The sequence below is a fragment of the Myxocyprinus asiaticus genome, chromosome 3, assembly GCF_019703515.2.
Source record: "Myxocyprinus asiaticus isolate MX2 ecotype Aquarium Trade chromosome 3, UBuf_Myxa_2, whole genome shotgun sequence".
Classification (NCBI taxonomy): domain Eukaryota; kingdom Metazoa; phylum Chordata; class Actinopteri; order Cypriniformes; family Catostomidae; genus Myxocyprinus; species Myxocyprinus asiaticus.
Window position 1 is genome coordinate 49,677,409 of NC_059346.1, and position 60,948 is coordinate 49,738,356.

The 60,948-nt window shown below is 42.5% G+C and overlaps 1 protein-coding gene across 1 annotated transcript; it reads right to left on the bottom strand.

The window, feature by feature from the left end:
- Nucleotides 1–29,250: 29,250 nt before the first annotated feature.
- LOC127428361 (rab effector Noc2-like) lies at nt 29,251–48,667 on the bottom strand. Its single transcript, XM_051676702.1, has 6 exons — nt 48,404–48,667; nt 38,944–39,035; nt 38,593–38,736; nt 37,267–37,396; nt 29,760–29,846; nt 29,251–29,353 (listed from the first exon to the last, which is right to left on the bottom strand). The coding sequence occupies exons 2-6, from the start codon at nt 39,018–39,020 to the stop codon at nt 29,327–29,329; spliced, it is 465 nt and encodes a 154-aa protein (XP_051532662.1). The 5' UTR covers nt 39,021–39,035; nt 48,404–48,667; the 3' UTR covers nt 29,251–29,326.
- Between the last annotated feature and the right edge of the window lie 12,281 nt (nt 48,668–60,948).

The window sequence follows — 60,948 nt, forward strand, 5'->3', positions numbered from 1 at the left end:
GCTTAGAAAAGTAATAGCACATCTATCACATCTTTTGAAAAATCCCTAACCCCAAGTATAAGCAATAGTAATAGCGTTGCTAGCCTTAAGCTTAATTTATACAATGGAAGAAGCCAAACTAAAGCATCTTAGGCAAACGAAGCCTGCATTTATACTACGCATGGTGTTGTTGAAAAATTAATTTGTTGAGGGTGACATCATGGAAGATTGTCAACTCTTCCGGTGCTTAGTGTATACTGTTCCGGCTGCGGAAGTAATGTAAATAATGCACGCTTTTTTGAATGTTTCCTGCTTGTTGTCATACTTAGACTGCATTCCAAATGGGATAAATCACCCTCTGAAGGGCACTTTGAAGGGAGAACAATCATGATAGTCATGCTGTAAGATCCCTTCAAACTGAATTTTTCTGAATGAGTTCTGAATGACACTTATTTTTGTGCCCCACATCTTTTAGTCTTTCAAAGCTCTCACAGTGAATGGTAAAGCCTTCGAAGGGAATAGGGCATAGGGATCATCACTTCTAAATGGAACACACCCTCATTCAAAACAACAGTGGGAGGCAGGGCCGGCCCTAGTATTTTGGGGGCCCTAAGCAGATTTTCAAAATGGGGCCTCCTTTACCATTACACCTATCCAAACACACCCAACATCAATAACTAAGCAAGTACAAAAAAGAAAGAAAAAAAAGTTTTTTAAACAACCAAACATCACGCACAAATTAATAAATATATTTAATGAAGTTGTGCAAATTAATAAAAAAGAATTAAATTACCAAATTAAGGTATGGTAGGCTACAGTAGATGATATTTACACTTGCTGTAAATAGTGGTATATGCTGTTTGCACACTGGTTTAAAATAAAACTGTATATAATCTAACAATATCAATGTATGTAGTATAAGTATTGCTATTCATATTATTTTGACAGTTCTGGGTTATAAACATGCCACTACCAGAAATGCTTCAGGGCCAGACATATGCAGTAGCGTTCTAATTCCTTTGTTATTGTTTATGTCCTTGAAATGGTCTATATTAAGTGTATGTTCATGATTTTATGATGAAAGTTTAACTAGTAGTACATTATTTTTCTACACGCCTTTTTCGTCAGGGAGGTACATTACGCAAGCTAGCTCATTAAAACTCATAATATATCAATATATTACTTGTATAATATTTTGTCAATAAATGTCCTTTTTAGCTGGGAACTTTTACCTTTCTGTGCGAAATGGCCTTTTAAGCTGGGAACTTTTAACTTTCTGTGTGTTCGTGTCCAGTGGCATACACAACCCCTCAGTAAATGATGGTAAACCTTTTGTCTTTTACTCTTTGCATTCACTTTTGTGATATGTTTTTCCTGTGCTTCAACAGAGTAAAAACCAGGGTGAAAAAACAGGACTTAAAAACTGGAATATATGTTCGTACTTCATAGCGCACTCGCTCCAATGTGTACCTCTCACACTGTCATTACGTACATTCTGATCCTGATTTAGCAGCACCACAGTGGAAAAAGAAACCGTAACATTCCAACTGGCCCAGATCAGCACGGTTTCGCATCAAGAACCATTCGGCCCGAATGTGGATAAGTAACTTTAGATTCTCATTTAACTAAATAGGAGAAAGTATTTTAGCATAAAAAAAACACACACTTCCCCTTGAAATACTAACTTAACTCAATTACCGCTTGACAGCAAGTACAATGTGAGCAGCCACAGTCACTGAATGGCATCTAAGCAAGTTCTCAATACATTCCTGACTCCCTGAATTAACATCTCTATTACACTCCTGATACGAAGTCAGAAACTTAGCTCTAGTTGTGGTGTGGAACACAAGGCTTTCCAGAATACCATGAACTACGGCCTGAGGCTAATAACTGATCTCTCTTAAAGAGCACCTATTATGGTTTTTCAAATATTACCTTTCATGAAGTGTGTTATATAGATGTTCGTGAATGTAAAAAAGTCTGCAAAGTTTCACGACAAATGGAGTTATTGACTCCCAAAAGAAGGAACAGATTTTGAACACCTGAAACGTCATGGTTACTTGTGTAACCTCTGTTCCCTGATGGAGGGAACGAGACGTTGTGTCAATGTAGTGACACTAGGGGTCACTCTTGGGAGCCCGAGACACCTCTGGTCTTTGATAAAATGCCAATGAAAATTGGGGAGTGGTATTTGCATGCCACTCCCCCGGACATACGGGTATAAAAGGAGCTGGTATGCAACCACTCATTCAGGTTTTATGCTGAGGAGCCGATATAAGGTCCGGCCATTTCAGCGGGTAGTTCAGCGTTGTGGCAGGAGGGACACAACGTCTTGTTCCCTCCATCAGGGAACGGAGGTTACACGAGTAACTATGACATTCCCTATCTGTCACTCACTCGATGTTGTGTCGATGTAGTGACACTAGGGGTCCCTATACGAAACGCCACAATTGGCTGAACTGTGTTACGTGAACTGCCGGTGTGTGGTGGGCAGACTACTGTGTGCCTCATAGCCAGCACACCAGGTCGACACGTAACCTCCCCCAACATAGTTATGAGTGTTGAACGGCCCTTTTTGGGGACAAGTCGACTACCCAAGAGATAGAGACAGGCTTAACCCAGTCGTGGCCTCTTTTCCCTTTCTATTTTTTCCACTCCCTAAAAAAGAAGGGGGATTATCTGACTGGGCCGCCAGGTCAAGTCGGGGAGTGTCCCTCCCAAGGGGAAGACACAGCAGAGACACAGGATATTTAAGTGGAAGGATACGTCACATGGTCTTTCCAACCATGTGGAGAGACTTCAAGGTAGATCCTGCCCAATGGGGGAGGAGTTACTACAAACATGGAGACTGGGGCAGAAGGGCTCTGCCCAAGGAAGACACAGTTTGCCAACAGGGAAATGAATTAGCGGAAGATATATATTGCATGGGGTTAGCCTTACAGGGAACTGCCACATGCGGAGCACCTACCCCAGAACAGGACTCTTATTTAGCACGTGTACTGGGCCGGCAGCAAATCTCTCCGAAAACCCGACTGCCACAGGGCTCAGAGGAAGTCAACCAGAGAAAAAACTAGTGAACACTACTGGGAATTAATGGCGCACATCTTCAGCTCAAAAGGAGGTGGAAGGCGCTATGTGCAAGCGATACACCTGGCCGGCTATCCCTAGCTTGTGTTGTGTGCCACTACCTGGGACGAATCCGGTTCCACCCAGAGGTTGTAGAACCTTGCAAAGGTGTTGGGTGTTGCCCAGCCCGCTGCTCTGCAAATGTCTGTTAGAGAGGCACCTCTGGCCAGGGCCCAGGAAGCCGCTACACCCCTGGTAGAATGGGCTCAAAACCCTACCAGGGGCGGCATGTCCTGGGCGAGATATGCCATAGTTATGGCGTCAATGAGCCAGTGGGCGATCCTCTGCTTGGAGACAGTGCTTCCTTTCCGCTGTGCACCAAAGCAGACAAAGAGCTGCTCAGAGATTCTAAAGCTCTGCGTGCGATCCAAATAGATGCGTAAAGCGCACACCGGACACAGCAAGGGTCCAGGGGCCAGACATGGAGATTCCAGAGGTCTGGTCGCGGGTGCCAGAGGGTGCCCCGTCCCTGAGAAAGAAGGTCCTTCCTCAGGAGAATTCGGCAGGGGGGAGCTGTCGCGAGGAGCGTGAGGTCATAGAACCATGTCTGGGTGGGCCAGTAGGGTGCTACCAGGACGACCTGCTCCTCGTCCTCCCTGACCTTGTACAGGGTCTGTGCAAGCAGGCTCACTGGGGGAAACGCATATTTGTGTAGGCCAGGGGACCAGCTGTGTGCCAGCACATCTATGCCGAGGGAAGCCTTGGTGAGGGCGTACCAGAGCGGGCAGTGGGAGGATTCTTGGGAGGCAAACAGGTCTGCCTGTGCCCGTCCGAATTGACTCCAAATCAGCTGGACCACCTGAGGGTGGAGTCTCCACTCTCCCCTGAGGGTAACCTGCCGTGACAGCACGTCCGCTGTAGTGTTGAAGTTGCCCGGGATGTGAGTGGCTCGCAGCGACTTGAAGTGCTGCTGACTCCAGATGAGGAGACGGCGGGCGAGTTGTGACATACAACGAGAGCGCAAACCGCCTTGGTGGTTGACATATGCTACCGTTGCCGTGTTGTCTGTCCGAACACGTGCTTACCCTGGATCAACGGCCAGAACCTCCGCAGGGTGAGCAGAATTGCCAACAACTCGAGGCAGTTGATGTGCCAATGCAGTTGCAGACCTGTCCAGAGGCCGGCGGCTACGTGCCCATTGCAAACAGCAGCCCAGCCCGTTTTGGAGGCATCTGTCGTGACCACGACGTGCCTGGAGACCAGTTCTAGAGGAACACCTGCCCGTAGAAACGAGAGGTCGGTCCAAGGGCTGAAAAGATGGTGACAGACCAGTGTGATGACCACGCGATGTGTTCCGTGGCACCATGCCCATCTCGGGACTCGAGTCTGGAGCCAGTTCTGAAGCGGCCACATATTCATCAACCCGAGCAGGGTGGCCACTGCCGAGAATGCCATATGCCCCAGGAGGCTCTGAAAAAGTTTCACTGGAACCGCTGTTTTCTGTTTGAACGCCTTCAAGCAGGCCAGCACCGACTGGGCACGCTCGTTCGTAAGGCGCGCTGTCAAGGAGACTGAGTCCAAATCCAAACCGAGAAAAGAGATGCTCTGAACCGGGAGGAGCTTGCTTTTTTCCCTGTTGACCCGAAGCTTAGTCAGCTGAGGTGTGAGAGCACCAGGTCCCTGTGTGTGCAGAACATGTCTCGAGTGTGAGCTAAGATTAGCCAGTCGTCGAGATAGTTGAGAATGCGAATGCCCACCTCCCTTAACGGGGCAAGGGCAGCCTCTGCGACCTTCGTGAAGACGCGAGGAGACAGGGACAGGCCAAAAGGGAGGACTTTGTACTGATATGCCTGACCCTCGAATGCAAACCGCAGGAAGGGTCTGTGTCGAGGAAGGATTGAGACGTGGAAGTACGCGTCCTTCAGGTCTACCGCCGCAAACCAATCTTGATGCCGGACGCTCGCCAGAATGCATTTTTGCGTCAGCATCTTGAACAGGAGTCTGTGTAAGGCCCGGTTCAGTACTCGCAGGTCCAAGATTGGCCGCAACCCACCGCCTTTTTGCGGTACGATGAAGTAGGGGCTGTAAAACCCTTTCTTCATCTCGGCTGGAGGGACAGGTTCTATCGAACCATTCCGTAGGAGGGTAGCGATCTCCACGCACAAGGTAGCAGCGTTTTCGCTCTTGACCAAGGTGAAGTGAATACCGCTGAACCTGGGCGGGTGCCTGGTGAACTGAATTGCGTAGCCGAGTCGGCCGGTCCGGATTAGCCATCGCGACAGATTGGAAAGCGCGAGCCACGCGTCCAAGTTCCGCGCAAGGGGGATCAAGGGGACAACGTCATTGGACGTACCGGCAGGTGGGGCCTCGCGGCGGGGCGGAGCTTGAGGTGCCACACCATGTCGTGGCCGTACTGAGTTTAGGGACATCGAAGCACTTACCTGGCTCCTTGTTACCACCCCCGGAACAGCCTGGGACGGGGGAGGAAGAGGCCTGTTCTCATAACCTGTGGAGACTGCCATATCAGGGGCGGCTGTGTGCCACAGCTGGGCGCTCAGGGGCGGAAAGGCCACCGCTGGAGCACCAATCCTGCAAGAAAAAAACCCGTGGATGGTAGTCGTGGTGACGAGCACACCGGGTATGTGACCCAGGGAGGAAGGAAGCTGCTCTTTTGCTGAACCGTTGAGTACCGCAGTCACTTGGGCATGTGGCGAAATCAAACAAAAAGGCAACAAAAGATTTTCCGCCAGGCCCGGGGATGGAGTGGTCTTTTTACCAGTTCCAAGTGAGTGGGGCATCATCTCAGGGGTGCTTTGAGGACCTCCGTGGGTTCTTAGGTGCCGGCTTTGAGACGGGTGGTGTCTGCTTCCTGCGGTGGGCTCCATGCCGGGACCGGGCCGAAGGGGCAGGCTGCGGCAGAGCCGGTACACTCACCGCAGGGGGACGCCCTTGGCGACGAGCAGACGGGGTTTGGGATCTTGAGCCGTGCCGGGGCAGGATGTGCCGGATTGCCTCCGTCTGCTGCTTCACCGCCGAGAACTGCTGGGCAAAGTCCTCGACGGTGTTGCCGAACAGGCCAGCCCGGGAAATGGGGGCAGCAAGGAACTGTGTCTTGTCGGCCTCGCCCATCTCGACCAGGTTGAGCCAAAGGTGGCGCTCCTGGACCACTAATGTGGCCATCGTCCACCCGAGAGACCGCCCCGTGACCTTCGTCACTCGGAGAGTGAGGTCGGTCGCCGAGCGCAGTTCCTGCATCAAATCTGGGGCGGAACTACCCTCGTGCAGTTCTTTCAACGCCTTGGCTTGGTGGACCTGCAGGAGAGCCATGGCGTGCAGGGCAGAGGCGGCTTGTCCAGCAGCGCTGTAGGCTGCTTCAGGGACAATGTGAGCCTACATGGCTTGGACGGGAGCTTAAGGTGTCCACGCCACGCGAGCCCAGGAACCAATCATCAAACTGCGAGGGTTCAGGGGAGAGCGGAGGGTTCCACTCTAACCCGACGCTCGCGGCCACCCGGGAATGTCTGTCATTTCGGCATCGGCCTGTGACTGGGCAATCGTCCCTGAAGGGGGAAGCCCAGCTGAGGCTTCTGCGTCTGGCTGGACAAGCCCGCTCTCCGATGCTGCGCTCGAGAGCTCATCATCTTCGCGGGCTCCGAACAAGAAGCAGACTCGCCGTGAGATGAGCCAGCAAACTCATCCAGAAGCCCGATTGGGGCAGACGAGCGTGCTGGGGAATGGGAGGTCCGCGGGGGGATACCCGGCGGAGACAATCACATTGGGGTCCCCAAATCGCCCCCAGTGCTAGCCGCACTGGCCTCATACCCGTAGGTAGGAGGACCAAGGCGGGGAGCCGCTGGGGTGGCTTGCTTTCTTACGAAAGCAAGCCGCGACCGCAACATTGCCATGGTCATGTTCTCGCAATGATAACATGAACCATCCACAAACGCTGCCTCCATGTGGGGCGCGCCCAGACACGAAAGACAGTGATTAGGACCATCCAAAGTTGAGAGATAACGACCACAACCAGGAATAACACACAATCTGAAAGGCATCTTTAAAAAGACGCGTCTTTAAAAAGACGTTCCGTGTGTGTCGCTCTTTTAGAAAAATATATTCTTTTAGAGGAGAAAAAAGCTCTTTCAGAAAATATACTCTCTTGTTTTCTGCCGAAGCGCCCAGGGGCGTTCTCTGCAGTGCACCAGTGCAGAGGAGGGAGAAGCCGCTGAGATGCACTGTCAGATCCAGCAGAGGTGAATGAAGAGTAGAATTCAGCTCAATGAGCATGACCGTTCGGCTCCGAAGAGAAAATCTGAATGAGTGGTTGCATACCAGCTCCTTTTATACCGGTATGTCCAGGGGAGTGGCATGCAAATACCACTCGCCAATTTTCATTGTCCTTTTATCAAAGACCAGAGGTGTCTCTGGCTCCCAAAAGTGACCCCTAGTGTCACTACATCGACACAACGTCGAGTGAGTGACAGATAGGGAATGAGTCGTTAGTAATTCCAGACTTACTTCCTGTATTAACCTATGTAATTTGGTAACAAAAAACTCGCCTCTGGTCTTCATTGGCTGCTCATGAACAGCTTTGACCTGCCCTCAAACACTACACTAAGTGGTAGACCAATCACAACAGACTGGGACATCTGACCAATGAGAGCAGAGTATGCACTCTGAAAGGAGGAGTTTAGAATGAATCCTTTAGAACGGATCATTGAACGAGTCGTTTTTGACACTGGGAAAAAAAGGTAATGCTGCAATGTAAATTATGAGCAAATTAAAGTGTTTTTTGACCTTGGATGCATGTAAATCTATTGTATGAGACCTTTAAAATAAAATTAGGCATGTTTAAAAACCATAATAGGTGCTCTTTAAAGCCAATCACTGTCCAACTCTTTCTTCCTCCTCTTTTTCTCTTCTCTCAAACAGGCTGTACAATGACATTATATCAGACATTGATGTGACTTTGAAGTTTGAGAAGACACAAATCCTATCAAAAACCAAACACACATTTTATTACTTTCTTAAATGGATCTTTCCTTGACCTTTTCAAAGCCTAATTGTAAAAATGCCACCTCGCTGGCCCAATGGCGGAATCCAGCGAAGTGGTGAAGGTATCTGCGCATTCGTCTTTTCTGCCGCACATGTGGTTTTGTCGTCTTAAATTAGTTTTAGTTAAGACGAATCTGACTCCATTAATATTTTTATCTGACTCCAATTATATTAGACCTTGAATTTAGTTTGAGATTCCAGTTATTATTGATCGTCAATTGAGATCTTCTCTAGATTTGGATACTTGATTATTCTAGTTAATTCTATACTTTTAAATTGCACTCGTTCATTCACAATCCTGTCACTTATGGTCATGCCAGCTGTGTACATGGATCCAACAGTCACAAACTTGTCAGTTGGATATTTAGCCAGAGGTAAATGAACTAATACTAAAAAGAATGATTACTACCACAGCTTATCTATTTCTAATGAGTAGTTTTGCTTAGTTTCTATAGATCTGTATACACTTAATTAACATAATATTAGCTCTACACAGAGTTAAATGACTAATACTGTTCGGATAAGACCGACCAACATACCATTACCCAAACAGTAGTTTTGTTTAGTTCTATAGTTTCCTATAAATCTTGACTAGAATAATATTAGCATTAAACAGGGGTCATGACTAATGCTATTTAGACAGGTCTATCAATATTACATTGTTCCAAATAGCACTTTCTTTTAGCCTTTACAGTCTATTACACTTAACTAAATTCAAATGGTTAATAAAAAAGCTTAAGATCTTCATGCTCCATCAAATGATGGCTCTTAGTATGTATTAACCCTGATTTGTGGTAACAGGAATTTAACGTAATCTACTAAAGCCAAGAATTTCAGAATAAGTCAGAATAGAATCAAGTTTAACAATTTATTAGTCATGGAAATATGTATCAAGCCAATTACATAACTAATCAATTCAGAAACAATCAATACAAAACATCTAATGCTCAAAGATGTATCTTAAGAGTAACAGATGCATACCTGACTTCAGCAAAGTACATAGTTTGAAACTATGGGGATTTCTGGCTACAGAAAATTCTCATGAACAATGTGTTACATTTCCTTAAATACTTTTAGGGGGCAGATTGTGGAAGAGCAACAATGAGGAGTGAATTTGCAGTCCTCACTCAGTGGGGTGTGGTGCCTCAGGAAGAGATGCTAATTGTGAGAAAGTTCATATGTTGATATTCTCAGAGATAATACATTTGCTCTTTCCCTCTCAGGGGAGTTTTGTCCTTTGAATGCAAACACCTTGGCACCCCGCCTTACACTTATGGAAACATACATAGGGAGCTTTAGACCAGTTTATATTTTTTCCAACTGAAACACAGAAAAGTAACTTTCCAAACTAGCTATTTTCTACAGTGGAAAATAAAATGAAGATAATACCAATAATCACTGTAATGTTCTGTATACGGACACTAAAACTCAGAACACTGAGCGTTGTGCTTTTACAAGAATATAGGAGACTATACATGTTCTTTACCTTAAGAAAATGTGAGTAGTGGTTGGCCATGCAAAACTCATTCGATGTTAGGTTGTTTTGGGTGGTGGCCAAAGTGTTGATATGCAGTTACTAAAGTGTTCTGAGTGGTTGCTAGGGTGTTGCTAGAAGGTTTCTAGGATGGTGTGAGTGGTTTCCATGTGCTTGCATACTGCACAAGTCAAAAGAGCCTAACCTAGGTGGTCGTTCAGACTGAACGTATCATTGCGTTAAAAAATCTCGACGCACCGCAACAAATAGAACAGAACACAGGTTTCCAAGATGAATAAAAAAAGTTATTTTTAACTTCACACAGAGTGTTTAAAATGCAGAGTTCCTTTGCAAGACACTGAAAAGTCAGCAAGAAGCGACAAAGACATCCATATAGAGCATACTTACAAAGAAAAACAATTGAAAAACAGTGCAGACAGGTGCAAAAACGTGTTCGTGTGAACGAACCCTTAGAGTCTTTATATGACATTCTGTCCCTAGATATGGCTTAGGTCCTTCCTTCAGTGCTAGTTTTGAGGTATTTGAGGTATCAATTATGTCTGTAGCACAAAAAGTACAGGATTAGTTATATGCCAAAGTTTATTACATTGAGTTGGGGTTTGTTCAAATTCCTAACCCTAAATATGAGCTATTGTAATAGTGATGCCCTGGCAACACTAATAATACAGTCACAATTTCTAATAATAAAAAAGTAGTTTGTGTCAAGACAATGAGCCTAGAGAGAAGCAAGATTAAAAAAAAAAACAAAAAAAAAATCATCCCAATTTCTCTGAGCCCTGACAGGAATAGTAGTAAACGTAGTAAAAGTGTCAACACTCTCTCTCCAAATCCAGTAAGAATGACATTTTGACAACAAGCTCTTATTGTCTGGCTAACCTGTGATAAGACAGTTTGCTAGCAGCTGTCATGCACACAGATACTCCAACACCTCTTGCAGAAATCTTGCAAGAATGTTCAGGGTTGGAAATGCGGTGCACCAAAAACTCCACAGTTTTGGTGAATTCAAAAGAACTGCATGTTTTTACATAATATTTTATGATCCAGTATGGAGGAAAATTTTGGAGGGCTATGTGAGGAATTCAATATTTGTGAAAACTGCATTATAATATCATGCTCAACTTTTCTTTAAAGCTTAAATGTGTAATTTTTGTTAAAGGAATTGTTCACCCTGAAATTAAAATTCTGTCCTCATTTACTCACCCCATGTTGTTCTTAGCAGGTATGACTTCCTTTCTTCCATGGAACTCAAAGGAGAGGTTAGGGCTGTTCAGACCAATCATGTTTTTGTTTCCATTTGCACTGTTTTTCAATAGTTTTTCTACGGTTCCTGTTGCTGCTGGCGCCTAGCTTGAAAGGCTTTGTAGCCTGCTAGCCTTTTTAGCATTGCTATCTTTCTGTTTTCAGCAGTTTTTAATCATTAATCTCTGCCAATTTTCAGAGTGCATTGGTTTTTACCACATTATTCTCTTATCGCGATACAACTACGTGAATTTTTCCGCCCACATCTGCTTTCTATTTTTATCGTGATTAAACTGCTTGCATTTCACCATGTGCACCTGTTTTCACCTCCCCGTTTACACGGATTATTGCACTGATCTCAAAGCACCGCTGATCAAGAACCACAATAACAACAAACAATTGCATGAGAGATGCACATCGATCTCAACCCACTCTGCCCAAGAAGCATCACAACAACAAACAATTGCAGTAAGTCATGGCATCAGCACACGTTACTGCTACTTGTGCTGAATGCCACATGTTTATGATAGCTTCATCAATCAGCAGTGAGGAATTTACATGTGATAAATGTAAGGAATTAGTCAGGATGACAGAGAAGATTAATATGTTAGAGACATGCATCTCAATGCTAGTAGAGGTCAGTGAGAAAGAGAAGCCTGTAGATATTGTTTCGGATGCGATTAGTACAGCGAGCAACACATTTCGGTTCTGGCTGTAGAGCCGCTGCAGCAGGGCGTTTGGGTGACATCTCGGCAGCATACTTGTAGGGCAAAGCGATACCATTCTCCTGTTCCTGTTAGGATTTCCAATAGATTCTACCCACTCAGTGATGAACCCACTGAGAAGCCTTTTGGGAATGTGGAAATAGACAATCCAGCCACCATAGTAAAATGCATTTTGGGTACCAGAGCGTCTGCCATCAAATCAAATTTACAAGTGCTGTCTAATGCTAAATGTAGATTTTCTAAGATTGTTATTCATGTTGCACTAACGATGTCCGGCTTCACCAATCAGAAATCATGAAAGATAATGTTAAAGAGGTGTGTGAACTTGCAAAAACGATGTCAGACACAGTAATATGCTGGTTCTCTCCATGCTCATCATGGTGACAAGGTTTATAGTAGATTAGTGTTTCAGAATGGCTGGATGTCTGAGTGGTGTCCGCAGAATAGCATAGGATGTATAGACAATTGTACAAGTTTTTGGGGTAGACCTGACCTGCTAAAGAGAGACAGACTCCATCCCTCCAGAGCAGGTGACGCTCTCCTTTCTAGTAATTTGGCTCATAGTCTTAACAGTAATATTGTTTTACTAACTGGGGCCCAGGTCAGGAAGCAGACAAACTGGCTAATCCGAACATCTGCTAGCTGCCTTGAGACATCAGACAGGTCACATAAACTACAACACATAGAAACTGTATCACCTCAGTATCATATAGAGACTGTATCTATTCCCCGAACTACCAAACACAAACCCCTCATTAAGTCATTTAGAAAAAAACTTGAAAATAACAACAACAAAAAAATAATAAGATAAACATCATATAAAGGTAGGGCTACTAAACATTAGAACGCTTTCATCCAAAGCACTTATTATAAATGAAATTATTACAGATTATTGTTTAGATTTGCTCTGTTTGACCTGGAATCTGGCTTTAACCGGTTGAATATATTAGCTTAAATGAGCCTACTCCCCAAGGTTATTGCTATAAAATGAGCCTCGCCTGAATGGTCGAGGAGGGAGTGTTGTTACAATTTACAGTCATGTTTTTGGTGTTACTCAAAGGTCAGAATATGAGTTCAATTCTTTTGAACTGATAATGCTTAAAGTGTTATCATCAGATATGAATAAAAAACCTTTGTCGTCTTTTGTTCTTGCTACAGTATATAGACTACCAGGGCCATATTCTGATTTCCTTAGAGAATTTGCTGATTTTCTGTCAGATCTAGTAGTTACTGTGGATAGAGCTATAATCGTTGGTGACTTCAACATTCACATAGAAAATGATACACTGGGATTAGCATTAATCGATATTCTCAACTCTGTTGGGAGTCAGACAAAATATGACAGGATCAACTCATTGCCATAATCATATGCTAGATTTAATTCTATCATATTGAATTGATGTTGATAATATAGCAATTCTGCAGCAGAGTGATGTTATCTCAGATCATTACCTCATCTCTTGCATGCTGCGCTTAGCAAAGGTCAGTCAATCTACAGCGTGTTTTCGGTTTTGTAGAATTATTCTTTCAACCACTAAAGATAGCTTAACTTATAACCTTCCAGATTTGTCTCAAATATTCAGTAAACCAAAAAAGTTAGAAGAATTTTATGTAATCACAGAAAATATAGAGACAGTCTTCTCTAGCACTCTTGATAGCGTCGCCCCCTTCGATTAAAGAAAATTAAAGAGAAAAGCCCACATTGTGGTACAATGATCACACCCATGTTCTCAAGAGAGCAGCTTGAAAAATGGAGCATAAGTGCAAGAGTACAAAATTAGAGGTCTTTCGTGGTGTATGGAATGATAGTGTCTCTAGCTACAGAAAGACTCTAAAAGCTGCCAGGTCTGCATATTTTAGCAAACTCATGAAAATAACCACAATAATCCTAGGTGTTTATTCAGTACTGTGTATAAATTAGTAAGGAATAAGGTTTCAACTGAAACAGATATTCCATCACAGCACAGTAGTAATGACTATGAATTTCTTTACTGATAAAATTGAAATCATCAAAAACATAATTGGAATTATGCAAACATCTGCAATAGTACCTCTGAAGACAGTCTAATATTATTGCCCACAAGCAACTTCAATCCTTTGCTGTTATAGTACAGGAAGAGCTAAACAAACTTATCAAAACATCAAAATCAACAATATGTATGTTAGATTCAATACCGACCAAGATTAATATTGTTAAACTTGTTAATATTATTAACTCCTCATTATCCATAGGGCATGTCCCAAGAAAATTTAAGATAGTAGTTATTGGGGGCCTGGGTAGCTCAGTGGTAAAAGACACTGGCTACCACCCCTGGAGTTCACTAGTTCGAATCCCAGGGCATGCTGAGTGACTCCAGCCAGGTCTCCTAAGCAAATAAATTGGCCCAGTTGCTAGGGAAGGTAGAGTCACATGGGGTAACCTCCTCGTGGTTGCTATAATGTGGTCCGTTCTCGGTGGGGCGCATGGTGAGTTTGAGCATGGATGCCGCGGTGGATGGCGTGAAGCCTCCACACGCACTATGTCTCCGTGGCAATGCGCTCAACAAGCCAAGTGACAAGATGCGCAGGTTGACGATCTCAGACGCAGAGGCGGCTGGGATGCGTCCTCTGCCAACCGGATTGAGGCAAATCACTATTGGACCATGAGGACTTAAAAGCGCATTGGGAATTGGGCATTCCAAATTGGGTGAAAAAAAAGATAGTAGTTATTAAACCACTTATCAAGAAACCACAGCTTGATCCTGTGGCCTGTGTCACAAAGCAGGATTAAGCAGCTAGCAAGCTAGATAAGTTTAAACTTAGTTTAAGCGAACTCTGAATTTGTGGTACCAGTAAAGTGGATAGGCTTTCATCGGGGTTCCTCGCCATAGTAATATACGCTAATCGGCGTACCTGCTCTGGGGCAGGTTATGTTCCAGATCAGAGATCTCATCCAGATACTGGACCAATCAGCTGTGAGCAAAGCGACAGTCACTCCCCCAGTATCTCTGACTCCAATTTAAAGTGCACTTCAACGAGACAATTTTATAAATTTATAAAATGAGCTATTTATTATCATAATTTATTGCAAGAAATGTAAGTGCAGCGTAGTTCTAGCGGGAAGACTAGCAGCTGTACATCATCGCACCATTAGCTAGGTAAGTCCTAGCCAATCACATGTAAGCCTTTGCTTTATAAGTCTGCTCACAATCTGTCACATTGCTGTTTCAGTGTGCTAACACGGCAACATCATTCTTTAGCACTGTCTGACATTGACTCCAATTCGACAACCCAGTGCGGAAGGAGTGCGCTCCTCGCCAAGTCCGTCAAAATCATCGACTCAGGCAGCAGCTGTTCCCTGTCTGTCACTCTCTCGACGTTGTGTCGATGTAGTGACACTAGGGGTTCGATCTTGAGAGCCCCAATCACCTTTGCTTAAAATAGAAAAGGCCAATGAAAATTGGCGAGTGGAATTTGTATGCCACTCTCTGCCCAGAACATACGGATATTAAAGGAGATGGCGTGCATCACTCATTCAGATTTTTTCTTCTGAGCCGAATGCATGTGTATGTGTGTTCGTCCTCTCACCTCTTGCTACACTGCTGGATTTTTATGGCACATATCAGTGGTCACCCTTGCACGGTTGAGTGTCGTGCTTCCCCTGGGCACTTCAGCAGCCTGAGTCTGCAGGTGCTAAAAGAGTATATTGAAGAAAGAGTATATTTTCCTTCTAAAAGAGCTAGCACAAATGCTAGTCATCTTTTTAAAGATGTCCTTCCGTGTTTGCGCTATTATCTCTCCCCTCCGGATACCCATAAAATCTGCCTCGAGTGTCTGGGGCGCCAGCACACCGATGCTGCTTTTGTGGAAGGGTTGTGTTCTCATTGCAAGAACATGCTCATGAGAATGTTGCAGTCACGGCTCACTTCGTGAAGCAAGGAGCCACCGTGGCTGCTCCCCAAGCTGGTCTGTCCTGGGCTGACGCTCAGCCGGCAGAGTTGGCAAGCACCACGAGCGATCTGGATGTGGACATGGGAGCGTTTCCACCAGCTCAACCCCCGCAGACCTCCCATCCCCCAGCACTTTTGTTCTGTCCAGACGAGCTGTTGAGCGATGCAGGCGGTCTGCCTCAGGGCAGGTTTAATGTGCTGTTCGCAGCTCGTGACGAGGATGAGCTTTTGGTTGCAGCATTGGAGGGTGGTCTTCTACTATCGGAAGAGGATGAATCTTCTGAGCTCCCGCCCACGGGCGGTAGAGCACAGGATGAGGTGGATGCTGAGATGGCTGCCGTGCTGCCCCGGTGCCTTTTTTCCAAAAGTGCACGAGTGCTAACAAATTCATGGAAGGCACCTTTTACTGCCCGTACACGCTCTGTTCCCCAAGAACCCAAGACGGGCTTCGAGGCGGTCCTGACATGGCCTACCCAGGGATGAGGTGACTACTCCTGACCGGTCTGGCGCGGGGCATCTCTCCAGCCCCATCATCGCCCCTAGGCCAGCGCATGGTGAGTATAACATTGCCGAGTGCCCTCTGGGCCTCGAGCAGTTTCCTTATTCCCTGGGCCAGCGCACTCACAATGGCCAGGCGCTGGAAGTCTTTCCAGTCAGTCAGGCGAATGCGAGTACTTCCCGTTCCCTCAATCGAGAGACAGCTGGCAAGCAGGTAAGTGTGCTGGTCTCTGGGGCCACTTGCCCACCCCAGTCACCAGCCACCGTTGCGGGCTTGTGGAGCAGCATATCCTTCCAGGTGGGGCACCTGCTCTGCCTTGCCGTGAACCACCCTGCCCCTCACGGTGGCTCATCAGGAAGATTCGCCTCGGCTACGCGATCCAGTTTGCCAAACGCCCGCCCTGGTTCAGTGGCATCCTCTCCACTACAGTGCAGGGCGAGGGTGCCTCCATCCTCTGGGTGGAAGTTGCCACCCTTCTGGCGAAGGGAGCAACAGAGCCCGTCCCCGTAGCCGAGTTGCGCAAGGGCTCCTACAGCCCTTATTTTATTGTGCCCAAGAGAGGGGGAGGGTCAAGCCCAATCTTGGACCTACATGCCCTGAACAAGGCCTTACACAGGCTTCCGTTCAGGATGTTAACGCAGAAGCGCATCCTGGTGTCAGTACGACATCAGGATTGGTTCGCGGCCATCGACCTGAAGGTCGCATACTTTCACGTATCGATCCTTCCTCGACACAGACTCTTTCTTTACATACCAGTACAAGGTCCCCTCGCATCTTTACCAAGGTCGCAGAGGCTGCCCTGGCTCCAGTGAGGGAGAAGGGCATTCATTCGACTGGCTAATCCTAGCTCACTTGCGAGATCTACTGTGTGTGCACAGGGACCTACGTAAACCGCCAAGGCGGTGTACGCTCACGTCGCATGTCGCAACTCGCCCGCCTCCTCCTCCTTTGGAGTCAGCAGACCTTGAAGTCTCTGCAGGCCACTCACCTTCCAGGCGTCCTCAACCGCGCAGCGGACGCGATCTCACGGCGGGTAACACTCCATGGGGAGTGGAGACTCCACCCCCATGTAGTCCAGCTGATTTGGGAGAGATTCGGGGAGGCGCAGGTAGACCTGTTTGCATCCCAAGACTCCTCTCACTGCCCCCTGTGGTACTCCCTGTCCGAGGCCCCCCTCGGCATGGATGCCTTGGTGCACAGCTGGCCTCGGAGGCTACGCAAGTATGCGTTTCCTCCTGTGAGCCTCATTGCACAGACTCTGTGCAAAGTCAGGGAGGATGAGCAGCTAGTCCTGTTCATTGCGCCGTACTGGCCCAACCGGACTTGGTTCTTGGATCTGATGCTCCTGACAGTAGCACCTCCCTGGCGCATTCCCCTGAGGCCTAGCAGGTCTTCCGCCAGCGGTGGTAGACACGATCACTCAGGCCAGTGCCCCCTCTATGAGGTGGCTGTATGCCTTGAAGTGGTGTCTTTTCGCTAATTGGTGTTCTTCCCCATGGGGAAGACCCACAGAGATGCGCCGTCAGGTCTGTGCTGTCTTTCCTTCAGGAAGGGCTGGAGAGTCTCTCTCTACCCTGAAAGTGTACGTAGCTGCCATAGCAGCTCACCATGATACACTGGATGGGAGACCCTCACGACAGCGTGACCTGACAAACAGGTTCCTCAAAGGCACGAGGAGGTTGAATCCTCCTAGACCACACCTGATCCCCTCTTGGGATCGCTCTGTGGTCCTACCTGCCCTACAGAGAGCCCCCTTTGAGCCCCTGGAGCAGGCTGAGCTCAGCACTCTGTCCCTGAAGACGGCCCTCCTGGTGGCGCTCACTTCCATCAAGAGGGTGGTGGACCTGCAGGCGCTCTCTGTTACCAGCGAATGCCTGAAGTTCGGGCCGGCACACTCTCACGTGATCCTGAGACCCCAGCCCTGTTACGTGCCCAAAGTTCCCACCACTCCTTTTCGGGACCAGGTGATGAACCTGCAAGCACTCCCTTCAGAGGAGGAAGACCCGGCCTTGTCGTTGCTGTGTCCAGTTTGCGCTCTGCGCATCTATCTGGACTGCACGCAGAGCTTTAGATGCTCGGAGCATCTCTTTGTCTGTTTTGGAGGACAGCAGAAGGGGAAAGCTGTCTCCAAGCAGAGATTAGCCCATTGGATTGTGAATGCCATTTTCCTCACATACCAGTCTCAGGACTTGCCGTGCCCCTTGGGAGTCCAGGCGCACTCCACTAGAGGTGTTGCGTCCTCCTGGGCACTGGCAAGGGGGGCCTCTCTTGCAGACTGCGGATTGGGTCACACCCAATACCTTTGTGAGGTTTTATAACCTACGCATAGACCCGGTTTCGACCCGAGTGTTACGCGGTAACAGCAGGTAGACCGGGCGGCCAGTTGGGTGTACTGCTTGCATTGCGCCTTTCCCCTTTTTCAAAGGTGATAATGTGCACTTTTTGTCCACAACAGTTCCCTGTTCCGGCGAACTCCGGATGCCTCTTTAATTCTTTAGCACTGTTCAGGTGATGAACTTGGTGGAGGAGTGATGCCACCAGGCCCAGTGCTCGTGGTATTCCCCATTTCAGGTGAGCCTGTGTGCTTGGGCTCAGTGCTCCATGCGTGGTGATTCCCCCTTGGTAATCCCATATGATGAGGTTCCACTGTTCGGTTCCCCTTAAGTGAACCCTGTGTTTCCCCTCGTCAGAACTTTCTCTGCCTTGGCCACTGTGCTGCATACCCTCACTATAGATAGGGTCCTCCTGTGATATCATTCCATATGTGAACTTCCCCGTTGGTAAGTCTATATGAGGTATTCTCCACATGCTAACTCCCTTCGGCAGGATGTGGTCTCCGTAGTGCTCTCCTTCCTGGAGAGGGAAAAGCACTTCCCAGCACTATTCTAGAAAAGTGCTCGGCGGGACATTGCTTAACAGCAATCAGTTAAGACACCACATGTAGCCTCCTTGGGTAAGTGCCTCCACCCACCTTAATGGGACTAGGGAGACGCCTTACCTAACTAGCTGGAAGGTCACGACATGGTTGAGCACTCTCTGTGAGGCACACAGCAGTTTGCCCGTGTCCACTCTTCCGTACCTCGTGACACAGTTCAGCACCTGCGGCATTTCCTATAGGAACTCCTAGTGTCACTTCATCGACACAATGTCGAGTGAGTGACAGACAGGGAATGTCTTGGTTACTGATGTAACCTCTGTTCCCTGATGGAGGGAACGAGACGTTGAGTCCCTCCTGCCGCGGCGCTGAACCAGCTGCTGACATGGCCGGGACTCTCTATCGGCTCCTCAGCATAAATCTGAATGAGTGATGCACGCCATCTCCTTTTATACCCGTATGTCCGGGGCAGAGAGTGGGATGCAAATTCCACTCGCTAATTTTCATTGGCCTTTTCTATTTTAAGCAAAGGTGATTGGGGATCTCAAGATCGAACCCCTAGTGTCACTACAGCGACAAATGTCTTGTTCCCTCCATCAGGGAACAGAGGTTACATCAGTAACCAAGACGATTTCCATTAGAAATAAGCTAAGTTCTCAATCATATCCATCAAATGCATTCAGATTATAGTCATTGGTCTAGGCCTTCTGTTACTTATGCTGTCTGTTCATCTTAACACATCTGCATCAATATCAAAAGCCAATATTTCATGTCAACAGCATATTCGCTCTCATAGTAACAGCAGGCAATCACGTGTTCATAGCATGATCACATGAGGGTCACTCAGTCAAGGTTCACTTGCATGTCATTCACCGTGTTGCATGCCCGAGTGTTCCCCATCGGGGAATTAAGATCATTACTCAGGCATGTCATGATGTACAGTGCTCAATATATGGGTCTCATCACTCCATTAAGTGAGTTTTGTTGGTCGCTCTTCGCTCAAAATCACAGCAGGCGAATTTCAATACAAGGTATCATCCCCATGCCCTACTCACTATGAAAGACAGAGCTCATGATGTGGGCACTCTGAAAGGAGCATGACATCAGTATAAATGTAGCCTTCTCTAAAGCCTTGTGAAAGGGTCCTTCGTGAAATAATTAACTTATTTTGTTCTGTACAACATTTCAAGCAGCGTTCCCTACCCGAGCGCCTTCAAGTGCGCATTAATGCCGCTTTGGAAAATGCAGTGTTTTCTTACTCTATATGTCTACTTCCACGTTCTCATCGGAAGCACCACTGTTGTGGCGCACCTCTGACACCTAGCGGTAGGCTCCGCACTGCATTCCCTTATTCATCAGATAATTTAATTACCAGCGTAATGCATTCTGCACCCTATATGATCAGGTCATACAGGGGGTGATTCCTATTTCACGGCATATTTACGTATTATTACTCATTCAGGCATCATTAAAGTGCAGAAATTTGTATCATATGTGTCTTCATAAATCATTCACTTTCATCTCTGTTCGGACCATGTTTCAATCTATGGGGATTTTCAAGCATTGGGGCTTCATCAACCAAATTTCAAAGCTCATTATGAGTTTAACAGTCATGTCAGCCTAACTACATTACATTTTAATTTAAGTATCAATGCATTTCAGTATGATGCTGTTCACTTTTAATGCACCATGGTTGGGGACATTACATTAAGTATCAGGTAAGTAGGTTTGGCAATCATTGGATAAAACCAGTGCTGAATCAAAGCTCATTATTTCATCTTGCTACTGTTAATTTCTGTTCCTGCTGGTAAGTCATAGCTCCCTCCTAATGCTTTTACGTTATTCCTTCAACTATGTTGCCAAATGCTTTATTTATTTTAAAGTTATCAATGTTTTCGTTTTTCACTCCATTCAATGTGTGTGTGTGTGTGTATATATATATATATTTAAAAAAAAGAAAAAAAAGAAAGAAAAAAAATTTGCATTCAGGGCAGCTCTCGTCTAGCAGCAGGCAGTAGGATTCGTTCCTCTGGACATCACAGTGCTGGATTGGTGTTCTCGAAGCAGATACCGAAATTCAGTCCACTGGAGCTGCATGTCATGGACCATGCATGGTCTGCTGGTTTTACGGGCTAATAAAAAATAAAAAAAACCTTCTACATCCTCAATTTTTTTGGCATTATGCTCCATTTCCCACAGATGCAAGCTTCCCCACCTCTCTATCTACTACACCTATCATTAGATCACATTTCCTCCTTCCCGAGCAGTTCCAGTTTCACATTCAATCTCCCACCCCCTTGGGCCACCTCATTTCGTATGCGCATCATTCATCAAGGCCACTCCATCTCTCGCCTCACGCAAGCATTTCATCGATAACACTTAACAATGTATCTATTGACAACCGCTGCTGCTCGGACCTCAGATTTGATCCCCATGGCTAATCACTGGAACAGTTTCCCCCTTTTCCATAACAAAACCCTGAAACCTCCCTTTTCACGTACGCGCACCCTCCAAAGGTCCTGAGGCAACCGAACAGGATCATGATTTGCAGGGAAATGGCCAGACAAAATTCTAACTCATGCCAGCTCCCCTTCATCCGCATCTTCGAAATCACCCCAACGTCATTGCCAGCGTATTATGGGGTCCCCCACTGGCATGCAAACGTATCATCATTTGAGACTCCACTACCACCGTCGTATCAAAGGCTGTCCTCCTCTAGGCTCCTTAGCCCCTACTGAAACATTGACATGGCAGAGCTCCCACTGAATCCCATTCTCTCAGTAAAGCACATTCCCAGGTTTTCAATTCATTGTTACTCTCTATCTCGTTCAGGAGTTCCATCGACGTGTCCATTCACCAGCATACTACTATCCTCTGCCCACACCTTTCCAACCTACTGCCGGTCTATGCCCCTCATTCCTCCCCTTAGATTCCGCTAAAACTCATGCAGAAAGGACTCGCCCAGCCCACGCTCATTTCACCTCTTTTCTCTAACACTCCTAAACTTACCACCTGGGATGCGGCTGTAGTATAACTTTATCTATAACCTCCAGCTCCTCCTGCCTGATACCCTCAAATATATTTGGAAAACTAGTTCACAATTCGCATCTGATCCCTCAAATATTGCATCCCCTCCCCTAGTCTCAAGGCACTCTTTCAGAATTGGTGCGGCCACAACGGCTGCTCATCAAGGACTACCAGAACCCACAACCAGATGCTCGGGTGCTGGTCTTCCTCATCCTCCAGAAATATACTTGACCCAACCCTCAAACATTACACATGCTCAAGCCTCCTCAGCCATAAGTTTTCATACCTATCTGGTGGCGGTCGGGGGCCTCACTGCCCATCCACAACTTTCCCACACTTATCAAATTTAAGCCGTCTATTGTCCTGCAAGGACACCGCATAACCACATCCACCCTCCTCACCAAGGCTTTCACAATCCCAGCATGGTTTTCCTTTGCATAGGTACTGCACAAGCCTAGCTCACCCTCGATGGAAGGCTCATAACCAAAATGGGATATCTTTCAACACAGGGTATTGCACAACAAAATAGCAATTATTGTATGGCTTTACACATGCTGTTCACCTTTTGGCAAAGATAAACATTAAACAATGGCCGCCCTTGTTGGAGGGCTTGAGCCTCATGATATATCTTTCAACGAAGGGTATTGCACGCAACGTCGCCATTATCGTATGGCTTTACACTATGCTGTTCATCTTTCGGCAAAGATACTCCAAACAATGCCTGCCCTCGTTGGAGGGTTCATAATCAAATGTTTTCTTTCAACGAAGGGTATTGCACGCAACGTCGCCATTATCGTATGGCTTTACGCTACGTTGTTCATCCTTCTGCAAAGATACTCCAACAACGCATGCCCTCGTCGGAGGGTTCATAATCAAATGTTGTTTTCTTTCAACGAAGGGTACTGCACGCAACGTCGCCATTATCGTATAGCTTTACGCTACGTTGTTCATCTTTCGGCAAAGATATTCCAAACAATGCCTGCCCTTGTCAAAGGGTTCATAATCAAATCTTGTTTTCTTTCCACAAAGGGTATTGCAGGCAACGTCACCATTATCGTATGGCTTTATGTTAGGTTGTTCATCTTTCGGCAAAGATACTCCAAACAATGCCTGCCCTCGTCGGAGGGTTCATAATCAAATGTTGTTTATCTTACTCTACAAAGATACTGCACAACGATGCTGGCCTAACGCAGGACCTCAAACCACGTTGTTCATCTTTGGCAAAGATTCTGCACAACCAGGTGCTCCTCAACGGAGGGCCCAAAATCTTACTTGAGGGCAAGAAAAAAAAAGGAAAAAAATGTATTAAAAAAATTAAACTCGAGGACATAAAACTCAAGGACCCAATAAAAAAAATTAAAAAACATATATCATAAAAGCATCAGTAAACGCAAGCACAGCTTTTCCTACTGCAAAGGTATTGCACAACCATGCCAGGGATACGGAATATTTCATGCCAAATGTCAATTCTAGATCTTCACATCTCCTTTTCTCTTCTCTAGATTGAACACCTAACACAAGACCTGGTTTGTAGCCTGACCGGATCTTTTCTTTTGGGGGTAGTATTTTATTTCTCTCTTTTGGGGTAGGCTCCTCGTCCCTGCCTCCTATCTCTGGCAGGATCTGATGGTTTGAGTACAACAACTTCGGACTGCCAGACGGGGCTTATGCCAAGGAGAGACTTTACATTCCTGTTTTATATTGATCAAATAAATGTAATCTAAAACTTTACTCAAATCTGTGAGTCTTCCTGATAGAAATATATTTTTGGCAGTCTTGCATTTGTTTAAAGATGCTTTAATTTGTTCCCAATCATTTTCCCACACTGGCGAGTTATTTATGAATAAATAAACCTAAAATAATTATATAATTTCAAGTAAGATATTAATACAATATCAATAATGATCGAATGACTTTAAAATATAAAAACGTAATCACTCCACAGTATACTGTATATATATCAGAAAAGTGTGAATGCATGAACTAATCTTAACCTCGGGATCAAACTCCGAATTGATAGAAAAAGTTGGTAACAAGCATCTTGATACCACTTAACCCTAATGAAGCCTGACTGGATTTGGTGAGTTTTGTCAAACTAAAACCAATCCTGGAATCCAGAATTTGTTCAGCTTTTTTTTTTTTTTGTGATACATGGCCCTGGAGAGTTGGCTAATTATAGACCTCAAATCTCCCATTTATGTCGAAATACAGCTAAGCTAATAGATGGCGCCGAGTATGGCTGCTGCGTTGCGAGCTCCGACACAACATAGTAGTGTTTTGTTTGTTTTGTTCACAATTCTTATGTTTTTTGTCTTGGATGTTGTCTGCCTTATTGTCTACGACAGACAAACACTTTTGGACATTGGTTCAGCAATCTCACACCGCAAACCGGACTTCACATTCCTCAATGCCGACCCGCTGTTTACAAACACACAAGCGGAGCCCTTTGTCTGGGCAGCACGGCCGCGGAAACGCAGGAGGAAAAGGGGAAACAGCCGGCGTTCTCATCAGAGTAAGACGCCACGCAAATCGACCCCCGCTACCCACTATTCTACTGGCAAATGTTCAGTCTCTGGATAACAAGCTCTGCGAGCTGAAAGCGCGGATCTCTTTCCAACGAGATACAAGGGACTGCTGCATTATCTGCCTTACGGAAACTTGGATGTCTGCGGAGATTCCAGACTCAGCCATTGAACCCGTGGGGTTCTCCGTGCACCGAGCGGACAGAGCGAAATACCTCTCAGGTAAAAGCAGAGGAGGTGGTGTATGTTTTATGATCAACAAATCCTGGTGTGATCAGAGGAACGTACATTCTGTCAAGTCTTTCTGCTCTCCTGATCTGGAATTTCTCATGCTTCTGTGTCGACCATTCTGGCTACCGAGGGAATTCACAGCGGTCATTATCACAGCTGTGTACATTTCCCCACAAGCCGACACAGACCGGGCACTCAAGGAACTGTATGGGATTAAAAGTGAGCAGGAAACCGCGCACCCTGAGGCCGCGTTCATTGTGACCGGGGACTTTAACAAAGCCAGTTTAAAATCAGTCGCACCAAAATATCACCAGCACATTAGTTTCAACACACGAGGGGACCATTTTTTTTTTTGGACCATTGCTACTCTCCGTTCCGGGATGGCTACAAATCTCTCCCCCCCCCCCCCACCATTTGGCAAATCGGACCACTCTTCCATTCTGCTTCTGCCCGCTTACAGGCAGAAACTGAAACAGGAAGCACCCACCCTCAGAACGATCCAGTGCTGGTCAGACCAATCAGATTCTACGCTACAAGACTGTTTTGATCACACGGACTGGGAGATGTTCCGGTCCGCCTCTGATGACAACATCGAGCTTTACGCTGACAGCGTAATGTGTTTCATCAGAACGTGCGTAGAGGACGTCGTTCCGACCAGAACAATACGGATCTATCCAAATCATAAACCATGGATTAATAGCGATGTTCGCGCGGCACTTAATGTGCAGACCTCCGCTTTTAAATCCGGGAACGCGGAGGAGCATAAACAATCCAGTTATGCCCTCCGAAAAACCATCAGAACCACAAAACGCCAGTACAGGAGCAAGATTGAAGGACAGTTTAACACCACCAACTCTAGAAGCATGTGGCAGGGAATTAACATCATCACGGACTTTAAAGGGAATAAAAACTCCGCCATGAACACCGCTGCCTCTCTACCGGATGAGCTAAATACTTTTTATGCTCGTTTCGAGGGAAATAACACCGCCCTCGCGGAGAGAGCTCTCGCGGCTGAAGCTACAGAGGTTAGGTCACTCTCCGTCTCTGTAGCGGTTGTAACCCGATCCTTCCGACGTGTGAATATCCGCAAAGCCGCGGGCCCAGACGGCATTCCGGGCCACGTCATCAGAGCGTGCGTGAACCAGCTGGCTGGTGTTTTTACGGACATTTTCAACCTTTCCCTCTCTTTGTCTGTAGTCCCCACATGCTTTAAAACATCCACCATTGTGCCTGTTCCAAAACAATCAAAGATAACTTGCTTAAATGTATTGCCTCTCTCTCTCTTTTGACCCGCTGCAGTTTGCTTACCGCAACAACCGCTCCACTGATGATGCCATTGCATCTACAATACACACTGCTCTCTCCCACCTGGAAAAAAAGAACACTTATGTGAGAATGCTGTTTGTAGACTACAGCTCAGCATTCAACACCATAGTGCTCTCCAAGCTAGATGAGAAACTCCGGGCTCTGGGCTTAAACAGCTCACTGTGCAGCTGGATCCTGGACTTCCTGTCAAGCAGACGCCAGGTGGTTAGAATAGGCAGCAACATCTCCTCCTCACTGACCCTCAACACTGGAGCCCCACAGGGCTGTGTTCTCAGCCCACTCCTGTATTCACTGTACACACATGACTGTGTGGCAACACATAGCTCCAATGCCATCATTAAGTTTGCTGATGACACGACGGTGGTAGGTCTGATCACTGACAATGATGAAACAGCCTACAGAGAGGAGGTGCACACTCTGACACACTGGTGTCAGGAGCACAACCTCTCCCTCAACGTCAGTAAGACAAAGGAGCTTGTGGTGGACTTCAGAAGAAAAGACAGAGAACACAGTCCCATCACCATCAATGGAGCACTGGTGGAGAGAGTCAGCAGCTTCAAGTTCCTGGGTGTCCACATCACTGAGGAACTCACATGGTCCATCCACACTGAAGTCGTTGTGAAGGAGGCTCATCAGTGCCTCTTCTTCTTAAGACGGCTGAGGAAGTTTGGAATGAACCGCCACATCCTCACACGGTTCTACACCTGCACTGTAGAGAGCATCCTGACTGGCTGCATCTCCGCCTGGTACGGCAATAGCACAGCCCACAACCGCAAAGCACTGCAAAGGGTGGTGCGAACTGCCAGACACATCATCGGAGGTGAGCTTCCCTCCCTCCAGGAAATATATACAAGGCGGTGCGTGAAAAAAGCTCGGAGGATCATCAGAGACTCCAGCCACCCGACTCGCAGCATCAGGACCTGCACCAGCCGACTCCATGATAACTTCTTCCCCCAAGCAATCAGACTTCTGAACTCTTGATCTCCCACGATCAAATACATCAGCACTGCACTTTATTACCCTTACTCTTATATCTCACACCGGACTGTCATAAATTATATTATATTCTCTCTTAACAACTGACTATCAACCGACAGCCTGAATGTCAATACAGTACAATACTGTACATTCTATATATATATATATATATATATATATATACTTTTTTATATATTTTTTTATTTTTTATTTTTATTGATTAATGTGTATCTATATAGTGCGTATTGTATACTGTACAGTGTATGTTATTATTTGTATACTGTTGAGCGTAATTATGTGTATAACAGATGTTTAATTGTGCTGTGTTAATTTGATGTTATTGTAAATTGGTACTGTCTCATCACTGTCACGACTGCTATGTTGATCGGAACTGCACCCAAGAATTTCACACACCATTGCACTTGTGTATATGGCTGTGTGACAATAAAGTGATTTGATTTGATTTGATTTGAAATACTAGAAAAGGTAGAGTCCTCCCAACTATGTTCATTTTTACAAAAAAATGTATATATGAAGAATTTCAGTCAGGATTTAGGCCCCATCATAGTACAGAGACTGCACTTAGAGTTACAAATGACTTGCTCTTATCATCTGATCGCAGCTGCATTTCTCTTCTAGTGCTTTTAGATCTTAGTGCTGCCTTCGACACCATAGATAGTAACTTCTCTCAGATAGGCTTGAGAATTATGTTGGCATTTGTGGACAGGCATTAGCTTGGTTTAGGTCCTATTTATCTGACCACTACCACTTTGTCTGTGTAAAAGGGGAATTGTCAGATCAAACTAAAATTAAGTATGGAGTGCCACAAGGATCAGTTTTAGGACCTCTCCTTTTCTCCTTATATATGCTTCCCCGGGAGACTTTATCAGGAACCATGGAATTAGTTTTCACTGTTATTCCGACAATACCCAACTTTATATTTCCTCAAAACCTGACGAAATTTCACAATTCTCCAAGTTAGCAGAGTGTATCAGTGATATCTATTGGCTCTAAGGCAAAGCGTTAGGCTTGTGAAAAGAAATGAGATTTTCTTATTGTAACAGACAAGCCTCTCGTTCATCGGGAAAGGAGGAAGCGTGAACTGGATTAACAATTAACAAGACTTTAATTCCAGCATAAAACGCTGAACTGAAACATAACAACACACATTGACACACATACACACAGCTCTGTGTGTGTGTGTCTCTCTCTCTCTCTCTCTTTCTGGCGTCCCTGGGGAGAGAGACAGAGCGAGCGGGAGAGACAGAGAGAGAGCGAGGTGAGAGAGAGAAAAGGAGAAAAAAAATCAGGTTCCAGACCACGCCGCCATTTGGTCCTCAGCCAGCTGTTCAGTGATCCTCCATGATACCGGGCGATGGCACTGGATTTCACCTCCTGGCGGACGGCAGAGGCTCCTCCGTCCCCTGGCGGATGGCAGCAGTTCCTACGCCTCTTGGCGGATGGCAGCAGGTCCTCCATCTCCTGGACGATGGCAACAGCTCCTCTGCTTCCTGGTAGATGGCAGCGGTTCCTCCGCATCTTGGTGGACAGCAGCAACTCCTCTGTCCCATGGCGGACAGCAGCAGCTCCTCCGTCTCCTGGCGGATGGCAGCGGCTCCTCCATCTCCTGGCAGGCCGCTCCAGTACCATCGAACCAACCTCTCCTCGGAGTTGCGATCCTCCATCAACGGCGAGGGCTTTCTGATGGCACATCTTCCTCCAGTCCCAGGTTTCGGCATCAGTGTAACAGACAAGCCTCTCGTTCATCAGGAAAGGAGGAAGCGGAAACTGGATTAACAATTAACAAGACTTTAATTCCAACATAAAATGCTGAACTGAAACATAACACACATCGACACACACACACACAGCTCTGTGTGTGTGTCTCTCTCTTTCTCTCTCTGGCGTCACCGGCTCCTCCTTTATCCCTCTCCCGCTGATTGGGCAACTCAGCGCCGGGCGTGAATCCTTATGGCCAGGCCATGCCCTCCTCCTCGTCACGCTTATTAATGTTAGACAGTACATCATCAGTCTGACCACAAACAATATGGCCTGATTCACCTTACTCATTACTTATCTAATTATTGGTGTCATACCCTTTGTCAAAAAGAACAACCATCATTTTCACTTTTGTTGTTCTGTTCCTAAATTTCATGAAGTAAGAATTTAAGGTGACAAAAATACAATAGTGAAGCTGTGCTGAAGCATTGGGCCATTTTGTTTGAATGTTCTAACCCTGAACTAATCTCACGCGGCCAAGTGGCGTACAGTTTGTTCCATATTGCAGCATTATTCTGGCCAAGAAATGCCAACTTAGACTGGAAGAGACCATCTGACCAAAATGTGAAGCAAGCAAACACACTTTGTTTTGTTTTGATTTTTTTTACATGCCATTAAGGAGCAGGTTTATCTGAAAGAGATTATATTACAATATTAGATTGGCATGAAAAGAAATAACATAAATAACACTACGGCAGTATCTACAAATGGTTGTACAGAAAACATGGACAATACAGAAAGAATGTGTGTAGACTCTGTGATCAGAATTTCTGCCCATACAAATGATAAGTACAGACACAAAGACATACTGTAACTCAATAAAACAACTCATGTAAAAACAATGTGGTTGCTAATAAGTGACTCAAACAAAACTCTGAATACCCATCAAAGATTTTATGCCACTAAAATCCATGTCAGAAATCAGTGATTATTTCATCTTTAAATTGCTCACATTATCAACCTTGTATACTTTGTTTCCAGGTTTTTTAGAAAGTTGAAACAACTATCACGTGACTTCACAATGTGTTGTACTGTACCTCTCTCTGTTCACTGCAGATCTTGCAAAGCCACTGAACTCTTTTCTGAGTGCCTGTAGTCTCGATACCACATTTAGTGCACACCTTCTGTAATACAAACACAGACATCATTAATGTAGGGCAAATAAACACGCACCCTTTCAACTACAGACACGTTTAGGCTAAAATACTACTGTGAAATGAAAACAAATATTTTGTCGAATCCTTATTTGTTACATTATTTTGCCATGGAAACACAATAACAGGTTTGCCAAGCCTGCAGTTTTCCCATGGAATTGGGCTACTCAAATCAGAATTGAATGTAAGGATTTTTGACCAACCACCAGCCAATCCTCTGCAGGTCAAAACAGGTACAGTATAATGTATTCTGTTTTCATGGATACAGGCAGCATTTAACAGTGAATTTACAGGTGAAATAGTGTGTCAGACTCAGTAGAAATAAGTTAGTTACAGGAAATGGGGCCCAGATATAAAATAAAAGCTGCACCAAATGGTATGCAGTTACACAGCTGAAATACAGTATATTGCATTTTGTTTTTTTTGTAATAAATTTTTCAATAATGACATTACGCTTATGTGTATCAAGCCTGACTCTTTTTTCAATAGTTGTGAACATGCCATGTTTTATAAAACTGCAGATGTTTCATACTGCTACCCTGCTACAAACATCATCTAGAAGGTTTGCAAATGACAGGAAATCTGAAAAAGCAATACATGGATTCTAAAATCTGTGGCATGTCTTGAATTTTAGTATTGGGCTAGTTCTGATTGGTCATTGGAATATTACACAGACCTGGCAACCCTGACAATCAAACAACTAGACAAAAATTAAGAAAATAGAACATTCAAATACAAAACTTTGTGATATTCAGATTAAAAATGTGTTTTAGGATTTAACATTTTATCTTGTGCAATGTCAGTTTTTGTGTTTATTTCAACATACAAGTATGTGTTAACAGAACTGTTATTTAACTGTTATTTAGATTACATTTTATTTACTGGACTTTACATGCAAGATGATTAACAATACATTAACAATTTAATTCCCTGAAGTTCAGTTACTGTATACTCTCCATAATGTTATGAAACAGGTCCCTTTTTAAATGTGTAGAATCCTGTTGATTGAGCGAAGCACCATCCCTCTCCACGCTAAAATAAATTTAATTATCTCAGGAGATACTACTGTAGTTTCAGATGGCTTGATTTTAAAGAATCAATTTGAAGGTGAGGGCTTGGGTATGGCATTGTAATAAGAGAGAAAGAAACTTTAATCAGGTTTTATGTAATAGAGGACAAACACTAGACTGAAGTGCCAGAAATTTAGTTTTTGCAGAAGTTCTATATACTTCAATTGCTTTGAGACAGAGAGAGCGAGCGTGGAAAAGAGAGAATGTGAGAGGGAGGCCACAAAGAAAATCTCTTCAATTTTCTTTTAACACTTCTAAAGATCCCTGAGTGTGTGCCATCTTTAAAAACTGCTGTAAGCGATTTTTGAAATACCATGCATAGAAAGTCCCTACTACCCGACAGATAAGGTAAGGCTAAAATGGCAGTCTTGTGAAATAACATGTCTTAGGTTCTGCACAGGGCAATAAAGAACTTGCCCATGGGCCACACCTGTTAAAGGTGAAGTATGTAACTTTTTTATGTCAAAAAACATTCTACTATCCCAGTTTATTGTTCATTGACAACTACAAGTAAGCCATTCATGGGTTTACCTCCCACAAAATATAAACACTGAGCCTCCAAGGCACCATCAAAACATTGATGTTTATATTTTAAGCCGCCCGCTCCACCCATCCCATTCAAAGCATGAGTTTGGGGCATGGCTACTTGAACTAGCTGTTCAGCCGGGGGAAAATAAACAGCCATGGCAGACGTGTACAGAGGAAAATACATTTAGCTTTGACTACAGATGATAGCCAAAAATGAAAATTCTCTCATTATTCACTGAACCTGATGCCATCTGTAATGTTTGGAAGGAAGTCACGAGAGCTGGATCTAGATGCAGCAAGAAGTTTAATAAAGAATATAAGCAACGTATAAAATAACTCGGTAAACACAGGAACAAGGCAGAACTTGGAACTAGAAACATAAAACAAATGAAACATCCATGATGGGAACTGGTACATAGGAACAGGGGAGAAACACAACAACTCACTGGGCAGAAATCAGGGCATTATATACACAGGAGTAAATGAAACAAAGGTGAGAACAATAGGGAACAGCTGGCAGTGATGAGGGCAGGGAATTATTGGAAGTGTAGTCTGGGGGAAACAGATAATAGGGGCAAAACACAAGGCAAAACAATAGTGAATCATGACATAACCCCCCTCCTAATGGGCAGCTCCTGACGTCCAAGGAAGGCTGGTAAGGGAAGCAGGGCCAAGATGGAGCCGGAGACCAAAGAGGCCAGAGCAGATCAGGTAGAAGGCCAGGAGACCAAGGAGACCAGAGCAGCTAAAGCGGATGGCCGAGAGACCAAGGAGACCAGAGCAGATCAGGCGGACGGCCAGGGGACCCAGGAGACCAGAGCAGATCAGATGGACAGCCAGGAGACCCAGGAGACCACCTCAGGGTAGGGACTGGATCAGGAGGCCCGGCTGGCAGCCACAGGGCTGAAACAGGGTCAGGAGGCCTGGGTGGCGACCACAGGGTCGAGGGGCAAAGATGTGGAAGGCGGAGCCATGGCAGGCTCGAGGGGCAGAGACTTGGAACACGGGCAGAGACTTGGAAAACAACCTCTGTGGTCGTGAACACGGGAAGAGAATTGGAAACGACCTCTGTGGTTATGTACACGGGAAGAGACTTGAGGGTAGAAGCCTTTCTTCTCCTCCTCCTCCGGACGGCCGAAGTTGGCAACGCTGGCTCTGGGACGGATGAGGCTTCCAGCTCGTTGGCTGTGGCAGGCGTGGGCGTTGGCTCGTTGGCCGTGGCAGGCGTGAGCGTTGGCTCGTTGGCCATGGCAGGTGTGGGCGTAGGCTCGTTGCCCGTGGCAGGCGTGGGCGTTGGCTGTGGCAGGCGTGGGCGTTGGCTCGTTGGCCATGGCAGGCATAGGCGTTGGCTCGTTGGCCGTGGCAGGTGTGGGCACTGACAATTTGTGCGGAAGGGTCTTCATGGCCCTACGCACCGACATCAGTGGTGGATCATTCAACTTGGAGACAGGGGCCATGGAAGGTTTCGAGACAGGGCCATGGGAGGCTTGGAACAAGGAGTCACAGAAGGCTTGGCCGTGACATGAAGTGAAGCAGACTCAGACTTGACTGTGACGTGGCGTGGCTGTGACATGGCGTGGAGCAGACTCAGACTTGACTGTGACATGGCGTGAAAAAGACTCAGACGTGGCTGTGACATGGCGTGGAGCAGACTCAGACGTGGCTGTGACATGGCGTGGAGCAGATTCAGACTTGACTATGACATGGCATGGAGCAGACTCAGACTTGACTGACATGGTGTGGAACAGACTCAGACTTGACTGTGACATGGCGTGAAAAAGACTCAGACGTGGCTGTGACATGGCGTGGAGCAGACTCAGACGTGGCTGTGACATGGCGTGGAGCAGACTCAGACGTGGCTGTGACATGGCGTGGAGCAGACTCAGACGTGGCTGTGACATGGCGTGGAGCAGACTCAGACGTGGCTGTGACATGGCGTGGAGCAGACTCAGACATGGCTGTGACATGGGGTGGAGCAGATTCAGACTTGACTATGACATGGCATGGAGCAGACTCAGACTTGACTGTGACATGGCGTGGAGCAGACTCAGACTTGACTGTGACATGGCGTGGAGCAGACTCAGGCATGGAAGGCTCGGAAGCCGAGATCGGGATTGAGAGAGGAGGATCCTCTGAAGCGAGAGTTTCTAATATTAGCTTTACGTATTCCTCCCACGTGTAATCTCCGGTCTCCGGCAATTCCCTCCACTGGCGAGCTATGAGTCCGATCAGGTATATGGATTTCAAGGTGGAATCATCAAAACCTGTGTGGCAGGCTATGGTGCTGAAGAAGTGGGAGTATTCCCTTATCAATAAGTCCGCCTGGCAGTTGCACGAAGTATGCTGCTGAATCCATTTTGTGGTGAGTTGTTCTGTAACGTTTGGAAGGAAGTCACAAGAGCTGGATCTAGATGTGGCAAGAAGTTTAATAAAGAATATAAGCAAAGTATAAAATAACTCGGTAAATACAGGAACAAGGCAGAACTTGGAACTAGAAACATAAAACAAATGAAACATCCACGATGGGAACTGGTACATAGGAACAGGGGAGAAACACAACTCACAAAGACTAGGTAGAAATCAGGGCATTATATACACAGGGGTAAATGAGGAAATTAATCACAGGTGAGAACAATAGGGAACAGCTGGCAGTGATGAGGGCAGGGAATTATGGGAAGTGTAGTCCGGGGGAAACAGATGACATGGCCAAAACACAAGGCAAAACAATAGTGAATCATGACACCATCCCCAGTATGACTGTCTTTCTTCAGCAGAACACAAATGAAAATTTTTAGAAGATAGAGCTCTGTCAGGTCCTTACAATGGAAGTGCACGGGTGCCAGCACTTTGAAGGTCCAAAAGTCACATTTAGGCAGCATAAAAGTAATCATGCGACTCCAGTCGATCAATGAATGTCTTCTGAAGCGAATCGATAGGTTTATGTAAGAAACAAGTCGATAATTAAAATGTTTTTAACTTTAAATCAGCGCTTCCATCCAGGGCTCTGATGCTGTTTGAAATGGCCGAACTCTTGCGTGACATTCGTCCTTGTTGTAAATAAGCGCTGCTGCCGAATTCTCGCGTGAACTCGCCGATGCGCTTACGACATGCTTTGTGTCAGCTGCTGGCAGTAAGCGTTTTTTTAAAAGTTAATAGCATTTTAATTATCACTATACTTTTTTACACAAATATATTGATTTGCTTCAGAAGACATTCATTGATCAACTGGAGTCGTGTGGATTACTTTTATGCTGCCTAAATATTACTTTAGGACCGTCAAAGTGCTGGCACCCGTGTACTTCCATTATAAGGATCTGACAGAGCTCTGTCTTCTTCTAAAAATCTTTATTTGTGTTCTGCTGAAGAAAGACAGTCATACACATCTGGGATGGCATCAGGGTAAGTGAATAATGAGAGAATTTACATTTTTTAGTGACTTTTTTCTTTAAAGCCAAAATTCGAAAACTTGCTTAAAGACACAGACACAGAGAACGGAGAAAAAACAGAGTGAACATGGTCAGAAATGGCGCTTTCGTTGCACTTACTAGTTACCAGAAGAACCATTCTACCTCATGTGCTGGATCCCCCGCACACCCAGCTGCCGTTCAATCCGCCAATGTTATCAGATGACCCGATTGCTCTGCCACGCTTTCTGCCCGGTGTGTACTGTATATGTTACAGTGGTCTTGTTTATTGTGATGTTAAACGTTTTTATTTAGTATGGCCTATTTGTTCATAGGGAATCAGAGAGTGCGAAAGGGATTGATGAGTCAAAGGGGTGCTGGCAAAGGCTGTTTGAAAACATATTTTATTTTTGTAATTCTGTTTGGTGCCACTAGTAGTGCAGAAATTACATACTTTACCTTTAACCAATCAGGAAACTTACAGCAGAGACCTGCTATATTGATTTACCAGAGAAGAAAGCGTAACGGTCAACTAGCGTGTTACGACAGTAAGTCACCATTTGTGGCTCCCATACAAATAAATAGGAAGAGCCGTAAACTGACACCTGCCTGTCACAAAAGTCTCTCCTTATAAAACAGCAATTTTATCATAGTAAACTCCACAAATAGTTCATTCCAAAAGGATTGTTTAGTGCAATACATGTTGAAGATTAGCGTACAGGCGTCAATTCATTAAGTGATAAGCTGTTTCCTCAAAAAAGTAGTTTATAAAGCATATTTAAGCATCTCCCCAAATAGTCATCCTTTAAAAAAAAAAAAACAGCCTAATTTCTCCTCGCCAGTGTAACGACCATAGAATGCCTATAGGACCCCCACGTTATGCATTGCTATGCTAACCTTGTAGGCTGACATTGATTGAAGGGCTCTGCTTAGAGGCAGCACTTTGCCAACCTCAACCAATGTTGCAAGTTTGGGGCATGACTACATGTTTTGGTTTGGCAAATATCAAAGAGATCTGGCTGTCCTCTTTTGACTTGGGCCAGTAAGCAACCACCCAGAAAACCCAAGCAACCATAGCAATGCATAAAAAACACCCCACAGAATACTCACATTTATTCACATAAAAATCATGTTACTTTTTCCCCCAATTACTTTTAGTGCTGCAGAAATCAGCTTTAATGTGTTGTTTACAACAGCCCAATATATTGCTCAAATGATTTCATAAACAACGTTTTCCAACTAAATTTCAAAAAGTTGAATTTCCCACGAGAATACTGCCAAGTAGAACTGAATAATTAAAGTTACTTTGAAATAAAGTTTGAAACACTAAAATACCAAGGTAATCCTTTGTAAAAGTTAAACAATAATCCATCAGATTCCATATGGCATTTTTACAAAAATGATCAACGCAGTGTACAGTATCTACTTCACAGATGGTCATATGTTTGAACACAGAGGCATTACCAATCATATAATAATTATTATATTTTCATTAATTGCCTCTGTGTATTCTAAACCCATTGTAATTCCAATGAGGTCTAGAGAGAGCAGCTGTTCTAATGATCACAGGTTATGGGCTTCATGAGGAAGCATCACTGATATGAGCTCTGGGTCCCTGTAACAGATGCTCTGTCCCCACCCGCACAGAAAAATCGGTCCTGGATTTGAAATAAAAAAACTGGCCCAAAAGTTGTTGATGTCAGGGTGTTGGTAGGTGTATGGATAATCGCGGCCCCCTTCGGCATATCGCGGCGCCGTTAAACTATGCGAATATAGCATTGGTAGCACATCCTGATAGGTCGTATGTATTTTTAGGTAGCGTATATTTTAAGAACAGCGGCCAACCGGGAAAACTATCGGATCTCCCTATGGCAGGACCGCATTCAGTCTTTTAGCACCCCTCAGTCCCGTGTAAGGTCACAGCATGTGTGAAAATGTGTGTCTCCTACATCGTCTTAGAGTTATTTTCCAACAGTGATCCTGAACTCCGGTGGAAAAGATTTAAATTTGCCAACAAGTGAACTGAGACGGACTACAAATGTTTTGTTCCAGTTACACACTGCCTCCTCGTGGTTACACTGGGGGAATACTTATTATTTACCAACGTGTTTCAGTATCATTTTTCAGAGATTATTATATTAGCACGCACTATTGTTTACGTATATATAAACTGCTGCTGACCTTTGAGGAGTTCATATATAAAATGGCCAATGTTTGTTCCTGAAAAACAAGTTAACGATACTTTTTTTAAAGTAAAATAAATATCTGCTGCCATCATGTGGTGTCATAGTGTTACTGCATGGATCCAAGACGGAAAAAAAATGGCTAAGCGTACGTGCACACGAAAGTGGGTTGTTTTCTAAAAGTAGAAAAAAGTCTAATTTGTACCATGCAGCAGTCCAAACAGAGGACGGACGGGGAACCCAGCAGACCCAGCTCTTCTCCACACAACAGACACTGTGACAGGCCATTCCCCATGGCAGACCTCCTCATGTTCTCCAGACGCTCCACTAGACACCTGAAACAGTCACATCTTTGCTTACTCATAAAAACAACCATTGTTTCTTTGCCAGTGGTTTTGTTTCCTTGTTTCTTTGTTCTCATATTACACATCATCAAGTACTTGGACAGGATAGTTCCTGTGAAGCATGACTAAACATCTGCTCAAGTGTTAAAGATATTTAAACCTTATAGTCAATTGAGGTTGACTTCTCAATGTTTGTGGTCCCAGAGACCCCTATACATGTTTTAAAAAACAACAACAACAAAATAAAAAAACAATAAATTTTCAAAATTAACCTTTTATTTTGGCTTCAAATTTTTTACTTTTCTCTGACATAATCAAAGCCAGTAGGTATTGCTGATGTTTTAAACCTGACGTTTTACCACAAAGTAAGCGTACACTTTTCAGAAAGGTGAATGTTATGCAAGAAAATAACTCCTATTTGTGTTTTAGGGTCAATTTGACCCCAGCAAGACCACATAGTCGAAAAATTAAAAAAAAAAAACAAATCCAGAAAACTGGTGGTAGTGTACTACTACAGTGTGTTCACCAATCAGAGTATCTAGGCATGTGACAATTCATTATATTTATTCAAGTTTTGCATTTCAGGACCCCAAACACTGATAGCACTCGTACATTACCCAGACATCTATATGATGTGTGTGTTACATCTGACATATTTGTTAAGTAGTTTGTTCATCTGCAATACTATAAAACGTTTCCTCTCATATGTCAATAAGTCATTCAGCAGATGTCTTTGAGACTTTTATGATTTAAAATGTTTTGAAATCTGATCTTTTGTTTAGCAGATATTAATTAGATTGTGATGCTTTCCAGATGAAAATGTCTAAAACAGACATATCTGAGATGTGCGTGTGCTATCTGGGAACTGATGCAATCTATCATGTTTTCGTGAGGGACATTTAAAACATGTTATCAAGTTGAAATCTTGTTTATAATTAGTTCTCGTAAAATTAAGAAAATTCACCAACCTGGTGCCTCAATGCCAAGTATGTTTGTTGAGCTACTAAATGGGGCATTGGGTTCTGTGAGACCCCAAACAGAACATTGTAATTAAACATCTGCTGTGAGAAAGATCTCTGAAATTCAGACATTAGCTATCAGAGTGTTTATCTGAAAGGAAGTTGTCTGACAAGGCATTAAAAGGCACAAAAATGTACAAATGTGGTACATACTGATAAAATGCCTACCCAATCCTGTGTTGCTCAATGAGCTCAAGTTGCTCAGAGCGGTGGATGACACTCATGATTACATCCAGCTCTGTTTTCTCAAGGGTCTGAGCTTTCCTCTGCCTCTCAGTCTGAAACGTGTGGATGGACCAACCTGTATGTAACCTGGACAGAATACAGGTACACAAAAAATTAAATCACCCATCAGTAGCAGATCATTGAGTAAATGAGTGAGAAGATGGATAAACATGTTGACACAGTGTTGACACTATCTGTCTGTTCAAACATGTTCATTAGACTAAATATGACTCATCAATTGACATTCAGTAATTTAATCCATATACCAGGTTTAAACATAAAACCGTTACTCACTTTGCTCTAAGGGCTAGTTGTCTGTCATTGGGGCACACCCACTGGTCATTGTCATTGCCAAACATTGAGTCTGTCATGTTTTGTGCTTGAAACTGTAAAAGTTTAGGATGATAAGGGTAAAAAAACAAGGCTTAAAAAAAAAAAAAAATCATTATACGAATAATCAGATGATTTAAAGCATGCTATGCTATAATAATTACAAAATTACAAAAATTAATATACCATTTAAGGTATAGTTCACCCAAAAATGGAAATTCTCTCATCATTTACTTACTCTTTTGCCATCCCAGACATGCATGACTTTCTTTCTTCTGCAGAACACATGCGAAAATTTTAAGAAGAATATCTCAGCTCTGTAGGTCCATACAAGGCAAGTGAACGGCAATCAGGCATTCGAAGCTCCAAAAAGCACATCAAGGAAGCATAAAAGTAATCCATAAAATTCCAGTGGTTTAATCAATGTCTTCTGAAGCGATCCAGTTAGTTTTGGGTGAGAACAGACCAAAGTGTCACTCCTTTTTCACTGTACATCTTGTCATTGCTGTCTCTAGGCACGATCATGACTTCATGCTCGATTACACTTCCTAGTGCTTGACGTATGCGCAGAGCACTAGATGGCGCTATAGGAAGTGAAATAGAGCTTAAAATGATCACCAATGAGACTGCTGTCATGATACACAATGAAAAAGGTGTTATATTTTGGTCTGTTCTCACCCAAAACCAACTGGATTGCTTCAGATGACACTGGTTAAATTACTGGAGTCTTATGGATTACTTTTATGCTGCCTTTATGTGCTTTTTGGAGCTTCAAAGTTTTGGTCACCATTTGCTTGCATTGTGAGGACCTATAGAGCTGAAATATTCTTCTAAAAATCTTTGTTTGCTTTCAGCAGAAGACAGAAAGTCAAATACATCTTAGATGACATGAGAGTGATTAAATGATGAGATAACTTTTGGGTGAACTATCCCTTTAATATATATTATTCCAGGAATCTTTAACAACAGTGCACAAACTAAGAGCAGTTCATTGTTTTTGACAGTTTGTTGTGATAGAGCTTACATTCAATTCTTATGTAAAAGTAGACAGACATGGCTCAAATTATTATTGGATTATTCATTCAGCAACACCTGCCAAATGACTGTTCCAGAGACCAAACACTAACACATTTTCACTTAAGCCTTAATTATGAAAATAATAATACTTTGTCTTGAATAGAATAATATACATGCTCCTATGTTGTGGTACTGCAAGGTTCCTGTTTAAAAAATAAATAATAAATGAGGTCAAATCTAATTTAATAAAAGAGGTTGTGCAACAGACACAAACATCCAAAAAGGCAAGCAAAAAAGTAATCGATCAAACAAATTACAACAACAGTAAAATCTTAATTTGGGATAAACCACTATTTTTATGTACTTAGAAGCACTTTACTGGTCAAACAGAAGTACCTTAGTGAAAAATGTTTATACCAAATTGTATTTAAAATGCATTTATTTCATGATAAGTATACTACAAATACATTAACATATCTATGTACTATGTACCATGTAATTGCACTTATTTCATGCTTTCTTCAAATGCACACAGAGAAACTTTGATCATTACAAATTAAGTGGTAATGTAGTATAGCTTTTACAAATGCAATTAGGAGAAGTATGCACTAAGTTCAAATATAGTGTACTTTAAGAAAGTACACTGGTTAGGTGCTTGTTTGCATCTACAACTTGTTTTGATTCTACAACTTGTTTGAACTGTGTTAAAAGCAATTGTCATAATAATGTTCTTCAAGCACAAAAAAAATATTACTAATATGACTTAGAAATATTTTCCTAATATATATAGTGTATACTCTAGGCCTATGTTTGTCTTATGACTTGGATGTTTTATAACAAGAGGTTTCTAATGCTGGGAACTTATTAATTTAAAAATGATCATTAAAACATTGTTTTGAGTACTTTTTTAATTGCACAATGCACATTCCTTAAAACAAAATTTACATGCGCAGCGGTCACCGTGCCAGAACCCTGTTTTGAATTGGGGGGCCCTAAAACAGGCTGGTTGTGACATCATTACAACAACATTAAGAAGACAGTATGCAGTGTGTGTTTTACACCCAGACCAGCTTCCAAGATTGTCAAAATCACAGTGATTAGTTATTTATCTAAATAAATATTAGTCAAAAACTGTCCCCTTATACAGTTCGAATGTTGATGTACTCAAACTATAAAGATTCAAATCTGCTTCCACGGAGAGATACTGGCTATGTGCTTGTCATTAAATTCAGTTCACACAAACCGCTACTCAAAAATTTTTTTCAACAAAATGAAATGCTGTCTGTTAAGCCATTGATGATGATACTACAGGAACACTGAATTGGTTCAACTGCTTGTTCTTGTGTACGGGTTCCTCTATGACGTCATTTTTATATCACCAGAACTTGAATTTTGAAAAGCCTCCGAATTCATGATCTTGAAAAAAGACTGGGTGTAATTTTATTTCATCAAAATGTTTTGCTGTCTTAATTTGTCCTAAGATGGTTATTTATATCTTCAGCTTTAGTGTGTCAGTGGGAAATATAAATGTTAGACTCCCAAACATTACTTTTGCAAATAGAAAAGATTAGAAGAACAGGGAGCCCTGCAACAGATGTCATGGCCACCACAAAGCCCCCCACTGAACATCGTGTCAGTCTGAGATTACATAAAGAGACAGAATCAATTGAGACAGCCTAAATAGATAGAAGAACTGTGGCAAATTCTCCAAGAAGCTTGGAACATCCTATCTGCCAACAACCAAGAAAAACTGTATCCAGGTGTACGTAGGAGAATTAGTGCTGTTTTAAAAGCAAAGGTGATCACACTGAATGTTGATTTAGCTTTTTTATATATTTACTGGTCTTTGTATGACATTAAGTGATAAATGAAAACTATTTATGTCATTATTTTTGAAGACATCCTCACTATGCAACATTTTTCACAAGTGCCTAAAACTATTGCACAGTATATATACACTACTGTTCAAAAGTTTGGGGTCACTTACTCATTCTATATTTTTTTATTTGTATTTATTTTTTTTATTTTTTTTTTTCACATTTTAGAATAATAGTAAAGTCATCACAACTATGAAATAACATAAATGGAACTATGGGAATTATGTTGTGACAAAAAAAATCCAAAATAAATCAAAACTGTGTTATATTTTAGCATCTTCAAAGTAGTCACCCTTTGCCTAGAATTTGCAGAAATGTACTCTTGACATTTTCTCAACCAACTTCTTGAGGTATCACCCTGGGATGCTTTTTAAACAGTATTGAAGGAGTTCCCATCTATGTTGGGCACTTATTGGCTGCTTTTCTTAATTCCTCGGTCCAAGTCATCCATTTCAAAAACTTAATTTGTTAAATAACATTTTAATTTTGTAATTAAATAAATTAATATGGTGGCACAATTATATTTTTGTCTACAAAACTAATTTCAAACATTTAAGCATACGCCTTCAGATCAAAAGATTTTTAAGATCATGTGAAACTTTTCAGGCAAGTGACCCAAACTTTTTAACGGTAGTGTGTGTGTATATATATATATATATATATATATATATATATATATATATATATATATATATATATTCTCTCTGCCTTCAGAGAACAACAGAGTGTGTTTAATCATTAGCCTACATCCAAGGTAATATGAATCTGGTAGATATCTATCTCTTGTTGTTACTGTAAATAAGTGAAATAATACAGACCTATGGCTGACTGAAACAACAGTTGCCTTTACCCATTTGTAAGTGTGTTGCATGTCTTGGCTGTTTGTTAATATTTATTATATTTATTATAATTATATTTCACTTTCTCCTTGCACATTTGTACTAGTGTTGCATGAAAATATAGTGAACTTTGAATGTACAACACACATTCTGTTCCTAATTTCTTACATCAGTCTGGATTGCTTGAGTTAGCATGCCATCTCGCTTTTTAATATTTTTATCAAAATTCTGGATAGTCTAACCTCATATGTAGATTTGTAGACTACTGATGATTTGTCAGTGTCTTATTTATTATGTTTATTTTCTGGCAGACCACGTTACCTTCATGATAATACAAATCTGGGCTCCATCTATATACTTTAGAGAAGTGTTCTGTAATATGTGCATTTGACAAAGTAGGATAATGAACAATTATTGCTTTGTACCCTATTATTGGGGATGAGGAAATTACTTTATCATGAATTCGGAGGCTTTTTCAAATGCGAGTTCTGGTGATATAAATATGACGCCATATTCCTCCTCTTTATGTATCTATTAAATCAGTCTCAGTCAGTCTTTTGTTGTTTGTGTCTGCATTCAACAACATTACACATGTACAGTATGCCCTGTGTTTTATACCATTTTTAAAACAGCTTTTTGCATTTGACATTGTGTGACTTGAAGAGGTAAGGATAAAGTAATTTCCTCATCCCCAATAATAGGGTACAAAGCAATAATTGTTCATTATCCTACTTTGTCTAATGCTGCTGACTTTATGACTGATCTTCGATATCAATCTGGTCTTACTTTGAATTAAGACAAATTTCCCTCTTGAAAGAACAATAAACACAAAACCAACAAAGAATGTAAAATACTGTTGATTTGCTTGTTAACACTGAGCAAACAGCATATGGTCATTCTACAACTTTCACGCAAGTTATATCATGTAAGTTATAAACATCTGGACTTATAATAGTGAATAATGGAGCATCTCGTTATGGTTATACACACGTCTACAAACAAAACAGAATGGCAGTGATAGCTAGCCAGGGTGCCCTCATCCACTTTTATTAATTATTAATAAAAGTTAGCCACTGTTGGCCAGGGGCCTTTGAAGACCAGTGATTAGATGGACCAATCAGACATCTGCATTTTTTCACTTTTCTTTGTGCAAAGGGCAAAATGGTACTTTTACCTATTTTAATAAAATGTCAGGTGTTAAAACTACATAGAATTATAATCATTTCCAGGAATATACTGTAACATCTGTTGATGTTTCTGCTTGGGGACTTGCTATTGGCTGTTGTGTTTGCATAATTAATGAGGTGCATCTGTGTAGGTTTTGGGGACTGTTTGGGGGATTTATTAATTTGCATTTAAAAGTAATTGGGGTTATAGTTATGTTCTGAGTTCAGCTTAATGTTAAATATGTCGTTTAATGTTATGAAAATGGGTTATTTATTTTTTTTTAGTTACCCTTGGTGAGATTAGTGTTACTTTGAGACAGTAGTGATCTGAATGAAACAATATCATGCAATATGCAATTTTCAGCATTCTCCTTGTTGTTAAACAATGGTTAACAAACTTAAATTTTTAAACTATGACCTTGCTTTCCAGTTGAATGGAAACTGTATTACTGCAAATACAAGCAACTGAAATATGCTTAACAATGCTAGTCTAAATGCAGTTCAGGTGTGGGCCAGCAGTATATTAATAATTACATTTCACACATTTGCACATATCCCAGCAAAGCTGGGGTCAGAGTGCAGGGTTAGCCATGACACTGCACCACATAGGGTCAAGGGCCTTGCTCAAGGGCCCAACAGTGGCATCTTGGCAGTGCTGGGGCTTGAACCCCCAACCTTCTGATCAGTAACCCAGAGCCTTAACCGCTGAGCCACCAATTGTTCATTTATTTCAAAAATTATAGATATTACAAGTGTACTAAATTATACTTGAAATAGTTCCATTTTAGTATAATTATAAATATAATTATAACTACATCTTTAGCTGCACCAAAGCACTGCTTTTGGCAAACTAAAGTGCATTAAGTATAAAATTAGTTTTTCCAATTTAACAGACTTTAAGTATATCAATTTAGTCTGCTAGAATAAGGAATAAAGTGTGCTTAAGTATATTATTTTTTTCACTAGGGTAGCCACCGTGAAAACTAGTTCTGAAAGGGATAGTTTGAAATCAACCAATCATTTTTGATAATGCTCACCCTCAAGTTGTTCAAAACCTATATGACTTTCTTTCTTCTATGGTACACAAAAGGAGATGTTAGGAAGAGTGTTAAGAAGATCACTCGTCTCATTCACCATTCACTTTCTTTGCCTCTTTTTTTTTCATACAATGAAATGGAAGTGTGACTGAGGTGAGTGTTCTTCTTAACACCTTTCCTAACTTCTCCTTTTGTGTACCATGAAAGAAAGAAGGTCATATGGGTTTGAAATAACATGAGGTAATTAATATCAACATTTAAAAAATTTTGGTGAACTATTCGTTTAAGATTGTAAAAGGTCCTTTGCAAACAAATACAGCAAAGCTAAATAAAATAATTCAGAACATAGAACAAGATTTTCTGTTCAAGAGATGATATATTGATGATATATATATATATATATATATATATATATATATATATATATATATATATATATATATATATAATAAGTATTGTGCATAAAACTTTAAAGCAGTCTCTTAAAGCACCTGATCATAGGAAAACCTGACATTGTCTCTTTCCCTTTCCATCACACAATCACGCACACACAATCTACTCATTTATGGCTTAGCAATGCCAAGTCTATTTACATTTCCATGAGAACTCATGCTCTCTATTTGGCACTGTTGCACTGGCCTCGGGAGCAGATGACAAAGGTTCCAACAATCAACTACTTATTAGCAGACTTCACAGTACACCGTTGCCAATCTCAAGCTAACAGGAAAACTTTAATTCGAGAAAAAGTCTGACAACTTGCAAACTGCAAACACAAGTATTTGCTAAAAACAGCTTAGACCATACAAAACAAATTTCTATGGAAGCAGGTTCCAAATTCAAAACAGGTTCCAGTTTCTTGCACATTCTGTGGCTACACCAATAGAAATCAGTTTACTTTCTTTCCTGAAATCCAGCAGACATCAAATTTCAAAACAATTTAGAATTGTCAAAAAATACAAGCACACCCCATAATAGTCAAGGCATGTGAAGTTTTCGTGTATCCTGTTGCTCCCTCTAAATGAAAAGAGTACAAAGGAAAGGAATAGTCTTTATTAAATTAACTACAGATCTCTGACTCCAGGCAGTTCACCTTTTTTAAAGATGAATACATTCTGGCATGCATTCAATTCTAATGCAAACAGACACAGACTGACAAGAGAAAGTGTTTATCTTACAAGAGTGAGAGATAAATTGGTCACTGCGGGCAGTGTCTGAACACTGTATAAGAAGACAACAGTAGAAGAGACGTGGAAGAGGAAACTTGCCTGTACAAGTTGCGACTGTCACACTGATCTGAGATCAGGTTTGCTGCCTTTCTCTTGCAATGGATCAGATCATATGACCTGAGAACAATTCATACAAGACATCCTGCTGCTCTTCTGATTACAGTGATTAAATAAAGAAACAAAAGAGTGACAGTGATACAACCAAACTGAGACAGACCTCAGAGGTGCTAGAGGCTAAAGGCTTTACTATTGACCTGGCCTTTACAATCAGTCAATATAAATCATGGTAATCTTATTTGGGAGGTCTGCTGTAGCAGTAAACTGTTTAGAATAGAATATTAAAGGTGCCCTCTGTATTTTGTTCCCTGATTAAAATAAGTTTAGCTCCTAAAGACATGAACTGTGATTTTGCAATATATGTATAAAATAATGCGCACTCACATTAAAATGAAGACTCCAGTCATATCAGTAACCTTATAAAAGCTGTTTTATTCTACATGGAGGGGGTCCACACATGGGGGCTGCCATGTTAGAATCACATGACCTGCCGAATACTGCTCACTTAATCTCAGTAACCGTCCTGTTATTTGACACTTTCACTCACTGATTAAAGTAATCATGTCTGACTGTGAATACTACATTTCTACAATGGCATCTGAAACTGAAAACTATTGATTTTAAATGATGGTGCATCCAAGCCACTAGGTGTCAGTGTAAGTCCGAGATGACACAAAGACAAAAGTTACTAAGTGCACATTTAAAGGGGAGCTATGTTGTAAAGCTTTTGAGAGGAAGAAGTTCAGTCCTGCATTTAGGATGATCTGGATATAGTTGCAAAGACAACATGAAGTCTTCCAGTCTCTCATGTACCCAGTAGATAATATAATATAATTAAAGAAGCAAACAAAGTCCTTGTGCTTAGCAAACACACACACACTTTAAGCAAAACATCTAACAAAAATTAGTTTTAAATTATAAAACAACAGATATTCTGATTGTCAAAACTTGAGGGAAACTGGCTATATACATCCACTGAAAACGACTTAGAAAATGGCTATAAAAGTGAAGTTGTAAGAAATTGAAATCTGCATCATTTGCAGATACCACTTGGTTTAATATTCTGTTATTTTATGTGACATGCATATATTTTATATTTTAAAGTGTGACTGAAGTTTCCAAATACTTTTTGGGGCCACTGTATGTACCATATTCCATATTTTTATGTAAGGTTTATACAGATTAATGTGGTTTAAAAACTTTTTTTTTTTTTCTGGCAGTGATGCTCCAGTTATGCCTAATGTTTAATTAATGTTCATCCAGATGCTTCATCCAGCTATTGAGCATTTTTTTCCCTTGCCGGTGACATTAAGTATACTTCCATTCACAATATGTTTTACTGACATAACAAGTAATGCCCTAAAAAAGCCTCTTGTAAAAAGCCTGTTCTGCAAGTATAAATAAGCCAACTGCATTTGACAATGTCGCATTGAGTTTGTTAAAGGAGTCACCCAAAAATGAAAATTCTCTCATCATTTACTCCCCCTCACGCAATCCCAGATGTGTATGACTTTATTTCTTCTGATGAACACAAATTTAGATTTTTAGATGAATATTTCAGCTCTGTATGTCCTCACAATGTAAGTGAATCGTGGCCAGAACTTTGAAGGTCCTAAAAGCACATAAAGGCAGCATAAAAGTAATCTAGTGTAATTCAGAGTACTAATACGACTCCAGTGGTTAAATCCATGCCTTCTGAAGCAATATGATAGGTGTGGGTGAGAAATAGATCAATATTTTATTCCTTTTTACTATAAATCTCCAATTTCACTTTCACATTCTTCTTTTGTTTTTGGCAATTCGCATTCTTTGTGCATATCGCCACCTACTGGGCAAGGAGGAGAATTTATTAAAAAAAAAAAAAAAAAAGGATTAAATATTGATCTGTTTCTCATCCACACCTGAAGATATAGATTTGTTGTATGGATTACTTTATGCTGCCTTTATGCGATTTTTGGACCTTCAAAGTTCTGGTCACAATTCACTTGCATTGTATGGACCTACAGAGCTGAAATATCTTTGTCTGTGTTCAGCAGAAGAAAGAACATCATACACATCTGGGATGGCATGAGGGTGAGTAAATGATGAGAGAATTTATATTTTTAGGTGAACTATCCCTTTAACAGAAACAGTTTTATTCCCAACAAAAGAACATAAAGGGTTACTAACAGATGGTCTAAAAAAAAAAAAAAGTGCCAGTCTTACCTTGTGGGGTGGTGTTTCCACTAGAAAACTCTAGTTCCACCAGTTTCTTCTCAAATGTTGCTCACTTTCACTCAACTGTCTTCTTGGACAACACCAAAATCCATCTGGCAGGTCAAAGCAGTGCACACCCAGAAAGGCAGCAGATGTCACAGCAAATATAACAATCCTATGGATAATGATGTCAAGAAGTGTTTATTGTTTATCCACCTTGTGCTGTCACAGATTTTGGTAGCAAAGTCAAAATCCTGAGGTTTGGTGGCTGCATTCATGAACAGTCAGGCAGTAGTTTGTCTCCACTGTAAAAAGAGTGTGAGGGGAAAATCTGAGGTCACACCTCCCTGCCACAGCAGATGCAGGAGAGCTGACCACGTGTTCCCTCCCAGGCAAAAGTACACACATGCATAAGTTTGCACTCATATGGACACACACACGCACACAGGTTTCCTAGGAGAAAGAGGAAGTGCTGGGAACTGCCAGTCTTGTATTTAAAAGGGCTCAAAAGAGCGGTTTAGTGACCTTTATATTGCAAGCTAAACACAAATTCTTCAGCAGTTGGTTCTGTTCATTGAAACCATGGATAAAATTCAAATTCAAAAGTCAAAGTAGTTTTATTTTAATTTCCCAGATAGTAAACAAACATAAAAAAAAAAAAAAAAAAGTAATGTCAACGTTGATGAATCAACATTAATAACATTGAATTAATGTTAAAATCTGATGTTAATTTTACATTACTGTTTGCATTAAAGGAATATTCTGTGTTCAGTACAAATTAAGCCCAATCTACAGCATTTGTGGCATAATGTTGATTAGCACAAAAAGTAATTTCTACTTGTCCGTCCATTGTTTTTAAGCAAAAATGTAAGTTATACGGCATTTCTCAATACCAAGTACACCAAGTTCGGACTTGCGTACTTGGTAGTTCGGACTTCGTACAAACTCCCGAGGGTGGGAGGACGCAGTACGGTCATTCTGCAATTGGAACAGCAGCGTACTTGTTGACGTCACCATCTCAGCTGGTCTTGGCAATACGTGCCTGCTCTGGTTATCTTCACTGTAATGTATATTTACAATAAAACGAAATTTGATATAAAACACAACCCTGCTTCTTTTCCTTTTCATTTTAAAAATATTAATATGTATATATTTTGAGTGTTCCTAGATCTGTAGCCTACATATAAAAAGCAAGTGTCGGGAAAAAGGTTGTTGTTGTGGACGATGGTGAATGAATGAATGAGGAGAAACAAAATTAGACATCAGACATTAGAAAATTAGACAAAAAGCATCAAAATGGATCAGACCCAGATTGCCATTGGTATGCTTTATAAAGAAGCTAAAGAGGAGACTGCCCAACTGAGGAGGTGAATCTGTCAAAGAGTCAGGATGCTGTGGAGAATGTAGAGACGTGCCATATTAGCATGCCTCTCTAGCTTTGTACGTTTGTCTAATCATTTTGCTTTTTTGTTAACCTATCTACGTATTTATATGTAGACTTGACAGTTTAGTTGGTACACCTAGATGAAAAAAAAAAAAAACTCTTAACCTCAGCAAGGTTATAATGTTAACATTTAATGCAGGGCTGTTTTATTAGACTACATTAGATTTATGATAAACTGGCAAGTACAGGGGAGGTTTCACAGTTAATAATATTGAAATGGATTAGCCTACAGTCCACATACATACCTGCCGTTTGCCTTCCTGGTACTCAAACATCAAGAGGCTGATACTCAGTCTGACAGGCTTTGTACAGTTAGGTGCACAAACATCACTATACATTAATGCAAGAAGTGCCTGTACCTCATCTGTGTCACATACATCATTAGTCATTAACCAGATTTCAACACAAACAGGACATTTCATGTCTGTGATACAGTAATCATGTAGGCTACAGTAACTTTTTGACTCAGAACCTGGGAAGACAGGTGTGCTCTTATACTGCCTATCAGTATAAGAAAAAAATAGAAACCTTCTGAAGCATAACAAGTACCTGACTAAACAGGTCAGATGTTAGAGGGAAATTTAATTCTGGTAGACTTCAACCATTCATATCAGACAATATATTTAGAATATAGTTGAATAAATTAAAATAGTAAAAACACATAAATAAGCAATAAATACATAATAAATATAAAAAAAATTATAAATGTTGAAAAATGTTATTCCTTGATTAAAATATTGCTTACATGTTAGTCTTAATGCACAACAATAGCCATTATAATAAGTTTGTACAATAGGGAAACTACCAAGTGAGCTAATGATATAGGAATAAGTGTGTATGTGTAGGTGGGTCTGTAATACAAGTGTTACAATTTTTCGTTTTCAAATCATGTGTTAAAGTAAAAGTGTTTTGACATCATAACATAGCAGGGAATGAGTAATAGAGTGAAAAATAAGTTTCTATAAAATCAAAATCAGCAATTGTCCTCGTGATTTGTGTGACAATGATTAAATATCACAGTTGCTGTAGTGCCTCTAGTGTTCATTTCACCAGGAAACTGCAGCGAAATGTAGAAAGTGGCATGTACAATCAGTTTGCAAAAATGTATATAGAGTAATGTTCATTCTATGAGACCAGGTAGGTTTAGTTAGTTTACCTTTTTGTTTGTTATTTTGGCCTGGATTCCTCCTGAAGAGATCTGTGCTTCCAAACTTTTGAAAATAAACCTTGTAAAGAGTTTACGTTTCTGTCTGGTTTTGAAGACATTTTGTGTTTAATCTTTATGTTGCAGCCTCACACTAGACTGGGTCATAACATAATTGAGAATGAGAGAGAGGAGAGAAAAAAAAAAACTTGCCGGTCCCCGATCATGCCTCCAAACGGTCCTCAGCCAGCTGCACTCTGCTTCCATCAGCGATGCCGGGCGCTGGCACTGGACCCCTCAGCCGTCTCATTTGGTCACCGGCTGACGCAGTACTCCAGTGGCACCGGATCGAGCACTCCCTTAGTGTTGCGATCCTCAGCGCGCACGCGCACACACCCACGGCGTTGTGCGTCTCTCTCTCTCTCTCATTCTGCGGCTCCTCTTTTTTGCTCTCCCGGCTGATTGTGCTAATTCTCCCCCAGCCATCCATCCTTATCGCTCGGCCACGCCCTGCTTGCCACACCTGTATTAAAAGAGCTTTAGGTTGATATCAGACACACTAAAGAAGATCTGTGAAACTCTCGTGATTGTGTATGTATCCGTTTTTTTTGTTTGTTTGTTTTTTTGTAATGTTCTGATCGGATAGTTATTTCCTCTTAAAGCCGCAAACAGCAAAGTTTAAAAGAACAGTTCACCCAAAAATTTTAATTCTCTCATCATTTACTCACCCTCATGCCATCCCAGATGTGTATGACTTTCTTTATTCAGCAGAACACAAATAAAGATTTTTAGAAGAATTTCTCAGCTCTGTAGGTCCATACAATACAATGGCAAATTTTGAAGCTCCAAAAATCACATAAGTAAGCAAAAAAAGTAATCCATATAACTCCAGTGGTTAAATCAATGTCATCAGAAGCGATATGATAGGTGTGGGTGAGAAACAGATCAATATATAAGTCCATTTGTACTATAATTTCTCCTCCCTGCTAGGTCAATCCAGAGCTATTCTAAAGGGGACCCTACAAGGTTAGCATCAAAACGCAAAACACAGCGGTACACTGGCGAGGAGACAAGAGGCCTTTTTTTATTTTATGGATTTCTATGAAGGAGATGCTTCAGCATACTAAATAAATTGCTTTTGTGAGGAAACAGCTCACCGCTTATTGAACTGACCGCCTGTCCACAAATCTTCAACATGTTTACACTTAATCTGGCTGATGTAGATTGGCCTGGTAAAACAGACAGTATAATCACAGACACAGCTGGTTTTGTGCCGAATTCTGACTCCTAGTATGGTTCTGGTTAAGTGTAGAGACCAATGATTCCCTATTATGGTAAGGTTTAGGGGTGGGCTTTAGGGGTAGGGACCAAACCACAAAACAGGCAAATTTTCCCGATTGATAGGGTGAAGCCAGGGGCGGACTGGCCGTCGGGAGCACCGGGCGTTTTCTCGGTGGGCCGCTGGGTAATTTAGGGCCGGCCCATTACTGCGCAAGTACCGGCCCATCTGACTCCAACAAGCCTGCGCAGACCCCGTTACAGACTTAATATTCAAAAACCTTTGTAACGTAAAGCCAATACAATGGCTTTTATTCTGAAAAACTAAAATGACTTTCATTTTGAAATTACATACACATGGAAGCACATTTCCGAATGTACGCACAAACTCCGTAACTGGCATGGACCTCAGTATTTGACATATAAATCACAATAATAGTGACAACATATTAAGTATAAGATGAGCTCTGAATAATCACAAAATGATAAAATAACTGCAAGTTACAACAAATACAATAACAGCAGCATATATAAAATTTGTAAACAGTAAAGCTATGAGCAGTACATAGTCATTTGCAGAATTTATTCATACCGCAAAGCATTACTGGGAGCTGAAGTGTGGCTTGCTGAATAATGCTTACGCCTGATAAAAATGCAGAAAATAAGTCATGAAAAATATTACTTTGTGGCTTTTTGAGTCTTTGAGGCTTACTTTGTTTAAAGGATAGCAGAAACAGTGCTTGACAAAGCACTGGGCTTTTCACTTTCTCAAGAATAATCTAGGGAAGGAATTAAAACACTGCAAATATAAAGATGCAACAAACTCAGAAAATATGTGAAAATATGAGCAATTAATCTGCAAAATATCTGCAAAGATCTACACTTTAAGAGGTGTTTATTTATTTTTACATATATTTATATTTGTTTATATTTATACTGTATATCTACATATTCTGGCCAACTTTGTTTCCATTGATTTAAAAAAAAAAATAAACATCTACACATAGTTATGTGAGTAACTGACATGAAATTTTAAGCATTGTCATCAGTGTCCTGCTGTGTGACACTTTCTTCATCTAACTATTTTAAACAACATTTTATGATCTTGTATAGCTATATACATATATAATATATTATTATTATACTTGTTGTTTCCACAACCTCATATTAACTAAGACAATAGTTTATTTGCACATCTAGAAAAAAGTTGAAAGGTGATTAAGATCTTTAAAAACTCTGAAAAATGCTGACTTGTCACAGCACCTAAAATACACACTTTCCCTTGTACTTTCATATACATTTTAACCTAACATCTATATGTTGGGAAAAAAGTTTTCAGACATGTTATTTGTCTGAACTATAAAGTGCTTATTTTTAGTGCTTTCTCTAAAAAATCCACTCATCACATTTAAAGTGGTTTTATATGTTTTAAAGTTATGACCATTTTTGCACTGTGGGGCCCGTTGTCATGACTAGCATTCAATAGAAATGTCGATGACATCATTAGAGCAATGTGCTTCTACTGAGGCGGGACCTTATTTCAGACTGAAACGGTTAAGGTGAGTTATGTTTTTGGAAAATCCTTTTCTTTAAGAAAGATTTCCTCATATGTTATTTGTTAATGAAAATAACATAATTTAGATAACATGATTTTTCCATTGTTAGAATGAAACATACATATTGAACATACAGATTATTATAAACATTGCATTATGTTAAGCATATACAAAATAACAATTATTTTGTACAGGCTGTTTTTATTGATTTTAGCTCCACTTTTAATAATATTCAGGTTCATACACTTTTATTACGTCTTTCTTATTTGAATGTAACTAGTAATATAATATACTGGATCAAGGATTTCCTTTCAGATCAACCTCAGAGAGTTTATAAGCAGCCAGCAGCTGTACGGCCTTACGCATGAGCGCTCCGACTGACCTGAGAAATATTTACTCTAAGAATATTTAATCAATCAGGAAGGAAGGTTCCCTTGGCTGGTTAAAAGAACTAGCGATGACCAGTTTGCGAATTAATAATTCTTCTGAGTCAGTTCTTTTCAGTGAATTGGCCAAACGGGCTAACCAAACTGTCTGAATCAATTCGTGATTCAGTACAATTTGTTCGGACCGCTCTCTCACTGAATCATTTCTTGCACAGTAAAACAGCATCTGGATATTTATGAATACAGAGAACAAACAGTGCTCAATACAGTGTAAATTTACCTACAATCAATCAACTGAGACTAAAGGTTGTCTTTTTGAGAGTTAACATTTAGAGGTAACTTCATCTATTGATGCATCATGTGAACAAGGGGCTGTTCAAACTGAACGTGTTTTGCATCTGCTTGCGCTGATTTTCAATAATTTTCCTTGTAAACATTCGCTAGATGGATGTCTTTTGACAACTGTGTTGTTTCACTGTGTTTTTAGGATCTGTCACAGGAGCGCTGCATTTTTAGATGCCATTTTAAGTGAAAAAGAACTGATAAAAAGCATACAGAGACACCTGCGTTCTGCTCGATTCGTTGAGGTGTGTTTTGCTTTTTAGCGTAAGAATGCATCTGTTCTGAACGGTTACTGAAAGAAATGCTTTAGTCAATAGTTACCTGAACGCTACTCATACATGAGAAAAAAACATTCTTCTCTCAAAGTCTCCAGAATTGAATGGTTTGGTGTTGTTTTTGCAAAAATATTCTCCCAGGGGAGTGTGCCCCACCTTATAATAAAGATATAAAGTTGTATAAGGCAGATATCTGTGCATACCCTCAGATGAAATCCTGCAAGCACCCATGAATTGGTTTTAAACATGGGGGAAACTCAGGGTTGTTTATTGTCACCACTTTAGTTTTCAATATATACTTATGAGTTACAGATTCTTAGTTATACAACTGGATGATATAGGTTTAGTGGGCATTTGTTAAAAGAATCAACCACTGATTGAGCAAACTTATTTTAAAAACATTTCTATTCTCGAGTACTGGATTCAGTCAAGCACACTGCAAATAAATGTAAGGAGCTCACTTTTAATGTTAAATTTGAAGGACAGAAATTGTTAAAGAAAACTGTACTTAATAGTCAAGCTGTGGGCATTGTTGAAGGCTTTAAATATCCAGGAACAAGAGTCATATAGAGAGTGTTTTAGTATATAATATAGCAATCTGGTATGGGAGTTTGGGGTTGAGGAGGCTTTCCATGGTTGTAGGAATGGCAGGAGAAATTATTGGGCATCAACAGTCACAGCTTAAACACTTGCTGTTCTCAGAAGTGTAAGAAGCATTACATCTGATTTTATGCATCCACTGGAAGGAGGGAGGTATTGAATATCAGTTATTTGAAAATGTTTAGAATAACTATTGATTACTATGCTGGTCCCCAGATGTGTCTATTGTGACAACTTTGTGTCTGGCCACCTGGCAGAGCCAAACGCCCTTCTGATAGAGGGCAAGCATTTTCCAAATAGCTTGCATGGCTAGACAGAGGTGCGTCACTACAAGACATAAGTGACCATGTCGCCATGAATGATGAGACACTCTTGAGTTCACCCAGCACTGAAGAGGCCTCATATGTAACAAGCCCAATGGGGTGACAGCGGCTGCAGTGGCCATCAACCCAAAGCCCTGCTGAAAATGTTTCAGTGGCAAAGCTCTCCCTGGCTTGAAGCTCATCAAGCATTGGAGAATGGAGTAAGAGTATTCATCAGTCAGATGCTCCAACATGGTCACAGAGTCGAGTTCTTTCCCCAAGAAGGAAACTTTCCGACTGGGCACAAACACACTCTTTACCCAATTGACTTTGAGGCCCAAATGCTCTAAATGTGCAAGCAACAGATTCTTGTGCTCGCATGCTTGCACCTTTGAATGTACTAAAAGCAACCAGTTGTCAAAGTTATTCAAAACATGGCCGCCTCTCAGATTCAGCGGAGTGAGCACTACATTGACACATTTTGTGAATGTGCGGGGAGCTAGGGATAGGCCTAAGGGCAGGACTTTGAACTGGTATGCAGTCCCCTCACAGGCGAATCTCAAGAATGGCCTGTGACAAGGTGCAATTTGCACTTGAAAGTATGTGTCTTTCAGGTCGACTGACACAAACCAGTCCAGAGGGCGGATATGAGACAAGATTTGTCTCAGAGTAACCATCTTGAATGGACATTTTGCGAATGTCTAGTTCAAGCATCTCAAATCCAGAATGAGCTGCAGCCCACTGTCCTTCTTGGTATCAGAACTGTACTGAAAAAGCCTTCCTGTCTGGTACTGTTTCAAACGAATCTTTGGCGAGGAGACTTCGTTCCTCCGTGCGCAAAACCGGCATGTCCCGCACCATCACGTTAGAAGGCAGAACGTCGTTGAAGTGTGGCACCCGCTGAAGCACATAGCCGTGTTCGACCGTGCGAAGTACCCAACTGGGGATGCCCGGAAGACCACAGCACGCATCTGAGTTACAGCCAGATGACAAAGGATCTTGCCTGCATCCACCAGGGTCTGAACAGATTCCACCCTTGGGGAGCGGTCATCCAGCTCAACTGTTCACATTGGGAACTGGAAATGAGCTTATTTTCCTACTTTTATCTGAGCCTTGAGCATCTGCAATGAGGTCTGACACTTTGATTGGTACGTGACAAACATTTTGCAAAGAGCCAACAACAGTACAAACAGTAACAGGAAAACTCTATTGGGACACAGAGAAGTGGACCGGTCCTTCTTTTGAGCCAATGTAGACAGTTACGTGGGCTCTGGTCCCTGCTTAATGGTACTCGAATACCCAGGAATGCTTGCCTTTCTGCTGGGACAAGGTCCAGAGCGCACAATTTTACAATTCGGCCATGGGTGCTGGGACTAAACCGCAGGCTCAGTTTCCACTTTCTGGGAAGCCAAAACAGAAAGTGCACTGAACTTAGTAGGGCACTTCCCCAAAGATGTGATCTGGTTGCTCATAGTGTCACCTAGCCATGGCAAAAGGTGCTTGTATTCTTACAACTACTTTTTAACTATTTGGAACCACTCAGTGAAGGCACTCATGAAGTCACTAAAGAGGTCCTGCTGTGACATCAGAGTAAATATCTGTCAAGTTGAATCATAGATGACACTCTATGGACACCACCCATAGACGTACTGATGGCTTGGACGGTGATCTAGTAGCCCGGAGAGCTAGATCAGTGGTATGACACAGCTCCTTAAAAGACTCGGGGTCTATCCCATTCTCGTCCATGTCTTTGAACAGATCAGCCTGGTAGGCCTGCAAGATCACCATGGTGTGCAGAGCGGAACCAGCCTGACCTGCCGCAGCAGGGATGTGAGCCAGCATGGCTTGGATTGGTGCACTGGCTGAGCTTTCCATCCTAGTGCAGAGGAGGGGCATAAATGGACTGCAACTGCCTCTTCAACTGATGGAATCTCAATATAGCTCCTTTGCGCGGTGCGGTCGAGCACTGTAAAGGCCGCTGCACCAGAAACGTGCATTCATGCAGAGTAGGATGAATGTTTTGACCAGCTGGTCATGCAGAAATAAAATGGCACAGGGTGGCGGGACTCAGTCAGAACCGTTTGCCAAGCAGATAATGCTCAGGCCCACTCAGAGTAGGCCACTCAATCCCACTCCAAGGGGGAAATACCAATGAGCTCATCGGCTGAGTGAGACCAGGCCTCACCTTCAAAAGCTGCGAGTGATACAGAGTCTCTGTCTTCATCATAACTGACAAACACGATTTCACCATGCGCCATTTGTAGGGCGCAGATCATCACTGGCAAATTCAACGGGCATAGCCGCTTCAAATGTAGGTGGGGAGGCACTCAAGGCTTGCGCTGGTATCAAATCCTTCCCCATGCAGTCCCTTGGGAGCCATACAGGGAGTTTGGTGTGAGGGAGGCAGACCGGTGTCGTCCTTCAGAAAGAAGGTGAGCCATGAGCAAAGCGTCTTGAGATTTTATGCCTTCACAACAAACGCAATTAGTCTCACCGAGCGTGGGCTTGGCTCAGGCATATAACACAGTGCTTGTGCCCATCAGACAAAGTGATATAATGCTCACAAGGTGGAAAACATTTGCAAAACATTGTCTTGAAAAAGACATTCTTAAGCAAACGGCTCTTTTATGTGCTGTACACTTTCAATAGAACACAACAACAATCACAATGCAATAGTGTTTTAAACATGGAAGTGATAAAGCATATGCTGTTCATCAGAGAGCATGCAGGGAGATATAAATAATTCACTCACTGTTATGGTATGCAGATTTAACGACGAAGCGAAGATTTGGGTGTCCAAAACACGAGAGATGTTTTCTTACAAAAACCGAGGGTTCTGGAAAACTTGCCTCAAACTTGCCACAAATTCTCAAACTTGCAAACTCTTCATTTTCACCAAAGGATTGCTGCAGGTTCACCACTACCAGCGAAGTGACCGACTTGAAAGGAAACAAAGCTCATGGAGGATTTGGAAACATATCATAGTAGTATCAATCTTCTCTACAAGGAAAGTTTGGGGGTTAAGTGTTAAAATTTTAGCTTATGATATAGAATTTAGCAACAACAAAAAAAAAAAATTTACAAAATAAAAAGTCAAGTCATTTTTATTTGTATAGCGCATTTTACAACACAAATAATTTCACAGAAAATATTGTTTTAACAGAAAAAGCTGTAATATAGTAATGTGTTCGAGTCATAGTGCAGTTTAATAAAAAGAGAAAAAACATGACTGTAATTTTCTCCTTAAAGATACACTAAGTTTTTGCTAATTAAAAAAGTTTTACAGATAAAGACATGAATAGCATTTTTTAGAAATATTTGGAAAATTATGTACACTCACATGAGATGACTCCAGTTTTATCAGAAACCCTATAAAAGCTGTTTAATTTTACATGGAGTGGGTCGCCCCCTCATGGGCGCTGCCATGCTGACAACACAAGATACTGTGTCATGCAATGGTCATCAAAAGTACCAATGATGGAACGGTATTGATAAACAGGAGTGTGATCCACCAGACAGTTCAAACAGAATGAGTAAAAGTGGAAAGATAAAATGTCCAAACAAGAGGTCCCTGCTGGAGTGATGAAACAAACAGCTACGACCTGCAGCTCTCACGGCGCAGATTCCAGATAAGCAGCGCGACATAAAATGGCAAACGCAAGCACAAAGCTGTGTTCAACCGGCTGAGAGCTCCCAAGTTACAGCTGTCCAGTCAAAGTCCGCCACGCAGCAACGCAAGAAAATTCGTTAGGATCGGATAGAAGAATGTCCATTATAGGGATGTGTATATGTGGCAGCGGGGGCATGGTCGAGCATCTGTCCAGAGAGAGAAAAAGCGGTAAGGCCGCTTACATCTGACCTAGATTATGTCTAACACCTGTCTCTAATTCCAGTGAGCATGGGGAGAGCGGCATATAAACGGCCACGCCACCAGCAGAGAGGCAGAGAGAGTCTGGCACAAGGGAGCCTACAGTGCTCGTGGAAGCTGATGTGTTTATGTTTGTGAAGCTAATGTGTTTACGTTCGTGAAGCTAATGAGTTTGAGTGCCTACGTGCCTCTGAGACTGTTGAGTCTGTGAAGCTGTAAAGCATTGAAGTGGCCGATTAAAAGCCTTACCTGAGTCTGGAAAAACCCGCTTCCCTGTGTCCTCCTTCCCTTCTGTCTGTGGAGTTCTTCACACTGGTGCCACAACCCGGGTTTGAAGTTGGAGGAAGTACGCCCCATGGAGTTCTCACAGTTGGCAGAGATCCTCCAGTACCTCGCCGGCCTACACCAGTCCCACCAACAATCCCTGCTTGAGCTTCGCCAAGACCAAGATCGCCGGTTCTTCGAGATCCTACAAGCTCAAGCAGAGAACCGGCATGCGATCTGGAGCCTCCTTAGCCAAGAGAGAGAACCGGCCGCGACCCCGGACAACCACAGCCCCCTGCCCCCACCCATGCTCTTGAAGATGGGGGCAGAAGACGACCCAGAAGCCTTCCTCGATCTTTTTGAGCGCGGAGATCTGGGACTGGCCACGTGACCAGTGGGCAGCCAGGCTCCTCCCGTTGCTCTCCGGGGAAGCCCAGCTTGCTGCGTCGCTGGAGGAAGCTGTCCGACTGGCAGAGGACCGGAAGAGCCCTCCTACTCTCTCTCCCCTCCCCCTGTGTGTTCCCTGTTCTCTTCCCCCTCCCCCCTTCCCTCTCACTCTGCTCTCTCTCCAGAGCCCGTTCCTGCCCCACAGAGGTGAGGAGACCCGCCACCGAGGCCAGTTCCCCACGCACGGCACTCCGCAGGCTACCCCTGACCGGGCCGGTGCGTACTGGATAGCGGTTAGTGTCAAAGGGGGTACTCACCAAGCATTGGTGGACACGGGTTGTAATCAAACCACTATCCACCAACGCTTGGTTCAACACGAGGCTTTGGGCACAGCTAAAATGATGAGGGTGAAGTGTATGCATGGGGATATTCACAACTACCCTGTGGCTCTACACAGCATCTCGGCATGTAGTGTTGTGGGGGCACTCTTCAAAATAATCTCCCAGGTGGGGATTCTGAAACAAATCCTCACCAATCAGGGCACAAACTTTATGTCACGGACACTACGTGAGCTCTATGAATTATTGGGCATTAAGTCAATTCGCACCAGCATTAACCATCCACAAACAGATGGCCTGGTGGAGCGATTTAATAAAACTCTTAAGAACATGATTTGTAAGTTCATGCAGGAGGATGCTAGAAATTGGG

Bases quoted from the DNA above. Each gene is read 5' to 3' on its own strand.
- LOC127428361 (XM_051676702.1), bottom strand. From the start codon at position 39,020: ATGACAGACTCAATGTTTGGCAATGACAATGACCAGTGGGTGTGCCCC. The intron at 38,737-38,943 runs GTGAGTAACGGT...TATTCTGTCCAG, and splicing joins CAACTAGCCCTTAGAGCAAA to GTTACATACAGGTTGGTCCA. The intron at 29,354-29,759 runs GTACAGTACAAC...AATCTCTTTCAG, and splicing joins TCTGCAGTGAACAGAGAGAG to ATAAACCTGCTCCTTAATGG.